This window comes from Vicia villosa, unplaced genomic scaffold (genome assembly GCF_029867415.1).
Source record: "Vicia villosa cultivar HV-30 ecotype Madison, WI unplaced genomic scaffold, Vvil1.0 ctg.000320F_1_1, whole genome shotgun sequence".
In the NCBI taxonomy this organism is placed as follows: domain Eukaryota; kingdom Viridiplantae; phylum Streptophyta; class Magnoliopsida; order Fabales; family Fabaceae; genus Vicia; species Vicia villosa.
In genome coordinates, this window is record NW_026705142.1 from 895,080 (window position 1) to 956,027 (window position 60,948).

The window sequence follows — 60,948 nt, forward strand, 5'->3', positions numbered from 1 at the left end:
TCACTTTGGAAGCAGAAGGGATTGGCGATATCTTGATCATTAGGATAGATGGAAAGAAGTCGTTGATCTTAAATGTGATATGCATTCAAAGCATGAAGAGTAACCTACTTAGCATTTAACAATTGATTGAAAATAACTTCAAAGTATTGGTAGAGGACAAGATGCCGAGAGTACATGAATCAGGTGGAAGATTGATCTTGAGGCACATATGTCTCAAAATAGGATCTTCAAGATTGAACTTGATGTGTTAGAACATAAGTGCCTAGAAATTGTAGCTAGCATGGATGAGTGACTATGACACTATAGGCTCGGTCATCTTAACTTCAAAGACATTAGGCATCTAAAAAATAAAAACATGGTTTCAAGGCTACCTGAAGTTCAGATCTTTAGTGAAGTGTGTGAAGAATGTGTACAAGCAAAGCAACACAAGAATAGTTTCAGCAAGGATGTAGGAAGCAAATCTAAAGTCTCTCTTGAAGTCATATACTTATTTGTGTGTGGCCCTATTCAAGTGGACTCAATTGGAGGTAACAAGTACTTTATTACACTCATAGATGATTTTTAGCATAAAATTGTAGACATACTTGATCAAAAAGAAAAGTAATGTGATTCACGTATTTGTTAAATTCAAGTCTACGATGGAGTGACAAAGCGGTCATAAGATCAAAGTTTTAAGAACTAATGGTGGAGGTGAGTATGTGTCAAGTGAGTTTGATGCACTATGTGAAAGAGAATAAATTGTTCATGAGGTTATGCCACCATACACACCTCAGCAAAACGGGAATACAAAGAGAAAGAAAATGACAATCATGAACATGGTGAGAAGTATGTTGAAAGGAAAACATTTACCTAATGAACTATGGGGTAAGTTTGTGTCCACTGCAACATACTTTTTGAATAGATATCAAACCAAGAGGCTAGAGGGGTTCACACCAGAAGAATATTGATATGGTTTCAATGTTTAGATCTATTACACATATACACGTGTCTGATTAATTGAGAAAGGAGCTTGATGACAAATCAAGCCAAATGGTCTTGATTGGTTAACAAATAATTGGTGGACACTCATGATAAATGATTGGAATAACTTGAAAGGAGCGTTAGAGGACAATGACATTCATGATAAATGATTGGAATAATTTGGAAGTTCTCGTCAAAAGGGAGGCTTTAAAAGTATAAACTTATGCTTATGAGGGAGAACTTTTGAAGGGATTACTCGAAGAATCCCTTAGTTCCATAAAAGATCTTGAGAAAGAGCCATCATCACTCAAAGATGAAACAGTGGCCACTTCCGATCAGTACTTTGAGAGGGTGAATGAACATGTAGCCTTCTTCTATCCGAACATGGACCTAAGCCTGATAGACCTATTCAAGGTGGTTTGGAATGGTCAGCTGGTGAACAATGAATTGGTCCCTTGGTGGGTCCCATCCCATGCACCTCGGCGCCCTTTTAGTAATATGTGTTTTTTCTCGAGGATTAAGTAATTGTTTGTCCATCATTTTTTGAATGTTATCATCAATTTATAGGTTTTTCTTACGTATAATACATTATCATTTTTCACAAGGGTGATAGTGATTCCGCACATTTGACTGCCTGTGACTCTTATAAGAATCTAGCATGTTTGATCTAAGTGTGATTCAAATAGTCTAATAGTAGTAATCCAACATGAGAAGGTAAAATATATCTTCAATATAAATTCTAATATCACCTCAAAATTAAATTAAATCTATCTAAACTTTATAAAATTGGTTTGTAAAATAAAATTACTTCTTTTATATACATATCTTCACAAGTATCCTATAGATGACTATTGACAAATAAGGGTCGATGTTAATATAAGTGAAATGGAGACAAGGTGACAGGTAAGCATGTGGAAAGAATGCATAGCCAGCTTGGCCCATCATATTCCCCAAGAATCCAAGAAAGCAAAGTGCATGGCCCCCACTCAAAATTTTTGATTATCCACACTTTTTCTCTCAACTTTGTAGTCATGTGTCAAGCTTATTCTAGCTACACACACATAACATTCAACGTTTAGGGTTTTAGATAGAATAGAAGAGAGTAAAGTTGAATGAGATGGGAGTAGATGCATGTTTTGTCTTTGACTAGAACTAGAAGAATATATACACCTTCTCCTTGTCCCACAAACCCATTCTGATTGTGACTTTTATTCCATCCTTTTTCCATTTCTTTGCACAATATAATACTACTAACGATATGTAGACAACTCTTGTTTTATTTCCAAATTTTGGTTGATGCTTCACGTAGTATGATTGTTGAGGTGTTTGTTTAGATGTTGAAAAGCTGTTTGCAAATTTTTAATTTTTATGCTTCACTTTTTGAAAATTAACAAATTATTGTTTGTACATGTCTGTAGTATCATTTCACATAAAATAATTATCGTTGGTCACTCATTCATTTTAAGGCCAGTTTGTTTTGGATTTTTTTAAAAAGTAATTTTTATAGTCACTACAAGAAATGTTGTGCCCAGCGACATATATTAGCGACGTGGAACACACGTGGCTAAATATTGCCTTTTGCGACGTGACATTCACATCGCTACATATTTTTAAATTTTAAATAACATTATTGACATAAAGTAGTGAGGTGTCAGACATTGGGGTTTGTAAAAAAACTTGCGACGTGAGTTAAACGTCACTATATTAAGTTTTTAAATTAAAATAGATAAAGTTATAACATTCACGTAGGGGGGAAATTCAAATTTTTTTAAAATTGGTTGTGACGTTACATACACGTCGCTACTTTTATAGAGAAATTACAACGTTACTTTGACCTGACATGGTTTCAGCTTTGCAGACAGGAACATTAAATAATGTAACCGTTGTCATGTTGCGACGTGAGACACACGTGGCAAGGTTGCGACGTGATTCTCACGTCGCTGCTAAGCTTATTAAATCACGCATTTTGCTTCTTCCCCTTCCATTACTCATTATCAGTTCTTGCTCATCTTTCATTTTGCTCTGCAAACGAAAATACCCAAACCTTCCACCAAAATCCCTAAATTTTCCATTCTCATTTCAATCCCTATTAAGGTATAATTAGGTATTTTTTATAATATTGTTTTATGTTCATACTGTTTTTTTGTTATTAATGGTTTAATTTTTTTTTTTGTATAAGAAGGAGAAGAAGAAGCTGGTGAAGGAGGAGAAGAAAGTGAAGGAGAAGAAGAAGGTGAAGGAGAAGAAGAAGGTGAAGGAGTAGATTGAAGAAGAGGTAAGTCTTTTTATCTGTTTTCAGTTTTTTTTTTTTTATATATATTGTTGAAATTATGTTTAGAATATGTTGTTGTTAAAATTATGTTGTTGTTGAAATTTAATTAGGTTATTAAAAATGTTTAGAATAATGTATAAATTAAGAATTTTTAGAAAGATGTTTAGAAAAACTATTATATATATATATATATATATATATATATATATATATATATATATATATATATATATATATATATATATATATATATATATATAGGGTAATGCTAACTTGTGCCCCAAGGGCACATGTTAAGAAAATATAAAAGGAATGTTTGTATTGAAAAAGTAAATAAATAAATTAACTATGAACTTTTAATCAAATCAATACACAATCTTCAAACACAAAATTTCTATATCCAACATAAACATTCCTTTTATATTTTCTTAACATGTGCCCTTGGGGCACAAGTTAGCATTACCCATATATATATATATATATATATATATATATATATATATATATATATATATATTATGTATTTTTAAAAATTAATAGAAATACTATTATATATGTATTTTAGAATTTTAAAAATTATTAGAAAAAGAATATATGTTATGTTATTGTTATTATATTAAAAATACATATTTTTAAAAATTAAAATATATATTAAAAGTAGAATATATATTATATATGTATTTTTAAAATGAAATAAAATATAATATGATTATATGTTATATTTTTAAAATTGAAATATATGTTATTGTTATTAATTAGGTTATTTTTTTAAATTAATTATTATAAAACGAAAAATGTTTAGAATATGTTGTTGTTTAAATTATGTTGTTGTTGAAATTTAATTAGGTTATTAAAAAATGTTTGGAAAAATGTTTAGAATAATGTATAAATTAAAAATTTTAGCAAAAATGTTTAGAAAAATATATATTAAAAGTAGAATATATATTATATATGTATTTTTAAAATAAAATAAAATATAATATGATTATATGTTATATTTCTAAAATTGAAATATATGTTATTGTTATTAATTAGGTTATTTTTTTAAATTAATTATTATAAAACGAAAAATGTTTAGAATATGTTGTTGTTTAAATTATGTTGTTGTTGAAATTTAATTAGGTTATTAAAAAATGTTTGGAAAAATGTTTAGAATAATGTATAAATTAAAAATGTTTAGCAAAAATGTTTAGAAAAATATATATTAAAAGTAGAATATATATTATATATGTATTTTTAAAATAAAATAAAATATAATATGATTATATGTTATATTTCTAAAATTGAAATATATGTTATTGTTATTAAATTGAAAATACATTTTTTTAAATTAAAATATATATTAAAAGTACAATATATATTATATATGTATATTTAAAATAAAAATATATATATTAATAGTAGTATTTTTATTAAATAATATTTTTAATATGTGTAGTTAAAAAAATAATAACTTTATGGTTAACAAATGTTTAATATAACACGTGTATTGTTATTAAATAATATTTTTAAATAATATTGTTAAAAATATTAGTAGTATTGTTATTAAATAATATTTTTAAGAATAGTAAATATTAACTAGTATATGTCTAAGAATAATATGAAGTATTAGTAAATATTTATTAGTAGTATTTTTATTAAATAACTCAAAATGACAATGATTGTATAAATGTGCAGTATGGAATATTATCGGTATTATCGTAGTTGGATGTACGATAGAACATTTCCAGGAAGAATGGGACTTAAACCCAATTTTATAGTAGGAGTTGAAGGGTTTATCAGTTGGGCGTTTGCTCAGGAATTATGTCGAAGCGAAGGAGGAGTTAGGTGTCCCTGTCTTAAATGTGAATGTAGACCAATAATTAGTGACCCACAGGAAATAACAGCTCATTTGCATAGAAGGGGTTTCATTGCAAATTATTGGGTTTGGACGTTTAACGGTGAAGAACTGCCTAGTAACGTACCAGAGACTAGCAACTCTCATGCTTCAAGTAGTCGGCCGCCTGTGGAATATGAGGAAAACTTTAATCTGATTGGTGACATGGTTGAGGATGCTTTTGGTGTGAACGTGACCTATGATGAGCCTGAAGATTTTGGTGGGGAAGAGTTGCCGAATGAGGAAGCGCAGAAATTTTATCAGTTGTTGAATGAGATGAATACGCCGTTGTTTGATGGATCGTCTGAGTCAAAGTTATCAATTTGTGTGAGATTGTTGGCCGCCAAGGCAAATTGGAATGTTCCTGATCAGTGTTTGGAATTCTTCGTAAAGATGATGTTGGACTCAACTGCAATGAAAGACAACTTGCCTACAACATTTTATGAAGCAAAGAAGTTGGTGTCGAAGTTGGGCTTAAGAGTAAGAAAGATTGATTGTTGCATTAATGGTTGTATGTTGTTCTACGACAATGAGTTTGGTACTCAAGATGGGTTGTTGGAGGAATGTAAGTTTTGTAAGAGTCCAAGATATAAAGTTCCCAGTAGAGCCGTTAACACTAATCAAGACCGTGTAGCAGTAAAGTCCATGTTTTATCTTCCGATAATACCAAGGTTAAAAAGAATGTTTGCTTCAATGCACAGTGCAAGTCAAATGACATGGCATCACACAAATAACACAAGTCCAGGCACTATGCGACATCCATCTGATGGCGAGGCATGGAAGCATTTTGATCGAATGCATCCTGATTTTGCCTCAGAACCTAGAAATGTCAGGCTTGGTTTATGCTCTGATGGATTTACTCCATATGTCCAAGGGTCGGGAACCGCATATTCTTGTTGGCCAGTTATTGTAACCCCTTACAACCTCCCTCCTGAGATGTGCATGACAAAACCATACATGTTTTTGACGTGCGTCATTCCAGGACCTTCGAGTCCAAAAGCAGGAATTGATGTGTATTTACAACCTTTAATTGATGATTTGAAGAGATTGTGGATTGGAGAATGGACTTATGATATATCACGTAAAGAAAACTTTATAATGCGAGCTTCATTGATGTGGACCATCAACGACTTTCCAGCATATGGCATGTTGTCTGGTTGGGGTACGCATGGCAAAATGGGTTGTCCGCATTGCATGGGAAACAACAAAGGGTTCACGTTGGATAAAGGTGGGAAAAGCTCGTTACATCTTTATTCATAATATAATTTACTAATTATTTTTAATTATATTATATAGGCTAAGCAGTTGGGGAGAAGACCATTGATGCCTGAGCTGATTTCGAGGACCCGGACAAGGAGATCGGGAGGTGTTGTCGACGAGCGCACGAGGATGTATCTTGTAAGTGAAATTTACGTTGTTTATTTTTTTTATATTGGTACAAAGTTTGTGATGTGAATTTCATGTGGCAATTGATAAATTGCCACGTGAAAATCATGTGGCAAATCATAAGTTGTGGCGTGAAAATCACGTGGCAACGTTTTAATATATTTTAATTTATAATATGTATATATTTATTTAGTATTATTAAATATGCATTTAAATATTTAACTTAATTTTTTTATTGAATATGTGTGCAGGAAGAATATGATAGACGACTTGCCATTTTTCTGGAAAATAATCCTCAATTCATGCCAGCAGAGGGGGAGCCGTTTAACGCGGATGTTGATCACTACATTTGGTGTGATGTTATTAAAGATAAAGGGCCTAATGGTTGCTTTTTTGGGGCTGGAAATTTGGCGTCCAGCTATAGATCTGGTGACCGTAATCTGTTCCAAAGAGTTCAGGATGGAGAGGGTGGATCGCGTCAACCAAATCTGACACAGGAACAAACTGAATTAATAAGGCAAATGGCGAGACGCGAAAGTGAGGCCCAGTTGGAGACGATGCGGAAGAGGCAGGCTGATATGGAGGAGCAGCATGCGCGGCAGATAGAGGGCATTATGAAGAAACAAGCTGAGATGGAGGAGCAGATGAGACGGTTTATGCAAGGAGGTGGGAATTACAGTAATGTTCCTCCTCAAGATCAGCCGGAGGATGACGGAGTGGCTGATGATTTTAATCCGGATAATTATTTTCCGGATGATGATGCTTCTTAAAAACATTTTGTATTTTATTTGTTTTTAATTTATTTTTATGTAACTTATTATACATTTTAATTCATTAAAATATTAGTTTTAAATGTTTAGTTTTATTTAATTAAATTTATTACATAATGTTTATTATATGAATTTATTTTATACAAATTTATTATATAAATTAAATTTTATAGATTTTATTATATATATTTTATTATATAAATTTTATTTTATAGATTTTATTTTATAAATTTTATTATATATAAATTTTATTATATATATATATATATTTTATTATATATTTATTATTTATATAATATATTTTAATTCATTAAAATATTAAAATATATTTTATTGTAGCGTGAATAAATTTTTTTAAAAAAAAAGGCATTTAATGTAGCGATGTGGTAAACACGTCGCTAAATTGGTCAACAACACATTTCCCCACACCTGCCACACCTGCTGTGTGTGCAGGGAGCTGTCTCCTATGTCATCTTGTTGCGACGTGGGATTCACGTCGCTACCTTCTGACGTGGTCTCCACGTCGCTACAATGTTGCCACGCTTGCTCCTGCGACATAGATGCTCACGTCGCTACTTTTTAGTTGCCACGTGATTTTGAAGGTTGCGACGTGTAATTCACGTCGCTGCAGAGAACATTTTTTGTAGTGAGTGTAATATGATTTTGTGTAATTTAAAAAATAAATTCATACGAAAATTTAGTTTAAATAATATTATTTAAAATATTTTATCATTTTATTAAATTTTTTTAGATATTAAAAATTCAAAAAAATCACTTACTTTCAAATAGTTTTTTATAAAAATTATTTTTAAAATAAAATTTAAAAAAAAATTGTGATTTCGACTATGTTTTAATTTTTAATAATATATATTTACATTATATAACATTAAATTTTAAATTTATAAAAAATTGAATATAAAAAAAACTTATAATATTTTAACAAACAGTTTTATAAAATCTATTTTTAAAAATACAAAGAAAAAAACTATTTTTTAAAACTAAAATAAACCATCAAGTTTAAAAGGAAAAAATTAAAAAAAAAATGTGATAGATATCATATATTAGTAATATGAGAAGAAAAGATAATATTTAAAGCTAAAAATGAAGTAATTTGTTAGTCAAAACCAGTTGCATTGACAATTTGAGACCACTAACCTTCTCCTTAGTCGAACTAAGGTAAGGCAAATATATATAAAAAGAAAAGTTGAATGCTAGTTAGTGAATTTTTTTTAAATCTATGAGGTATACGAAGACGTCGATTATTTGGATAATTAGTTAGTCAATACTAAAATTTGTAGGACATGTAAAAAAAATATCAACAAATTTATAGTAATACATTAATATAAATAAATATTGTCGTCAGAGGTCAAATTCTAGACAATCAATTTATATTCATTTAACCCAACTAGTACATATCAGTTGAACTTGTGTTAGAAGAAAAAAAATTAGCAGAATGAATAAACCATTATCATCAACATCCAAGAGATCGTGCCAACATAGATCAAACAGCCTTCCACTGATGTTGGCAATTTTTGCACTCCTAACTCCTATCAATGCTTCTAAAGACACGCCAATTGATCCAACTGAAGCCCTTGTGCTTATGACTATGTATTTTATTAAATAGTAGATCAATATTGGAATACATGACATCATATATTATCAACTCTCACAACAACTCGCGCACATTGTTAAACTCATGGTTCACAATAAGATTCAAGAAGAATCCATAGAGTTATATGACATAGAAGCCAATTTTTGTGACAACTGAGTCACCTCCATAATGCAAGGGATTCAAAGGAGCCAATGTCAAGCAGGATTTGTAACTCAAATTCATAGGATTGTTGTAACGGCAGGACCATCGTAGACCTAACCAAATCTTTTATCGCATATACCTTTTATTCCTTATATTTTTCACCCTAATACTCAATTAGAGAACATACATATGCCAGAGGGTCTCCTAAAATGTCAAGAAAAATATGCATGCCATAAGTTTCTTCTTTTTCCAATGTTATGCAGGCAAACAACACGGCGTATACTAGAGGATAAACCTTTAGCTCATAGAAGGAACATAAAATCTAGTTATGGATAACTCGACTCAGTATCCATGAGGTTACTTCCATCCAATATCAAATAATCTCACAGCATACCTGCCAAGATATAATGTATCAATACCAACTCCAACGAGCTCAGCCATGCCAAGACCTCTTTGTGGTATGTTAGTTAACATCCATGAATTATGAATCTTCTTTACCAATATAACACACCAATGGCACCAAGAACTTGTGTGAGAAACAATGTTGAAATGAACTAAGAGCATCAATGGGGTAATACTTTATCTCATGCTCAATTTAAGCAAGGCTTTGAGAATCCCTCAGACAATATGTAGTGAAAGTAAGCTGCAGGAGCAGCAAGACCTCTTGGACAAGCATTTATGAATCCCAACCTCATAACCATTAGAATCAAGAGGTATTTCGGATAGTTGTTCTACTTATCTTTGAGAGAAACAACATTTATGTGGTATTCCCCTCTCTCCCACAAAACTTGGCACATAAGTCGAAAGACATGGAAAGTAGTTTCCATGACTGACTCTATTGGGCTTAACTTGAAGTTATGATTGTTAGCTTACTGAATTTGAAATAAATAATAGATGAGCTTATTCCTGACTTCATAGAAAGATTTGGAAAAGGGCGAGAATTATTTTGGCTAATTCCTTGATGGTTAGTATGTCTCAATGGTCATCATTAACATGCATCTTCATTTTGAGGGGGGAATGGTTATACCCACCTAACAACCAACAACATAGTCTTCTATAAATCTATTCAAAAGACTATCAAGTTTAAATTTGTTGATAAGGATGTTACTAAGATAGCAATTGACACACATCCTTTTCCAACAAGGTTCTAATTTTATGCAGAAGAAGAAAAAAACTAGTCCAACAAGTTTAGTGGCCTAAAGCCGATATAGCCAAATATTATCAAGGACTTGGGAAAATTGATAGAACTCCCGTGTTCAAAAGTTTAGATCCATGACTTATACAAATCCATGGTGATCTGAAGTCTAGGAAGCCTCTAAAGATTAGACAGCTTGCACAAGAGTATTTTAGTTAGTACATCGCAACCATGTACGTGTCCTAATACATTAAAAAACTTACTCAAGCTATCACTAGAGTCTCTAAAGATAACACACAAAGACAATAGTAAGCTGATAGCACAAAAAAATGAACACGAAAAATCCAAAGAACGAAGCTAATTTTGCGGCTAATTGCTAAATTATAAAGGGAGACAAAGGAATATCGACACCTAAGGTGTTAGGTACCCTCGACAAGGCATTTACTTTTGAACATAATGAGACACAATCTATGATTGAAGACAGATCAATGTATGAGGCGCATGATGTGGCAAATAAGAATGTGCGACAACCTGAAGAAAACAAGATGTCCAATGAAGATGTGCTTGATATCCTAGATCTCAGTCTCATATATCACAAACCGATATCCTAGTTCAACACTTCATGACCAAATGGGCCACACACATCAGATAAAAAACAGTTTCCACTTCCAAATGAACTGTCAGAATTATAAATTTAAGATTGTTAACATTCCGAGTTGGCATACCGCATACAATTTACATATCACCTCTCTGCTGGCTCGCCTTGCCAGTTTAGTAAATGTCTATAGACTTAACCCACCTGTCAATGGTTCGAATGCTGGGAAAATGATGATATTGATTGCCATACATACCAGCACTCCATCATAAAAACAAAACTGGAAGACTAAGAAGGCAACTATTCTATTCAGCAAACTATAATAATTTGACAGAGTAAAAGCCATAATTGCTTCCAAATTCTAATTGTTGGATCGGCGCAACTCTGGGCGAACAAAGCCTGCATCAGCTGGAACAGAAATGTCCACTGTAGGTCTCATTTCTGCACAAACTTCAATGGCACCATGCACTGGGTCTGATATGAAGTTGCTGATTAGATCCTGGTTAATAGATGCACCATTGTCCACTGCCATATGGGCCTGCTGAGTTAAGATGCAATCAAATCGTGGAGCACATTTCTTTGAACCCAACCTAGCCGTGGTTGAACAGTTATCAACCATGAAGGAAACACCTCGAGCATGCATGAAAGGATTCAAAGAATCAACAGACTCGATAACACTCTTGTTAATGATTTATGAGTACGTAGGAATGTCCTTTCCTTCTCAGGGGCTAGAGAACCTCAAAAGAAGCAAAGTATGGAGACGATGCAGGGAAGGCAAATGATAGCTTACTTGGTGAACTGCAAAACTAGAATTGATTCCGGGCCCGTTTATCTTTTTGCCTTGGACAATGGACATACAGTCTCCTCACAGAAGGACCCATCCTTTTGGGCACACGCCAATAACACTAATGTTCTTTGGAAAGTCAAGTCCCAAAGACTATAAATGCCCAAGAAGAAACCCATGGGACAGCCCAAGTATGCTGTTAGGCTTCATGTGGGAAAACATTTTTTCATAATTATCTGCCTGCCTAATAAATAAAAATATTAGACCTTTCCATATCAGAGACTAAAGAATTACTAGAAAACTGCAAAACCATTGGAAACATGACATATTTTGTCATTTCTATTGACAGAATTGATTCAAATCGCGTTTGTCCAAGGAATATGTTTGAATGTTATGGCAAACGAGTACCAACAATAACACATATGGGTAGTGGAAATGGTGGAGGACAAGACGATGATAATAGTGTTGGAAACAGCAGTTGTGGCTATATTGACAATAACATCTAAACTCTTAATCACGCAAGGAAACAACATCTGGATACTGATTATTTTTGTAGCTGAAATCAACCCAGAATATTTTCCAACATATGCATCCTATAATAATTTCGGGAAAACTTATGATTTTACCATGCACATCAATATATTTATAGTCCAAAAAAATGCATTATTGTTATTAATGAAAAATCACATAACTATCATCACAAAGTTTGGTATTAGATCAGATAAACCAATGATTGAAAGTTTTAACAACACAAACAACAAAAGATGAATCAGAATATAAATATAAACTTACTGAACGACTATACGAATTAAGTTAAGTTTGTATATTCCAGGATTGATTAACCTGTGCAGAATCAGAAATCAACAGCAACACAAGATCCCTAGTTTCCTACATGTCACCTAGAGTCCCATTTTCTTCAGAAAACCCAGAATCCAGCTTCAGCAAAGGAACTCAGAACCTTTCCTCAGTCCAACCTGCATTTTTATATTAAAAAAAAAAAAGACATACATGTTTCAACACCATGCAACTGATAAACAATTAGAGCATATATACACATACTACAAAAGACAGATCTCGATTCCTGCTCTAACAGAAGCATGCATTTACAGTAAACAATCTCAGACGTTAATTCAATATCAAACGCCATAGATTACACGCACACCCACACACACAAAAATGTAAAACGATGTATGCCACTGATTTAAATTGTGTGACTCATTAACAAAGCGGAATCCATTTCCATAAAAGACAGTGACACTGAATCAAACAAGCAAACTAGAACCAGAATCACATACCTCAACAACAATATCAGACTTTGCTTCAACAAGTGAGTCCCTTAGATTTTGAGCCTGAGCAGGTCCCTCGTAAATAGAATGCCAACTTAACAATCATATCAAAGAAGGATTGTTTTACCAACACAATAAAATGTTAACATCAAGTAATAGTAAGCATTCAAATTAAGCATTCAGAGCAATGAAATAAACCACATGTGATCCCCAACCGATAACACCGATTTGCTTAATCCCGTTGAAAGCATTCGACAACAAATGGAACTAATCCCTGCCACCTCTCACGATATACTGCAAATTTTACTAACCCAAAAGTTTATTTCACATTCTGAAAACTATGTTTTAAAACAATTTTCAATTTTATAGTTTATAAATCTAAAAAATTAACAGGTTATAGGTATTTTGAATTTTAGTTATACGTTTTGCTTCTAAAAAGAGTTTAGAAAAAACTCCTCTTGATAGTAATTATTTCCTCTCTCATAAAATAATAAGTCTGTTTTTTTTTTTAAACCTTGGTCAACTGATTTTGAAATTATGGAGGAAGCAGCATTTCAAAAATTGCAAGTGCAGTTGGAAAAACTCATCATTCACAACTGATGAATGTACCGCGAAGAAGCTGTGTATCTCGCATGCGCGTGTGTTAGTGGAAGTGGACATAACACAAAAATTTAGAGAAATGGTTAATATACAGGATCATAAGGGGAAAGTTTTGAATTAGAGGATAGAATATGAATGGAGACCTAATGCTTGAAAATTGGACATGACTGTGCTAATAAACCACATCATACCAAACCAATAGCAAAGATCTAGAAAAAAAGAACCAAATTACAGAAGAGGAGGGGATCAAAGTGGATGAGCAGCATACCAAAAAAGAAATGTTGAGAATGGGGTACAACCTGAAGACATATGGACAGTGGTGTCTTCTAGTAGAGCTGATAGGGAAAAAAACCTATTCCCACCCGAAGATGTAACCCAACAAGAAGTAACCCAACTATGATGTTTCAAAACCCTTTCAAACCTCTTAGGCTATGTTTGGGAGTTTGGAGGGGAAAGAATGGGAGAGCTTTGGAAAATAAGAAGAATAGAGTGAAAAGGATAAAAAGATTTTGGGTAGGAGGGTTTTGGAGGGTTTGAGTTTATTCATAACACCAAAAATCCCATAAAATAGAAGAACTCAAAAATTGTATTGAAGGAGGGTTTTGGAGAGTTTTGAAGGGGTTACATAAATTTTTCAAATATTTTTAGGTTGTTATAGTATTCTAAAAACTAAAAATTTAGTAATGATAATGACTATTTTATCATTCTAAACAAAATCATTTTTTCAAAAAATGTCAAATATTTTTCGATATTTTTTCAAAATTTCATTTTTGGAAGCCTTCCCCTCTCCTTCAAACTCCCAAACATAACCTTAGGATCGGAGAAGGTCCTACAGGGGAGTGTAGCAATGCCTAATGATAGTCACTTGGAACATTAGGGGTCTGGATAAAGAGGCACGACATAGAAAGATTGGATCCCATCTCTCTTAGTTTAATGTGCCTATCATTGCTTTATTGGAAACTAGAGTCAAGAAACCCAATGCTGACAAAATAAGGAAGAAGTTTGGGAATAAATGGAAATATAGTGACAACTACACTCATCATGCCAATGGTAGGATTTGGCTTATGTAGAAACTCAGCGAGGTGGATATCAAGGTAATTGGCTATGTTGAGCAATTCATGTAGGCTGAGATTTATGGACTTGACAAGAAACTCTTATAGAATATCACTATCATTTATGCTTTTAACCAACTTGAGAAACAAAGGCAACTCTAGAAAACAATAAATACCTGGGGGAGCAGGATAAATACCCCTTGGATTGTGATGGGGGACTTTAATAACGTGATAACTGGACAAGACAAAATAGGTAGGCAAAATGTGCATGAAGCTGAGTATAGTGATCTGGTGGAAATGATGCAAAAGACTGGTCTATTTGAAGCTAACACCAAAAGGTGCCATTTCACCTGGTCAAATAAACACACAATTGGGGTGATCTACTTGAGAATAGATCATATGTTAGGGAATGTTGAGTGGTTCTAGAAGAATCAAAATGCCATAGTCAGAGTACTGGACCCTAGTATTTCTGACTACAGATGGCAAAAAAATCTGTACCCACTGATAATATTTGTCACAGGTACGAGGCAGATAGTTTAATAGATATGTACGGATAAAATAAGTGGATATTTAAATACTCGTTTTTAAATGGATATGTATACGGATTTGATGATATGTATCTACGGATATCCGTAACCGTTAATAAATTATAAAATTATTTAAATATGATTAGTTTAAATCATTTAAAGAAGGAAATTAAACTTGTAATGAAAGAAATTAATGTGACAATTTTTTGTTTGTTAAAGTAAGAGCAAATTGTATGGAACTTATGACATAATAATTTTTTGTGTCTTTAAAAGAAGCTGAACATTTATTTTTCAAAAAAAAAAATTAAAAATATTATCCATAGATATTTGTAAATATCTATTTTAAAATCCATGGATTACCCGCTTAACGAATATCCACACGGATATAGGGCGGGCATAGATATCATATTTATCAAATGGGGCGGACACGGATATCATATTATCCATCCCCATGAATATCCATTTACATCCCTATTTTTTACCATGCCCCGTTATTGGTGAATATGATGCAACGACAAAAAAGTAAGCAGAGATCTATGTTTAAATTCCTTAATTGTATTACTCATGAGCCCTCTTATTTGCATATTATTAGTTCCAGTTGGCATCAACATGTGCAAGGGAGTTCTATGTATAAAGTGGGAACAAAACTCAGAAGGCTTCAACGGGTACTTAAACCTTTGAACAGAAAGTACACAGATATTCAACTTCAAATCCAGCAAGCTAGGGATGGTCTCACCCAAGCTCATCATCAGTTGAAGCAAAATATGTTCGAGAGACAAGTTATTGACAAGGTTAAGCAATGTACTGAGCAAGTGGTGCAGGTTAATCAAATAGAGGAAGACATTTTGAGGTGGAAAGCCAAGGTCAACTGGCTTAAGCTAGGGGATAACGAAAACTCATACTTCCATGTTACAGTCAAAGAGAAAAACAAACATAAGGGGATATATGTGTTGACATCTTTGAAAGGGGAAATATTATGTAGCCAAGAGGGAATTGAGAAAGAGGTCCTTGAGTTCTACAAGAAGCTTGTAGGAACAAAAGTTGAGACTGTCAAAGAAATTGACATAACCTGCTGTGAGAAAAGGGAAATCTAGAGAGCAAGGTCTGCAGCTTATCATACCTGTGGAGGAAAAAGAAATATGGAATGCTCTAAACAACATAGAGAGTAATAAAGCACCACGTATAGATGGGTTTAACTCTTTGTTCTTTAAATCTACTTGGCAGATAGTTAAATATGATGTTACTTATGTCATTCAAGAATTTTTTGCCACTAGAAAGCTTTATAGAGCCACTAATTTCTTTCTTGTCACTTTGATCCCCAAAACCCTTGAAACCACAACTATCAAAGATTTAAGATCCATATTCTGTTGTAGTACTCTATGCAAAATCATTTCTAAAATCCTCACATCTAGACTAAGGGAAGTGATAAATAGTATTATTCATGACTGCCAGTATGCTTTTATACCTGGTAGGACAATTCATGATAACATCATGATTGCACATAAGTTGATTAAAGGCTATGGTAGGAAAAACATATCCCATATATGTATGATCCAAATGGACATACAAAAGGCTATGATACTGTAGAGTAGACAACTTTGGCCCAAATTATGGTGGAAATGGAACTCCCTACAACATACATAAATTGGATATGGGCTTGTGTTTCAGCTGGGTTGAACATGAGCACCCCCAAAAGAAAATTTTATTTTGGAGGAGTGGATAACAACAGTCTGAGAATAATAATACACGAGACTGGATTTGATATTGTGCAGTTTCCATTTAAATATCTAGGAGTTCCCCTAGATAGCAAGAAGTTGTCCGTAGCAAATCGCCAACCTTTGATTGCTAGGATGCTAATTAGATTTAATCATTGGAGTACTAGGCTTTTATCATATGCTGACAGGTACCTTTTGATCAAAAGTGTCATCTTCTACATAGCAAACTATTGGATGCAGATCTTCCCACTGCCCAAGAGGATAATTGATCATATTGAAGGCCTTTACATGAGATTCCTTTAGATTAGAAAATAGAGTCCTAGCAAAAAGACCTGGATAGCTTGGAACTATGTTTATTACCTTGTTGATGCTAAAGGATTGAATACTACTTTACTCAAAGAGAGGAACAAAGCAACTCTTGGCAAAATGTTATGGAATTTGGGAGCTTTGAAGGACAAGACATGGATACAATGGATCCACCACTATTATATGAATAATGTGGCATATCAAGTGTACCATCCCGGGATACACTGCTCTTGGATTGTAAAGGCTCTATTCAAACACAAAGATAGCTTAATAAACTATGCAGTTCGACAGTCCTTTCAGAACAATGGGAAGTATGTTACCAGGCTTATGTACCAAATATTGAGAGGTGAAAAACATAAATTTGCATGGAGAACTGTGATTAGGGGGAACCTTACCAGGCCTATAGCCATATTTACTCTATGGTTGGCTTGCCAAGAAAGACTTCCCACACAAAAGACAAATTAGCTAAGATAGGCATAAATACTGATTGAGTATGTATGTTTTGTGGCCTGTTGGAGAATTGCACACACCTATTTTTTAATGCAGGTATACAAAGGAAGTTTTGCACCAGAACCTTATGTGGATGGGTGAGAATCACATACCTGGGCCCTGGCTTGAGGAACTCGAATGGGTGAGTAAAATGGACAAATGAAAACGATGGAAACCAAAGCTGATAGCAAAAATAGTTTATAACATATGGTATGTCAGAAACTAAATAATATTTCAGTGGGGTGACAAAGAATCACTCTACATCAATTTCATCCTTGACATAGTCAAGGTGCGAATGGAATTAGACAGGAAACTTGCTCTACTGAGATTTGAGATGTAATTTTTTCTGAGTTGTTAGTCTCTTTATTTTGTTTTTCTGTAAGGGGCTTGGATCTACGGTTCGACATTGTACAAGACAATTTTTTGGACTAATATATATATATATATATATATATATATATATATATATATATATATATATATATATATATATATATATATATATATATATATATATATATATATATATATATATATATATATTCTCCAAACAAACTAAAAAAATTTGTTTTAAATTATAAGTTATTTTACAACTCGAATACAACGCTAGTAAAATGCACGTGCTTTCGCGCAGCTAAATTTATTTAATATTATTGATATATTTGTTTTGAGATATACTTGTAAAAAAATCATTCTAAATGAGAATTTATAATGAAAACTGAAAATTTATAATTTCAAAATATTTCAGCAAAAGATTTGTAATATGGTCACATAAAATATAATGTATAAAATATAATGTATATTTGATAAAGGATGTCAATGATTCAAAATAAGAACAAACAGATATAGGAAAATACAACATGCATTTCAACCAACTGTTATTATGTTTCACAATTTGAGATTTCAAACATCAATCTTCAAAATGAACTCAATGATTTGACCTCTAAATTTAAAAAATAATTGTATTAGGAGATAACAATCCATAAGAGGCGTTGTATTAAGGAATATATGATAAAAATTATATGGAATAATTATCTATTAAATATTTTCAAAAATATTGTATTGTATACAATATTAGAGGTAGTAGTCATGGCCTATTTATCTTTGTCATGAATCAAAATTTTAAGATCTTAACTCTAGAGAATGTCACATACAATTGGTCATGACTAAAACATCTTTTGGTAAGTATAAATCAACATTGTCTAAAGATTGACCTCGACACTTGTTAATCGTCATAGCAAAAGAAACAATAATTTAAAATTGTCTTCTCACCAGTTTAAATGGCCATGGGGATTGTGAAGAGACAAAAACATTCTTGGAATATAAATGATGTTATTAATATTTTTTCCATAAATGATGTTAGTTTCAATGACATGATTAACAAGTCTTGTTACCATGAGCCTTGTACCATTATAAAATCCTTCAAACTGATCCAAGTTGTGCAACATCATAATAGTTGCCTCAATTTTCAATTTGAATGAATGGTTAGGAAATCCAGATGTTTTAAGAAAATTTATAACTTATGGAGTCAAGTGCTTAAATGCGTCAAAGTTTGTAGATTAAGATTTATCAATAGAATCTCTACAGAAGTATTCCTTTTCTTCTCCTTCGTGAAAAAATAATTGACTTGTAAAAACTCTATGAATAGTTGATAATAATTATAAACTGTAATCAGAAAATGAAACTGAAAATCAAGTAGCTGAAAGAAGGTTTGTGATGTATTCATTTATATCATCGACTACTTCTATTATTGAAGCCAAAACTACTCTACTTTGAAGTTAGTTAGAATTGTGGTGGTTATGAATGAGATCGGGATAGGTACTTTCAACAATGGCCTCAATTGGATCAGAAAAATTAGAAATCAAAAACTTATCTAGAATTGAAATGTCTAACATACCCATTATTTGGCTCAAAGATGGTCCCATCACCAATCTTTAATATCCACTCTAAAAAAAATTGATTTCCTCTCTACTGGATGTTATTGCACCACTTTGTAAGCGCATATTTTTTGCAAGCACGAGGGATTTACAATGATCCCGAGTCTAAGTCTAAGAAGCATTTATTGATGCATAAACAATATATGATATACTACCTCGTGGTATAACCGAAAGAATTCGTCTGAAATCACGACCAAAAACAACAACCATTCCTCCAATTTTTTAACAAGCATGTATACTTTCACTCATAATATCTTTCAAAATTTTATAAAGTTCCTTAAAGAAAAATTTGTTTGTCATAGAAGTTTCATCCCATATGATTAGATCTGTCAACTTTAATAGTTTAGCAAATTCTTCTTATTTGCCAATGTTGCAAATTGAAGTTTCTAAAGTAGTAACTGGAATCATAAGTTTAGAATGAGTTGTTCTTCCACTTGATAACAACAAACTTGCAATCTCACTTGAGGCGAGAGACAAAACTATTTTTCTTTTCGAACGAAGCGAAGTTACCAAAGTGTTCCACATGAATGTTTTACTAGTTCCACCATAGCCATATAAAAAACACCCATCGTTCTTGGTTTTGAACATCTTCCATTACTTTAGAAAACATATTTCTCTGCTCATCTACATCAGTCATCAGTGAATTTATACAGTAAAAGTTAGTAGAAACACACAATTAAGCACGATCATTTCTCGAGATTCATCAACTTTATTCTTTATTGAAACACACAATTAAGCTCTAGTTTAAATATGATATAAATCTAAAAACCTATTGCATAGTCCTGTATTTTTAAACACTAAAGATATTACACTAAAAACAAATAAAAATTCATTAAATAAAAAAAGAAAAACAATCCAAAAAACTTTAAATTCAAAACATCTGAACATTCAAACATAAAGTTGTCTTACAAAAGGTCTCATTCGAATATTCAAACCATTCCCTTTGACAAATAAGACTTTCAATTTAAATATTTAGATATGATATTTTAAATTTAAAATATCCAAAAAAATAATTACACAAACATAATTTTATTTTTTTTTGTATTTTTGAATATTTGCGGAGAAAAAATTCTTTTCATTTGTTAAAATAAAAGGTATTTTGAATAGCTCCTATAATTTAGGGGTATAAATATAAATGTGGAGTATAAAACTATATTTCAAGAAAAAAGGTGTATATAATCAAAAGAGAGGCCCATGGCCCAAAGCTCATATAATTAGACATTTATTTGCATAAAATATATGTAAAGATAACTATTAACCTCCTTGATAATTGAAATACCATTATTCAATACCTTAAGTTAAGTGCTACCATTATCAACAACAAAAAAAGAAAACTCATTAAACTTTACACGTTAACAAAATATATTTTATAATGAATATGATTATTTAATTTAACTCAGCGGCAAAATGTTACAATTTAATTAATTTTCTATTTTTCAAAACAAGGACAGATGAACCAAGTTACCAACATTAAAAATTTCTATTTATGTTAGTGGAAAGTTGTGATTGTGAGGACCACTACAAGAAGGATTAATAATGTGAAAATTAATAGTTGTGTGAATCTAAGTGGCTTTTATTCAAATAAAACTGCGTTTTGTGTCACTATTATTGACGTGGACAAGGACAATGGATTACTATTCTATTGTCAAAGGAAAATTATTGGCATAGTGCTAATTAGCTTATTAGAAAAAGCGATTAGGTGACTTTTTAGCCTAAAGGTTGCCACATTCGAAATTGGCTTTTGCCTAACTTATAAAGGTATTAAAAATGATAGGAAAAAGCCTAAACATGTTTATTTTGGTTAATCTTATATGAACATATAAGCTAGATTATAAATTCAAAAAAATAATCCTGTGAAAAATAAATTTCAATTTCTTTTAAATGCAAACGAAACCTAAAGCTATTTTGTTATTCATGGCAAAAAAATATATTAAGCGTATGTTTGGATTAGCTTTTGGAATGGCCAAAAGCAATTTTAGAGGTGTAGAATTGATTTTGGGTGATTTTGATATGTTTGGTTAAATAAAAGTAGAATTGATTTAGCCTCCAAAATTAATTCTACTTGAAGCTGCAATTTGTAGTTTCTGCCTTCAGACATAAATGTATCCAAACATAAATCAATTTTGCTAAACTCAATTCTGCTAGAATCAATTCTACCAAACTCAATTTCGCTAGAATCAATTATCTCCACCGCGAATCCAAACAGACTCTAATTAATTATATTCTGAGTCATACATCCTTCAAAATGTGCTAAAATTTGTACTTGTCATTATTCAGCATCATAAAAGAATCACCACTCTCGTGAATTTTTTTATATGTATGGACAAACATTGATCAGTTCTAATAAAAAGAGTTTATTTGGTGATGTTAATTAGGACAAAATTATGAAACCGTGAAATTTCAGCACTCTGTACTCGAGGTGTTTGTTTTAATTGAATTTTAACCATATTTAGTTTACATTAAGGGTAAATTAAGTTTGAAATTAAACCTAAATAAAGACTATGAGAGGAGATAAAGTACTATTCCATCGAAAAATGATTTAACTGAAAATTGTCTGATTTTGAATTATATTTAACTTTTATTTTAACAATATTCAAAATAATATAATATAATAGTATAGATAGTTTGATAGACTGAAATTATAAAACATTTTATATTTATAATGTTGGGAGAGATTAGAGCGGTTAAAATGGACTACCTGGTCTTAAATGAGTCGGTTCTGATTGCGTAATATGGGCTCGAGAATTACTACTCGAGTCCGACCCTAGATGGATTTCAGATTCTCCTATCACTAAATGAGTTTTTTTATTTAAAAAAATTAAAATTCCATAATATTTATTAGGCTAAATTACAGTTTTGGTCCCCCTATTTTGACATTTTCACGATTTTGGCCCCCCTATTTTCTTTTTAAACAGTTTTGGTCCCCCATCCCAATTTTGAACCAACTGTTCATGTACGGTCATATAGTGTTCATGTACGGTCATGTACTGTTCATGTACGGATCATGCACTGTTTATGAACAAAATTGGGATGAGGGACTAAAACTGTTTAAAAAGAAAATAGGGGGACCAAAATCGTGAAAATACCAAAACAGGGGGACTAAAACTGTGATTTAGCCTATTTATTATAAATTAAATTAAAAATTATATTATTTTAAACATAATACATTTTTAAATACTATATTATCTCTTAGAAATACTATAATGTGTTTCTAAATACAATATATGTCTAAATTGTATAAAATAATACTTGAATAGTTAACATAATTGAAAAACTAATATAATAATACGATGAAAGAATATTGAATATATTAATGTATAATATTTAAAAGAGAAAAATTGAATAGAATAAAGATAAAATTTAATGAGGTGGGAAAATGAATGTTATTTAGAATAAGACAATATAAATATTAATATATATTTTTTAATTTTTTTAATTATGCGGGTCTAATGAACTATCCACGGCCTATATTGACTAGTCCTAATGAGTTACAGGTTTTTCAGGACTGGGCTAAAAAGGCCCTAAAATATATGAAATTTTTTAAAGCCCAAACCCTATAATTTTGCGGGCCTGATAATTCGGTCTATCCATAAGAACTTTTTCATTTTAACAACTCTAAAAGAGACTATAGAGAGTATTAATGAGTTAAATCATCATGATCTAAAAGATCTTGATACCTTATATATCAAAAATGTTAAGACAATGATTCACTTGTATATTAAATTTTTATTTTTATTTTTAATCTAATATTTATTCAACCACTCACATTTTGAATCTCAATAATTTTTTCATAAATGTGGATCATCCACTTCACTAGCATGGTCTATATAGTACATATTGGCCAGCTAGAAATAAACAAAAAATTATTGACATTATGCTCCCATCATTTAATTTATATGACAATGAAATCTCTTAGAATAATTCTTAAAATAAAGTCTCTCCTTAAAATATCCTATTTGCTTAAAGTCAATAAGTCATAAATATAAAAATATGTACACAAATATTCGACATTAAATTAATATATAAAAATGATGAAAAATATCAATGAATGTTTGACTGATAAAATAGAATAAATTTCATAATGCCAAACTAGTAAAGACTCTTCTATCGATCAAAGGTTGGAGTTATACATAAAAAGAAACAAAGCTTTGAGGTTGAGCATGAATAAGAAAGATTATAGTTTTAAAATAGAATTTAAACTCATTTCCAATTTTTAATTGACAAAAATATTATTATTTGTACAAACATTTTGCTATTTTAAAGCAAAATATAGGGTGGACCACTTTAATAAATCTATAATGATGATTGCTCTTAATCTTCTACAAAATATAGGTTGAAATTTATAGATTTTTAGAAGTCAATTTTTTGATATAAGGATTACCTCACTTAAAATTTTATTGATTCCTAAATTTTATCTCACTCAAAAATTTTTTGATTCCAAAATTTTATCTCATTCGAAATTTTGTTGACCCTCCTCCAATTTTGCATAGCGGTGATGATAGAGATTTAGAAATTATTTATAATTATGTGGTATTGGTTATTGAGTTATTTTCTTATTTAATATTTTTAATCACCAATTAACAATGTCACATAATTAAAATTATTTTTTTAATCTCAATCATCGTATCAACTATACAAAATTGAAGGGGGACTAATAAAATTCTAACTAGATAAAATTTAAGGACCAGAAAATTGGGTTGTAAATTAGAGAGACTAAAACTTAAAAATTTAAAAAAAAAGACAAAAAATGCATTTAAGTTAGAGAAATGTTAACCAATATCCTTTGAGCACTCTTTAAGTAATTAAAGTGATAATTTTAAAATATATATATATATATATATATATATATATATATATATATATATATATATATATATATATATATATATATATATATAATTATTGCATTAAAAATATATTAAAAATTAAAATATTAATTTTTATAAAAAATATTTTTTTTATTTAGTATTTTGAGTTTGTTATGAATGGGTACTACATAAATTTAAAAATGAGTATGTTAAAATAGATGGTAATTTCTTTCAACTTATATAGTCTCTAACAGCACTGGATTAGAATCTAACTATAGTATGTAAAAATATTAATTTTTTTAAGAGAGATTTATTCTCTATTGAAATCTTTCTTAATTCAAGAAATTAGTCTATGTGATTTATAAATACACTATCCTTAAAACTTGATTTAATTTAAATGTGAAAAGGTCTAGTATATAAAAAGTGTGTGGATGCAGTTCCCCACCATAAGCAATCTTTAACAGAAGAAACATTCACCATTCTCTTTCTGGATCTCACCAAACTCACTATCATCATTCATCACTATCTCATATATCTGACACACACTTCACTTTTCACCACATCTTTCTTTCCAAATACCCTCCAACCCAAACATGACAAATTAACAACAACAACCCTTTCCCTTTTCATCATTCTATTTCATTTATTTTCTCACAAACAAAACATCCTTTGTCTCCTCCAAACTTGTCTCTCCAATTTTTGTCCTCTCTCCAAAACCTTACATCTTCTTTCTGTTTGTTTCTTCTTGGAAACCGTGTAACGACAATGAATGAGTATGGTTCATCTTCTTCTTCTCTGGTTTTGGATAGAGAAAGAGGAGAGCTTGTGGAATCATCTGTCAAACTGGAACGCAAAGGTGTTTCACCTGAGAGAAGTATTGAAGCTTTGAGGAATCATAGTGAAGCTGAGAGGAGAAGAAGAGCAAGAATTAATTCACATCTTGATACCCTTCGTACTGTTATTCCAGGTGCTAACAAGGTTAGTTAGTTAGTTAGTTCTACTTTATTTAGTGCTAGTTTTGATCATGTCTAGAACAAGTTTTGTCATATGAATTATGTAGAGTTTGGTAAGTAGATAATATAATGGTCCTATAACGGAAATCTGATAGCATGTAGTTGTCCATCGGATTTTGAACAAACACTAATATTAATATCAAGGGTAATCTTAAGTTTTCGGAGGCTCTGTGTAGGTTAACGGCTAAAGTATAACAAATCAAATAGAGTGTGATAGTTTAACTGTGACAAATATTTTATTAGGTCTTTTATATGTCAAATTTTGAGCCTGGGTGCTAACCTGTCTTGTACGCCTTCAGAGACGGCTATACAGATATCATTTTAGAATTTAGAAATTAGGCTGAGGCCAGTTATGTTAACATATGTTTTACAAATGTAGTAGCAGAAACAAAATGTTATACTTTACTAAATTTCTCTATGTACTTTTTGAACTTAGTTGGACAAAGCATCTTTACTAGCTGAAGTCATTACACATTTGAAAGAGCTAAAAACAAATGCAGCACAAGCAAGTGAAGGACTAATGATACCAAAAGACAATGATGAGATAAGAGTTGAATCACAAGAAGGTGGATTAAATGGTTTCCCTTATTCAATTAGAGCATCACTATGTTGTGAATACAAACCAGGTTTACTGTCTGATATAAGACAAGCACTTGATGAACTTCATCTTATGATAATAAGGGCAGAGATTGCAACTTTGGGCGGAAGAATGAAGAATGTCTTTGTCATAATTAGTTGCAAAGAACAGAATTTAGAAGATGCTGAGTATCGACAGTTTCTCGCTGGATCGGTTCATCAAGCTCTTAGGTCTGTTCTTGATAGGTTTTCTGTTTCACAAGATATCTTAGAAACTAGAAAGAGGAGGAGGATTTCTATATTCAGTTCTTCATCTTTTGGAGATTTCTTATAAAACTTGTTTTTTTTGGTATATTCATTCACATGTGATGTGAATCTTGGGTTGTACATGTGTTGGGAAGTTTTGTAGATAGGTAGGTTGATACCTGATTTAAGGATGTTTCAATCTTTTAACCAAACACACAATGAGTGAACTTGTTTTATGACATTGTACTATGTTTAGAGAGAAATTTATGCTAACAAGACTTCTCTTCATTTGAGTATTAATAGGTCAAAGTATCATTTAGTGAACATGTGAGAAATATGATTGTAAAGCATGCAAAACATTGTAAGCAGCAATTATATATGCATTACTATTATGTTCCATGTTGACAGTGCCACTAACCAAAGATGGTATATGAAGAAAGTTGCACACATATGGGTAGATTCAACAAAACACACTGAAAAATGGAATATTGAATTGAACATCGGGTACTACGACCACACACAAAGGGGACTTATGCATTACACGCGTAAATAGCCAAGCAAGATTAAACTTTGTAAGCCACCACGATCTTAACAACAAATGTAATGTTTGCTTATAAATATTGGACTGTGTAATCATTTAAAAATCAATTAAATCAAGCAATTTTGTATATTTTTATCTCTTTCACTTTATTTTGCTTTTGTTTTTATGCATTTTGTAGTTTAGTAGCCCTACTTCCCTCACACGTTGTATTTGACGCTCTTTGGAACAACTAAGAAACTCACAGTTGAGGGACACAATTCCTCCTCCTCAATGCAATTGTTTGAAGAAAGGATAATTTACTATTAAGGGCTATTAGAGTATTAGTCGATCCCTAGGCTAACTTTCAAGTTCGAAAATATATTCAAGACACTATGGCCAAAACCACTAAAAAATCTCATTCACTAGATCAATATTATATTTGGCATATGCACATGCGATTTAAAAAGAACCTTAGCATCATGGATCAACCACCACCATCATATATAAGGAGGTTAGACCAACAATGACCTATTAGACCTCCACAAAATGTGAGAATGCCAACATGTGTCGCTCATCCCATTGCTCTTTGAGGTGCATTGATTAATCGACTAAAGGAACCATTGGTAATGACAATGTCTTTTATTAGAAAACAATTAGGCGTGGTGATACATGATATCATGTATCATTTCTCTAAACAAATTGTTGACATTTTAAGAGTCAAGTCTACCATACAAGGAGTTCAAGGGAGTCAAGCTCAGACAATATTGCTACTTGTCCTACCTAGACCAAGACATGAATAAAGTCTACCTATTATCTTAATGAGTTATTTGTTGAAATCATAACAGATCCTAATTGGTTCACCTGCAAACTCAATTAAATGAAAATGAGCCCAATTTTGTTATTAAGCCCAGAATGTAAAGATATTTGTGGCAAAAGTAATTTCTGGATATCAACTTTAGAAAGCAAAATACCATTACCTGTTGCTAGCAAGAAGGTTCTAGGATCTGGAGATCAGACATAGATATGTCTTAGAAAACACCTGATCTAGATAGGAAATCAAAGCAGGGTTTCTTAACAACAAAACATATATATTTTATATTGATATTAGTTGGCCCAGACAGTTGTGATTGGAACTGTGGGACGAAATCCTTCTAAAACCATAATAAAACTCCTATATAAGAGGATACATACGCAAAATCATGGCACATACTCTTGAAAACCTAAAAATGTTATCCATTGCCTGATTCATTCATTGAATCGGACGTAAGAATGTTTTACAAGTACCACCCCCATCATTCCTCAAAATCGTGAAAGAGCTCTCAAGGACAAAGCTTTATTGGACCTTGTCATCTTATCGATTTCTAAATTGTTGTTGGGATAATTTGGTTTGGATAAGATCATTGGCGACGCCTGTGGGAATCACTATATACACCATTCTTTTTCCTTTCATGATAAGATGACCCTTTCCGGTGGCACTGGTGATCCAAGTGGCCAAGAAACAGGAACCTTTGCAAAAGGTAATACATCACTAGTCTCAGGTCTAAGCGCTTGCCTTCTAGACAAATGGATATTTAACCAATGGGAATACGTATCCACCATGGCAGGAAGCGACATACCATGTCCCCTCGGATGAGAATATCTACCATTAAACAAAATAATAACCACCATCTAAATTTCATCATTGACAATTTCAACATGTCTCTTGATGATAGTTGTTGTCTCCTATCACAAGTAAGCACACTCCTCAAAACCCCCAATTTGTATGTACAGACGGGTCTGTCGAAGCAGAAGCAATGATATTTGTCTCAACAGGAGGAGTAACCTCCATATCATTAGTACGAGGCGCCTCAGCATCCGTATGCGGAGTATGCGCCTCAATAACTATCTCCGGAGTAACTATATAGTAGCTCTTGCATCTACCTCTGAAGGATAGGACACCTTTGTCGTATGAGGAACATCTGCCTTTGCCACCATATGCACGTCATCCTGAACCGATGGAGATGGTGCATGAACTTAAACTGGATCATCCTCATCATCTCTCATCCATCCATAAGCGGATCTAGATCCTCTATGTTAGATAGTGCGGGGTGCACGAAATTGAGCCTGATCGGCCAGCCGTCTCTTGTGAGAATTGGTCGGTGCCACTCTCCTTGCCATGAGATGCAGGTCCTCTACATCACCTCCTCTCTCTCGAGCCCTCGCATCAGCTCTATCACATTGTCAACCAGCAATCGTACCATATGTGTCTCTAGTCTTCACAGAAAACAAAACAAATATTTATAACTTACCGGATTTTTCAAAAATTCCGAAACTTATGAACTTTTTCAGAATTTTTAAAACATGCGGTAACGAAGCAGACTTATTCAAATTTTCTGAAAAATCTGATAAAAATGCAAAAATATTTCCAGATTTTTCAAAAGATCCGGTAAAAATGCATACCTTTTTCAGGATTTTATGAAATGTTCTGTTGAACGTATGCATTTTTACCGGATATTTTGAAAATTACAGAAATATTTATGCATTTTTACCACATTTTTCAAAAAATCCAGAAAAAGGTATTCATTTTTACCGAATCTTTTGAAAAATCCGGTTGAACGTATGCTTTTTTTACCAGTCTTTTCAAAATATCCAGAAAAATTGTGCATTTTTACCGAATCTTTTGAAATACTCGATAAAAAGCATGAAAAATCCAGAAAACTTAAAAAATACGATAAAAAATTATACTCACTTGTCAATAACAGCAAATATGCGGCAGTGTCTCTAAAATTTCCAGAAAATTACAAAGCTTTTGTTAAACGTCGAACTTCTCCAATACTTTTTATGAAAGGAAATATAAAACTGTACAGGGCTGATATGGTAAAAACATAGGGGGTGTCAAGTGCAATTTAAGAGGTGTCAAGTGCAATTTTAGAGAGGCTATGCGTATGAGTCATTCAAGCCCATTTAAACTTTCTTTTCATACCGAAGACATTACTAGTCTATCATAATACTTTTACACACACCAAATTTACACTCAAAATAAAATAAACAAATAGAGTGTTACAATACTAATCGCCAGTAAAGAGTTACCACTAAATAAAAATTTATTCAAACACTATTATATTAATAAAATAATATAAATCCTCGAATTTGTCTTTCAATGAGACTCTCACAAGTGGACGGTAGAATTTGGTATCTTGGATTTATCAATCGCAAGACTGGATATCAAGTTTTCAAAATATAAATAAATAGATATTTTTGAATAATTAGCATAGTAATAATATTAAAAATAAGTTATTAACTAATTATTAAAATACATTCTCAATTGGTCAATGTAAGAATAACTATTCAAATAACTAATTATGTAAAGAATAATCATCTTATCTTCGTCATACTAAATTAATTAAATAGAATAAATAAAATTGATATAATAAAATTGTAATTGATTAAATCAAAACTCCAAATTTACAATGTTTAAAATAGAATACATAAAAATTAAATTATAATTTTAATTAAAAAAAGTTATGTAATTTTCTTAAATTTTATACACATAAAATAAATTAATGAATAAATAATACATATAAAATACTCCTAAAACAAATATTTATAAAGTATATAAAATATTGGGGTGTTACATCACATTATTCCTCCAAGACCGTAAGAACCTCATAGGAAGGTGAGAGAAGAACAAGATGTGTATGTGGGAGATGATGCATTTGAGGGCATAAAATGCCTTTTGGATCTTCATTATAGTGTTGGAGGAGTCCAAGTGCTCATGTGGGGGTATCTTGCCACTATATTCTTCTATTGTTTGAAGTCGAAATTGTCTTGGTATTAGTTGTTAATTTATCTTTTCATTGAAGCGGAGATGAATGATGTTTTAATTTTCTATTTTTTGTCTCGGCGTGCTCAATGATGAGATTTTTCTCCTCGACTTTGAGCTAAAGATGTTGTCTTGAGGGTCATTTACATGAGGGTACAACTTTAGGGGATTCCATTGTTTCAATCAACTTTACCTTTTCCTTTAGTTGTCTGATTTGTGCTTCAATTATGACATTTGTGTTGTCAAACATGTGTCACATCTTTTGAGGCGTCACATCTTTTGAATCTTTTCCTTATCGTTCCTTCTTATCGAATGAAAATAATGAGGGTAGGACCCCACTCTCCATCATATGGTCTTCGAGGTGAAAAATCTCCATGTATAAGTTTGTTGTTTTGGGAATTGTGGTTTTCATAGATGATTTGCCTTTTGAGCATTTTGATGAAGCATTGCTTCTCGTTACTATTATGTCATTTGATCTTTAAGGCCTAAGAATCTTCAACTGGTTCCCACAATGGACACTAATGCTCATATATTAATTTTTCAGACATGTCATTTGAGCTAGTGATGCGAGATTTGATCCATTGGTCATATAACTTCGATCTCCTCTTCTACTTTTAACTCCATCGATCCTCTAGATGCGAGGGGAGAAAGAAGTACATGCCAAAGATACTTATTTGTTTATGGTAAACAACGTGCTAACAGATATCAAACGAGTGAATTATTATCCTTCGAAGATGAGATCCCTATCTATAGAGTGACTAAACCCTGATACACTATATGCCATTGTTATCCTTGTCGAGATGATCTTAAGGATCATTGGTGGATAAATGTGGATATGTTCATGTAATAGACTCCAAAATAGGTGGTATGACCTATCCAGTATGAATGTGCTCTATGTAATTCGAAATAGAGCGCTATCACTTCACAACTTCTAAATACTGATTTAAAGGAGTGTCAGTTCACATGAATGACACAAGATATGTGAGACTACGCAATCTCATATAATATTATCATCCAATATTATCGAGATAAGTAGCTCAAAAAACAACTTTAGACTAGGGATGGCAACAAAACCCATACCCGCGGGTACCCACCCGAACACGTCCTGAAGTTGACGGGGGAAAATCCGCTTTGCTTGAGTTTGGGTTCGGGTTTGGGTTTTCCTCGATTACAAAATATGGGGTCGGGTCGGGTAATAGGGACACTAGTACCCACCCCGAACCCGCCCCGTTTATTTTATTCTATATATATTTTTGATAATTTAGAATAGTAAATACATAGCCAAAATTTTGATATTTTGATTTAAATTTATTATTTAAAACATTTAAAATGTATATATATATATGTTATTTTTGAAATTGTTTCATTTTATTATTTATAGAGTAATTTAATTTTGGAAAAAATAAATATTTCTATTAAAAAAATTGATTTTACTAAATGGATGATGGTGGGGCGGGGATACCCGAACCCAACCTGAATCCGTTTGAGTCGGATTTGGGTTTTAATTCTCCATCCCCGTTTGAATTTAGGGCGAAGAACGGAGATTGTTTTGGGATTCAAATTTGAGTTTGAGGGAGGTAATAACCGTCCCCGACCCGCCCCGTTGCCGTTCTACTTTAGACTATAATTTATGACAAAATTTAGATTGAAATGCTTAGCCCCAATACCATTAGAACTTCCATCCTATGAAATCCCAAATTTCGTAGAGCATATTCCCCTTATTTCTATAACATTTTTGTTTTGTTTTGTTATTTTTTGGGTAGGGTTGTTTGACTAACTTGAAACCAAAGCAACCACTATCCATCAGTTCCAATCCATGAACCGAACCCTCCATTTCAGACCGTTCGATCTCACAGGTGTTCAAATCAAACGATCATCATTCTTTTGACGCAGAACCGCTTCGGTGCAACTTCATCTCCTTCCCGAGTAAGAATCGAAGCACACCGAACCTTCCTTTCAAACTCCTTCTCTCTTCTCCCAAAATTCACCAAACCCTAATCTCCGAAATTTCTTCCCCAAATTCACACCTCCTGAAGACCCAGATCGTTTTCTTCTTCCTCCAATCCACTTCCATCTTATTCGTAATCCTCTTTTGTTTCCGAATCATGAAGAAGGATGAGATCAAACCCGACATTGAGAAAATTGGGAAAGAAAGTGAAGATGTCGAACCCATAGAAATCGTTCTCTTTCAAGTGCCCGAGTGTTACGTCTACATAGTAAGTCTTGTGTGTTTTTATTGATGGGTTTGTTTCAAAATTTGATTTTGATTCATTTGTTTTTGAGAATGGTATATGATAAGAAAGTGGATGTTCAAAATTTGATTTTGATAAATTCGATTGACAATGGTAATGCTCAGTATCAATATTTAAGCTTGTGTAGAAATTGAGGCTTGGAATTTGAAATTTTGTGGTGTGTCAAGTTAATGGATTTCTACTGTTTATGCAGATACCTCCAAGAATGAGTGCAGCTTCTTACAGGTTTCATATCAATTGCAAATTATAGCTTATGATTTATTGTGATTGAGATCTTTTTAGTTCATAGTAGCATAATGTTGAAATTAGTAATGTACTTTACCTTGATCAAGAAGCAGTAGTTTTCAATGTTCATCATGGAAGTTTGTTGCGTTCGCGATATTTTGATTGTTTTGTGATGGGATTGATTTTCAACTTTTTCCAGTTTTTGGACTTGATTAACTTTTACCTAGATGTTTCTGGTAAGTGTATAATTGCTCAGCATTTATATATGTGAAGTTCATTTCAGGGCTGATGAATGGGATGTTAACAAATGGACATGGGAAGGGATTTTGAAAGTTGTTAGCAAGGGAGAAGAATGTATCATAAAACTAGAAGATAGGAACACAGGTAAAGATCACAATAAATCTTCTCTAATTAGATTATACAGTTAATTGTTTTGTTTCACTTAAATGAAATATATGTAACTAGGTGAATTATATGCTCGGGCATTTTTAAGAAATGGGGAGCCGCATCCTGTGGAAGCTGTTATTGACAGCAGCAGGTGGTTTTCCATAACTGTCGATAGAATTTTTCGGTTGTTATTATCCCTTTCTGTACTTTTCGATGCTAAAATAATTATGTGAATCTTCTGCAGGTATTTTGTTCTTCGCATAGAAGAGAACATAGGTGAGAAGTTTTATCTAGTTTATTCATACCGCCCAGTACCCACTTTCAATCATATATATCAGATTAATGTGATGTTTCGTTATTTAAGTAATCTTTGAATTTTGAGATCGAAATAGGAAATCCTAGTTTTTAGTCCTTCTGAATGGTTGAACAGAAATTTCAGAAAGACACATTGAAATATCAATGTCATTACTTGTTTGAGTTGAGAGTCTTGAGACTAATATAGGATACCTAGTTTTCAGTCCTACTGAAAATGTGAACGAACAAGGTGTTTTAGCAATCATAGATATTCCTAACATCATAATCTTTATGCTTTTGATCAAATTGTGTCAAAATCGCAATCATACTCTCCTAATTTGTCTATATTGAGATAATCTACTGTAATACAAGAGAAATTGATTATTTGTTTCTTTAATGCTAAGTAGCTTTAGTTTTATTATCATGCGGCATTAGCATTGCTTCTTTTTAGCGGAAGGAAGTTTGGACATTTTAAGTTGGAAAGAGTGTTGAGTTTTACTCCCATATTATCAAATAATATTTGTCATTCTTCTGCACTCTATTTCTTTTTACTAATGAAATTTGGTCTTAATTATTGGAAAATTTTGCAGGTGGTCGCCTTCGGCATGCTTTTATAGGCATAGGATTCCGAGAAAGAACAGAAGCTTATGACTTCCAAGCTGCCTTGCACGATCATATGAAGTATCCTTCCATCTAGCATATTTTGAATTTGCAAAATTTTACTCTCATTATCGGCCAAATTCGGCTTGTTTTTCTTACTCCCCGAGTTTTTCCTAAATTGTTTTGAAGATACCTGAACAAAAAGAAAACTGCAGAAGAGATGGAACAACATTACCAGCATAGTTCCTCAGTTGATTACAGTTTGAAAGAAGGAGAGACTCTTGTGCTTCAAATAAAAAACAATGTATGCAAATCTTCATTTTCTGTTATGCACGTTGTTTTTTTTTTTTTCCAGTCATGGTCTCTATACTGTCCTATTTATTGTGTGCAGAGAAGTGGCGGCAATGTGAAGTCCAAGTTTTTTGAGCTGAGTCAAAACAACTCCTCCGAGGAAAAGAGCGAGAAAAAAGAATCTATACCTTGTATTAAGTTACCACCACCTCCTCCATCACCCGGTTCCCCTGTTGTTACACCGGAGAAGTCTCCGACAGACTCACCGACAAAATTGAGACTTGAGAAACCCGCTGAAGCCGAGACCTCTAAAATCGTTAAAGAAGAAACAGAACATGAAAATCCTTCTGAAAATCAAAGCACACAGGAAGTAGTAGATGATGATTTTGGCGATTTTCAAGCAGCTGGTTAAATACCCATCCAGTACGTAGTTTAAATTTGCGATGATTAGGAAACATGCAAAATTACCTCATAGCTGGTTACTGGTATATCACAGATTGTTGATTCAGTTTGGAGATTCAGTTATGTCATAGCCTACAATATATCATTAAGAATCAACCTATATGTTTGTTTAACCGCTTGGTGATTATCTTAGTTGCATTACGGGCTAGTAGTATGAGATTTTTTCCTCCCACTTGAGTCACTTTATTTAAGTTTACTGATCAAGGGTTCATAGCTTTGTTGATATCATGAATGCTGTTATGCTCAATGAACCATATTCAGCGTTTATGAACTTGTTTTCTGTTCCCTTGTATGTTTCAAGTTGGATCCTCAGCAGTTTGTAACACGATGCAGGGGCCTCTAGAACCGTTAAATATAGAGAGATGGTGTTTCAATTTCAACGATTCTAGAGACCATTTCACCGTGGCTAGAATTAACGATTCTAGAGACAATTTCACCGTGGGGTGGCCGAAGAGGGATCTAAATTTCCTTTTAGTACTCAATTTTTTAGGGTTTGTGTCTTTGTGAGCATTCTCAAATCTAGGTTGGTATTGCGTGAACTTCAACTTTAATCAAATTCTGAATTCTCTCATCAATTTAATTAAATAGACGACTATTCTATTAGTTGCAGGTAGATCTAAATACACAACTCTTTGCTCTTTCGAAACATTTTTTGCTAAACATGTTTTGTTTGGTTTTTTGGAAGATCTAAAAGCAATTCTAAAGTGTAAAATTGATTCTAGAGTGATTTTGAGATATTTGATTTTTCTAAACTAGAATTGATTCTATTTGAAGTTATAATTTATAGCATTTGAATTTAAACTTGATTCTTAAACTAAAAATTGTTGTTTAATTCACTTTTTCATAAATGTATTTAAACATAAATAAATTTTGCTAAATTCAATTCTATTGAGGGGTGTAATCCGATGACATATCCTTTGGTTTGATTTGGTTGGTTTGGTTGATCAACTTATAATATTTTTTTTTTAACTTTATTTGTATGTGTATTCTTTGCTATTGTGTTTTCACTGTATTTATACTATTACTTTTTCAAATAGTATAACTTAAGAATTGTTTTTGGGTTTAATAAAATTATTTTACACTGTCAGTGCATGACCCATTTTCTCATTGTTTTTATTCCATACAAAACAAGGACATGATTTAAGCCGCATAATTTCTCTCTCTTGATGAATCCAATGGTTGATATTTCTTCCTCTCATCTCTCATTTAAAAATGCTCTCACTTGATATGCTCCATATATATATATATATATATATATATATATATATATATATATATATATATATATATATATATATATATATATATATATATATATATATATATATATATATATATATATATATATATATATATATATATATACTAGTAAGATACCCGTGTGATATTGTATAAAATTTAATTAGATACGTATAAATTTAAAATGAATTGTTTAATTATGAATGAAAAATATCATATAAATTCAATTATATTAAATAATTATATAAAAAAAATTGTAAGTTGGAGAAAAAAAATGAAATTTTAACATTTAAAAATAAAAAAATTATCTCTCGATTAATAGTAGTTGTTGATTAAAATAAAATAGATATTGTATTGATAATGACCCGTGAAATAAAAAAAAAACTTTGATGCAATATAAAATATATTTAAATACAAATATAAAATGAACAATAATCATATAAATTTAATTGCATTAAATAATCATAAAAAAATTTGAGATGGAGAAAATAAAAAAATAAGGATATTATCACTCAAATAAAGAAAATGATTGATTAAAATAAAATAGATATTGTGTTGATAGTGACCCGTGAGAAAACAAATTTTTTAATTTTATTAAAATTTAAAAATAGAATTTTTTTAGGAGTAATAAATAAATAGAGAAAAAAATTAAAAAAGAAAGTAAGAAAGTGTGAAAAAAATGTGAGAGAAATTTTAAATTTTAATTAAGATAGAGAAAGTGTGTAATGATCAATTAAAATAAATTAAATATTGTGTTAACTGTGACCCGTAAGATAAATAAATATTTAATTTTATTAAAATTAAAAAATAGATTATAATTTTTGTGTTAATAAGTAAATGGAGAAAAATTAAAATGAAAGAAAGAAAGTGTGGGAAAATGAAATGGGAAAGAAATTTGAAATTTGAAATAAGAGAGAGAAGATGTGTGTTGGGGAGAAAAAGTTGAATCCTAAATATTGCAATTGACATTTGGCAAAAGTCTTCATCTTCAATGGACAATAGAAAAGTGATAGGGTGATTTTGTTAATTACTATTTTGTCCAATTTATAGTGTAATATATTTTAGTGAAAAGGGTAATTTTGTCTGTTTGATCAATTTCTTAGTAATATGTAGATAGTAAGTTCAATTGTTAAAACATTTCCCACACGGTTATAACTAATTTAATTTTATCAAAATGTTTTCCTCTCACGCAAAGCCACATTAACTAATTCAATTTCTCAATTAAGGAAACATATAGTGCTATAAACTGGAGTGATGTGAAGCCAACTTTATTTCATGCAAAACAAGATAAGAGATAAGAATAAAACTATAGTGCCATGAAAAAAACTAGTGCCTCATTTGTTCTAGCTGTCCTTGTAGTAGCAACATTTCTGAATGGCTATAATGCTGCTGAGAGTGTAGAAAGCGGTAATCAACCTAAGAAAGGTAAAGCTAATATTAAAAAATCTCATGAGCTATTTAAGTATTGTTTTAATTACTGTAAGAATTTCTAATAAGTTTAAATTCTTCCTTCTTTTTACCTTTATAACTGTGTGCATTGTTTCCATAGTTGCAGTAGGAGCAGACGAAGATAATTGCTTTCCGGCAGGATGTCTTATTTTAGACTGTAACGCATTTTGTTCGACAAGAGGCTTTTCTGGCGGCATTTGTGTACCGCCATTATTGTGTTGTTGCACTTTAGGAGTTTGAGAGATCTATGTTTGATAATTGTGCATTCTATATATGATTGTACAAGTATATCAACAAAATAGTCTTTAAGGTTCTTATTGAGAATTGCATGTAATAAAGTAAAACACCCTTGCACTTATATGATGTTACATACATGATTAGACTAAAACAATCTTGATGGTTGTGTAATAATATGATGTTACAAAATCAAACATTTAATAAACAAAGGAAGAGGTTATGCCCATGTTGATATTGGTTTAATTACAAATTCTAAGTATGTAAGATTTAGTCAATTTGTTGTTAACATGTAGTTTTGAGGTTTTATGGATATGCTTGTTTTAAATGAAATAGAGAAGAGAGAAATTGGTGAGAAATATCAAACTTCTCTTATTTGGTTTGAAAAGAAGAAGGAGAGAGAGTAATTTGATGTGGATGTCATGCCTTTTTTTTTTCTTTCTCTAAATTGTGGAAAAAGAAGAAAGAAGTCTGTTATTTTTATATGTTCCATTTATTGCTCTAGTCATTGTATAGTAGCTGCTATTGAAATGAGATCCATTTGATTAATGCATTCCATGATGTTTAGCTATTTAAAAGCAAGAGATTAATCGGAATACATTGTGAATGTAAAGTAATTTTACACCGTCGTTCAATTAGAATGAATGATTTTGAAACATAGTATGAAATTAAAAATAACTCTTTTTTACAAACTTTGCATAACCGAATTTTAAAAAAATAATTAATTACTAATTTTTATAATATTTATTTTTTATAATATTTTTTTGTTTTATTTTAAAAAAATATGTACATTCTATTAAAAATAAGTTAGAAAAATTTATAAATTATTAATTCGAATTTAAAGTAAAATAATTAAATTAATTTAATTAAAAATGTTAATTGTCATAAGAGCATTCCAGAATTGTAAAACAGACGACACTGACTAACACTTCCTTAAGATTAACCTAATTGTTAATTGAACTAACAGGACAATCTAGCAGAACTAACAGTTAAAGCCCTAACTAACTCATAGTAACATAACTAATTAACAACCATAATAGAATTTCCAACTTAACTAACTACCTCAAACATAATCTCAAACTCCCTCAACAAACTCAGATCTCACCATTCATCTCATAACAGAAATCTCAAAATCCAGTGGCCCTAACAGCTTCATCCATAACTAACTCAACCAACCTTCACCGCTGTATATACTATCCTTCATCTTCACCTCTAGAGACGCCATTTTTCACTCTCCATCACCTTCAACACTCTCTGAAATCTCACATTTCAACACCCACCATAACCATTCTCACCATTCAACTATTCATTCATACTTTAACATTACCTCTCCCAATTCTCGCAACTTCGTCATCTTCTTCCTCCCTCAACCATACTCTTTAATACACACACCACTCCCAGACCTTCAATCCACCTCACGCACCATTTTCATCCCTGTCTCTGAACCTCCATCTCCACCGCTTTCACTCTCTCAGTTCATCATACTCCATCACACCTCACCTCATATTATCAGACACAACAACTTGAAAACAACTCAAGGTAACGCCACAAGCTCGCACACATGAATTCACATCAAAGAAAAAAGTTCAAGAAAAACATACGAACAGAAGAGTTGAAGAAGTGAAGAAACAAGAAGGAAAGAAGATACCTAGTTGTGATTTCACTAGAAGTTCGTCGTCACCGTCATAGGTAGGTGCTCCTTCATCCATGCGTTTCTTTTTCTTCTTGACACCGCAATTAAGCTTAAGATTGCCTAAATCATTCTCCTACCATGCTACTTCATACTTGGATCCATTAGCGTTTAATTTTAGTTTTAGGCATTTTTAGGTCCCCCATTTTTATATCCACTATGTCCCCCGTTTCTATGAAAAAATATAATAGCTTAGTATGATTCAAACCCCCCTTGGTGGGTAAAATTCTCCCCACATCTCATGGACATGTAATAACGTAGGACATTACTTTCTTTATCGCTTTCTTTTGCATGTATGTATGCTAATTAAGATAAAACCAAAAAACGATAAATAACTCTTTTCAAAAGACAAAAATAAAGCTTGATCTAACGTCAAGCATTTTCCAAATAAAACTCAATTAAACACCGCACGCGAGTGCTTGGTCTAACGCCAAGTACTTTATCCTATTGCACTCCATGCAATTGAATAAAAAATAAATCAAAACAAAAACACTTGATCCATATATCAAGTTGCCATTTCCAAACTTCTTTTTCACATTAAAATAAAATGGAAAAGGAAGTGATTGGGCACATGCCTCTTTCTTCCCCAAGACTTTGGATACTACTCACTATGCCAAATTTGGCTTTTAGCAGCACCCCTACGAAAGCGCTTTTAGGGAAAAGCGCTGGTATAGGTTTCGCTAAAAACAAAATAAAAAAACACGCAAAAAAAGCGCTCTTATAGGGGGGTTACGAAAGCGCTTTCAAAAAGCGCTGGTAAAGGCATGGGTACGAAAGCGCTTTTCAAAAGCGCTCTTATAGGTGGGTTATGAAAGCGCTTTCAGAAGCGCTGCTATAGGGGTAAGACTACGAAAGCGCTTTTGTCCTAAAAAGCGCTGGCAAAGGCCTAGGTACGAAGGCGTTTTCCAAAAGCGCTGTCATAGCTTCCCATTAAATTTTTAAAATAAAATAAAACTCACAAACCCCTAATTCTCAGAATCTCCCTCTTCTGTTAATTCAGTCTATTTCCCTCATCTCTCATCCACAACACGAACTCCCTTATTTCACGAACTTCCTCTGTCGTACTTCCCTTACGCGACCTTCATCTTCAGCTCAACCCGTTCACCACCGGTCACCGCCGTTCTCAATTCCATCAACACCGCCGCAACTCACGAAAGTCTCTTCTAAAACGCTATTCTCAGTTCCTTATGTTTTAGTATCCCTAATTTGTTTTTGTTTTTGTCAAATCCCTAAATTCAAGAATTAGATTATTCATCCAATAAGGGTTTAACCAAACACATCAAAGAAAAACACTAGTCTTCTCTTCCCGCCCTGAAAAATCAGTATCGGTGTGGATTTTGGCAATGGACGAGGAAATGTCAATTGCTTCTCCTTTCTTCGATCCCCAAGACCTCACTGCGCGAGAGTTCCACAAATACGGGTAACCTTTTCTTCTTCTTCTTCTTAATTTCCATTTTCTTAACTCCAATTAAGTTTCCGAGTTTTCATTGAGTTAGGGTTTTAGGGTTCATGCCTTTATAACTAATGCTAGGTTTAAGTTTATAAATAAATAAAAAAATAAAACCAGTGAGGTTAGGGTTGCAGAATTCACTAGTTAATTGTTAGTACCACTTCGAAATTGAGTGAAGCTTAAGCTCATAATGCTTCTTAATTTTGTAGCTTTGAAATTTTAACTCACTTAGATTTGTTGTTGTTGATGTACTTTACTTGATGAGGCGGCAACATGGTCTCTCTTGTGGTTCCTTTATGGGAAAGGAAATATATTGCTATCCTTGGATGCTCTGTTTTTAAGGATTAATTATGTCTCCTCCATCCTTGATTCTTCTATGATGTCTAATTTTTTATGTTTGTTTCCTTAAGTTTACTGACCCATATCATACTCATTGACTAACACAACACCACTGATGTTTTGGCTTACTGTTTTGATCGTCATGCTATTTAATTCAACATATTGAAAACTTAACACGTTATTGAAGGCTATCCTTATTTCAATCTTGAGATAGAGTTTGCATGTTGGTTGAATCTATTAGTATTTACTACTAATTCACCAACGTTGAATAAATATTAAAGTTTGCTCAGGAGGAAATCATTTTCCTCATATGCAAATGGAGACATAGTTTTGAATAGAGTGCCTTTATAGCTTATGTCCATAATTCAGTTCTACTCTTTCTTTGGATTACTTTGGGTTCTCTTATGCTGATACTTTTAAAAAAACTTGTCTAAAACTTTTTTTCTTTTCTTTTACAGTGACAGAAGATCTTTCTAAAGAGCAAATAATGGTAATGTTTGTGTGATACACTTAATGTGACCAGATAATCTCTACCTATCCATGGAGTAAACTTATTGAAATCTATTCATTTCTCACAGGTGACAGGAACATCATATGTAATGGTCTGTGAGTTTGTTACAGAGGATCACCCAGCTCAATTGTGCCTTAGGATGGTTCAATGGTTGGAAGGTTTAGCTTCTAAAGCACTTGACTTGGAAGCAAAGGTATTATTTACCTATATTTACTGCATGGAAAGTTTATCTATTCACAAGTAGCATGTTATTTTTTTATTTTTTTTCGAATGATGACATGAGTACGACCACCTTGAAGGTTGTATGTATGGTGCTGCATCTGATAACTTTTAACAAAAAATTATTGAAGTTAGCAAGGAGGTATGTCCAGACTCCAAAGAGAGGTGAAAATATTAAATAAACGATTAATAGAGCCTTTATGACTTGTGAATTTAGCTATAGAGTTATTATATTTTAATCTAAAAGGTGAAATGTATTTAGCCGTATAAAATCACGACTTTTCAAGCTTAGTCCCTATATAAATTTATCCAGTTTTAGTCTATTTTGAAAACATTATACAAGATAAGATTTCTTTATGCCGATCTGCTGGACAGGTGAGCAATGCATAACTTTGATATGATAAGATTAGGATTTCATAGTCCATAGTTCAACAATTAATATCTGAATGTTTTCTTGTAACTTAAAGAAGAATTTTACTGTGATTGTCAGCATAGCTTCTTTTGTTTGTTGTCTCGTGGCATGTCCATTTATCATGATTCTTTGAGTCCTCCTTCAATGCTTCTCTCATGTTCCTTAATAAATTCTTATTATATTAGGGGACAATGATGGTTATCCTAAACTCTTAAAGCTATGATGAAGGGTGGATAAAATGAATAAGTATAGTGTATACTTGAATATTACAAAATTACTTTGATGGTAATATGATCTTGGCCTTTCATCTACAGGTATGGCTTGAACATAATCGATGAGTTTTCACTTCTTCAATAAGTTCTTTGATTGATTTCATTATGTGTTTGTCTCTCTGAAAGCTTATCTTGGTACAAATCTTAATTTTTTAGGTTGTTTCTTACTTTTTTTGAATCTGTTATCACTTAGCATACTAGTTACTTTTATATACTAGTTTGAGGTCTGGTTGTGTGTATTTACACTACATGTGAGTGAATCCTGCCTATTTGTTTTTCCTTCCTTCAAATTAGAAGTATAGATCCATTGTTTCCAAAAGTTAAGTGATTCTTATGTTCAATAGATTAAAATTAAATAAAGATTTATTTGAAAAATGTTGTTGCAGCTGCAGTGTATTTTATTTATAATACTACTTTATAATATAATATATGCTATTTTAAAATTTTAAAATAATGTGTACTGCTTCCACCTTGATTGTGGTTTACTATGTTCAAAATTATGAAATGATTATTGAAGCAATGGCTCATGGATAAGTTTAATTGTTTTTCTTTTCTTTACGACTATGAAGTGATTATTGAAAGAGACTCATGGATTGAACAAGTTCAACTACTTCATTCCATCCTTATTTTTATTCTATTATTTTTATTTTGTAGATTGTGAAGATTTTCAGTCATTTGAAGATGTTCATACTTTGCAGGACCAGGACCGTTTAGTTGTTTAGGGATGATTTTCTTATTGTTATAATATAATGTGAATTGGTTTAGTTGTTTTGGTCATGTTAGAAATATGTGAATCGGTGTATATATATTTTGGATTAATTACAATGGTCTATAATGTAATGGTATAATTATAATGCCTTTTTTGTATATAATCGAAATCGCTTCTTTGTTGAAATAATGGGATTACGATTGTAAATTATGGGTTTATGGGATAACAAAGGTAAATTATAGGTTCATGAAATAATGTTGCCAAAAATGCAGGTTTAAAATTATAAAAATAATAGGTTTATTAAAAACAGCGCAACCTATGATAAAAAAAAGCGCATAAAAGATAAAAAATAAGTGCAACCTACGAAAGCGCTTCTGGAAAAGCGCTGCTATAGGGGGGGGGGGGCTATGAGAGCGCTTTTCTGGAAAAAACGCTCTTATAGGGTGAGCTACGAGAGCGCTTTTTCCAGAAAAGCGCTCTTATAGGGGGGTCTACCAGAGCGTTTTTTTCAGAAAAGCGCTCTTATAGGGGGGTCTACCAGAGCGCTTTTAGAAGCGCTTTTGTTACCTACGCCAGCGCTGGCTTTCACAACGCTTTTAAGCGCTTTTAAAGCCCAAAAAAAGCGCTTTCGTAGGCCTTCCGTGTTGTAGTGACTGTAGAGCTCTCTGTCCAGAGGCTTGCCTTCCAAGATAAAACACTCTAAATAAAACGAGTATGATTCCTTCTTTATTGGACTAAAAAGGGAGTGATTGGGCACATGCCTCTTCCTTTTCGAGTGCTAGGGTACTGTTGTAGACCTCACTGTATGAATACTTGTCTTTCAATAGAGAAATGTGACTATACTTGCCACACCTCTTTCATAGCAAATCTTATGGATTATCCCCACATTAAAATCAATCACAACTCAACAAACCTTCTTTTTCCGCCTTAGGGCATGCATTTTTTTATAGAAAAGAACATGTTATTTCTGTTCTACCGCAATACAGACAACACATAAGTCTCCAAACGCGGGCGACAAAGTCTAACTTCTAGAACATGAACGATAACATCGTCCACTAAAAACAAACAACAACCACTTATTTTCTACCCCACTAACTACGAGGCTCTGATTTCTTCATTGAACTATGGAGATACGTAGGCACAAAGTTGCAAAACCGAGGCAAGCATACTAATTAAAAACTTATTTCCCCCTAATTGAATCCAGAATAATAAAGCAATAATCACAAGTAAACCTAAATAACACCCTTACACGCAAAATAATCAAAACGGTTCTCATTGAGTATAATGGATGTGAGTGGAGCTAATACCTTCCTCCCGCGTTATCGACTCCCGAACCCGAATTTAGTTGCGAGACCATTTTCTTTCACTTTTAGGGGTTTTCTCAATATTGTCCCTTTCCTTTGGAATAAATAAAGTTTGATATCGACTCTGTATTTTTTTGAGGCACAACATTCTTTTTCCCTTTTTTTTTATAATGACAAAGGGGGAGAAGATATGTGTGTATGTGTATACTTGGGTCCTCTAACATATGAAAACAAAACCTCCTTTAAGCAAATCGTGATATAGGGGGAGATATCTAAGAGGAATATCCGAGTTAGGGGGAGCAATTACTCATCCATCATCTTTAAAGATAGTCAAGCATTCTAAGCCCAATGATTATCATCATAAAAAAGGGGGAGACTGTGAAGACAAGCTTCTCCAACATTAGTTTTTTTTTTTGTGAACGCATACTTGAGATGATATTTGTTTAAGAGAAGAGGGATTGAAATCCTTAGACCATGGGAACAACTTTAGGAACCCGGGATTCATGTTCCAAGAGTTCACTGATCAAACTCGTCTAACATCTTCTAGAAAAAAATAAGATTCAAAGTAGACCTTACCTAGGGATGTTATTCCCCATTTACCGATGGAGTTCCACAATGTTAGAAGTTTTTCCTTCAAGCTAGCAGCAATAGTGAGCGAAGCAGAACCTTTAGGCCAAACAACTCGTCCACAAGAAGACAAACTTCTCCAACATTATTTTTTGTTTTGATGAAGACAAGTTTATCACTATCAAGTGCATTATCAAAAAGGAAAAAAAAATTTAAGTTCAAAGATATCTATGGTAACAAAACTTGGATCACAAGCAATTTTTTCAAGATTACATTAGACCTTAGAGGATTGATCTCATATATAAGATACAAGTTTACAATTAAGCTTTGTGTATTACCATAAGATACAAGACTTGGATCATGCATCTTTGATCCCTTTGATTCAAACCCATTTGTGAAACTTATGTTTTTTTTTTTTTGGATTATGATGTTACAAATTATTTTTCACATTTTTCATCAGCTGTCTGTCTGGTTACAGCCTAAAATTTTTGTGAAAATCCTTTTTTAGCTTTAGCTGTAACCGATTACAATTATGTGTTAATCGGTTATCATTGAAGCACTGACACTTTTTCATCTTAATTTTGGTTCCAACATATTCCAAACTTCATCCATCAATCATGGCAATAACTCGTGATATTATACTCTTTCCAAAAGGTATAATTCATGTATGAATAGCTATGAATTCATATTTTCAAAATGACCTCTTTCAAAACAATTATAATTCAAAACTCTCTCAATTTTCATTCAAGTACCTTGTGTCATAAGTTTTGTGAAACTTTATGCTTAAACTTTCATTGTATCATAAAAGTTTCATCAACAAAGTTTTAAGCACTTAAGTAATATACATTGTGAATCGTTTACTTGAAATGGAAGATCAATTTTCACGATTGATACAAGTTCAAACTTTACTTCTTTATTCAAAATTCCGTTTTGTTCACTTAGAGTAAGGGATCATTGTTCAGAAATGAAAATGGTGTGATTTCTCTTGTATGTTGTGAAATCAAAGGTTGTGTGACTTTGTGTTTATGTTAGATAGTTAAGAGAATCCGGTAGATCGATTGTAATGCTTCTAACATAGTGAAATCTCTCGCGTGGTATGAGAGAAATAGACGTACCCTTGTTTGAAAATGAGAACTAGTATACATCTTGATATAATTTAGTTTCTGCATTTATTTTTCAGCATTTTATCCTTTACATCAATTTTGAAAAATAAGAACATCATCTCTAAACATTCATAAAATGAGAAAATTTCGATAATACCATAAAGTCTTAGTCAAACCCCCTCTTAGATTACATTTCATAATTACAGTCCATGCAAATTATGTTTGCAAGCCTCAACTCCAAAGATATATTCTTGTTCTAAAATCACTATGGCCAGCCTATTCCCCTTAACATACGACGCTGGAAGCTGACTGAGCGAGACATCGCAGACATGATTGACAATTTCAACAAAAAAATGTTTGTTGTTTAGAGTCATCGTAAAGTATGATTGGGGGGATTCAATGTAGAGGAAATCCCATGGCACCACTGGCTTGGCCATAGGTAAAAATAATCAAAGCGAAGAAAACTAGGGTTCCACATAATAAGTGCAACTAGCGCCATGTAGAATCGCCTTTAACTTTTTCATTGATCCTATATATTTGTTTAATTTATAAATACTCATTCAACAAATCATAATAATAAATGAGAAGATATATTTTAAGAATTCACTTGATAAAAGTAAAATCAATTAGATTGAATGTATATTTAAAAAAAAAATACACCTTCAATCTATATAAATCAAATTATTATTGTTGTACAAATTATTCTATAATAATATTTTTTATCAAATAAAGAATAGTAAAAAAAATTATAGATTAATTTTAAAAACTTAAATATTTTTACTTTCATTCAAATTATAAAAATAGAAGCAAGTATCTTCTTTAAAAAAAATCAATCATTAACAAAAACTAAAAAACAGAATCAGGGAAAAAAAATATAAAAATATAAAAAAGGAATCACAAATTTCGGCCAAATTAAAAAACCTAATTTTTTATTTGGAAACATAAAAAACCTAATATTTAAACTTAACAAGTAAAAGAAGAAGAAGAGTACAAAAATAGGTAACAATTTTACGGCAGGAAAACTTGGTACTTTCATTGATCCCACAAGTCTAACGTAAGCATCACCTCTCACTCTCCTCACACTACTGTTCTTGTTTTTTACTCTCTGTACTTTCTGATTGTTTTGTTCTGTTTTGTTTGTTTTGTAACATTTAAATTATTGATTCTGTTACCGCCCTTTGGATTTTCATGGTCATATTTCAAATGGGTTTTTTGATTTCTGATGAAAAGTTTGATTTTTGATTATGTATGTGTATATATAATATATCTAACTGTTTACATGAATGCATATGAACCTAAATAATCAATTCGCATTCAATTCACTTTTAGACCTATTACATTCATGAATTGAACGTGTAGTCTTTATGATTTCTTAACAGATAATCAGTAGAACAAGCCCCTTCAAATCTCACATACAGGTACCAGACTGCTCTAACTAATATACTATCAAGTGTTTTATGATGACTTGGATTGATAATATATACCAGAAGTTTGAGAATATGATCCAGGAGGTTGAAGATACAATGTTGGAGGTGTGCCTTTGTTGCTAGTTATTCTTATCCTATCATGTGCTTCTCTCAGACAGTGTTGTCAAATAGAAGCTATAACAACTATATAGCGATATTGAAAACCGAAATTTGAATTTGTGATACGTTCTTTAGTACAAAGTTTTGTCAAATAGATGCTATATTGACGCTTTTTTATGAATAGACAAATGTTAGTATATTAGTTGTTATGCTAGTATTTTTTGTTCATCAGGGTTTGAGTTTCTGATATCTTTCTGATATCTCCGATGTGTTAGAACTTTTATTAGAACTTATAAATTTGCTTTTTCGATTACGTTAACATTCTGTTATAATCGTTTTGTTTTGTTTTTTGACAATAGAAATTTCAACACTTAGAGAATCAAATGAGCATTGCTGGAGAAAGTGTTAAGAAATTATATTCAACTGCCATGGAAGATTTGCTTTCTCCGTCTACAACCTCGGCTCTTGTATTGCCTATAGGTCACTATGCTGGTATCTCAGAGAAGTCGCTTCAACGTACCAAGAAACTAAGCGGTACCAATCTTGATCATTGCTATTATGTCAAAGCGGATAATTTTAAATCAGGTGTAAAACCACAGGTTGAGAGCGCAGATGTTGAATCAAACATAGGTAGCAATGTAAATCAACAGAATGAGGAAATGCCTACATCTGAGACAGCTATTGAACCTACTGTTGCAAAGACAGATTCTGCTGAAGTAACTGACTTTGCTTCTGTATCAGATTTTTGCAATAGAATTGAAAATGCAAGTACTGAACAAAACCGCGGTGTTGTTGAGGTTTTGGTTGAACCAGCTGAAGAGAAAGAGGAAAATATGAGTTCTTTCTCAAGTGACATATTTGAAGATGCTAATGGTTGTTACATAGTTTAATTTTTACTTCATGGTTGGTATTTTTTTGCTTTTGCTAATCAGTTAATGATTGCATTGCTTTTAATGTAGGGTTTTCTATGATCAACGCTATGCAACAAGATGACGATTCGAAGCTTGACCAAACTTGTGTCATTATTTCAAAAGACGAACTTGAGTTTGCTCCCAGCGCAACAGTTAATCGGAAGACTATTGAGGTAGACACTCATTCCCCTCTCCATTTTTTGGTTCGTTCTGTTAAACATGGAAGTGATTTTTTTCTTCTTTATTACTTGTGCTTGAAGAAAAAATGGCTGCAACCCTTTTCATTGATTAAGAAATCTGCAAGGAAGAAAGAGTACGAAGAACTTGCATTGTTGCATGGGAAAAATGAAATCGGAAATGATGATTGCATCGAGAGTTTATGTCGGGAGGATATTTTTGAACCCGAATGGGAACTTCTCTGAAGTCTAATGATTAAGTGCGCCACCAATTATAATCATTAGATATACTAAAATCTAAATTGTTTATTAAATAAGAATGCATATCGAACGATTATAATTGGTGACGCACCGGTACAACTTGTGCACCTAGTCTTTGGGTAGAGTAGTTTATCTAGCTTGAACCTATTATATACGGTTTGTTTACATTTTTTTCATTAACAAGGTACTTTCGGTTTTTATATTTATCTTTGAAAATGCTTTATCATGGATAAGAATTGTTTGATTGTGATTATTTTTTCTGTGGCTTTTTCTTATTGAAAATAAATGACTTAAAATTAAACTTGTGTTTATCTCCATAGTTTCTCTTGTGCTGAAATTAGTAAAAGTGCCAACTAATGAGGAAGCTTGTAGGACAAGTTATTGAAAGGGGAATGTTAACCATTGAATATCACATGTTGTGGAGACATGTCACATATTTTCTTGTTTCTAGACATGTAGCCTAATCAGAGCCGCTGAACACACACAATTGTATTGTTGATGTTGATGAAAATAACATTCCCAGTGTTCTTCAGATAGTGATTTCATGAACTGTTTGAGTTGTTGCACGACGAAGGTGATATTGAGCTGAGTGTTGGTCAAATAGACGAGACGACCAATGATTCTTCTGCATGATGCTGGAACATGATATTTTCATTGGATTTAGTTACATGAACAGGTTTAATAACATGCAAAGTTGTAAAAACATTAGTTGCATGGTCAATTATCTTAGTATCAATGACCCTGAGAGTTGAAGTGATATTACCTAAAAGTGAAATTTGATGATTTAGGATGAACCTGTAAAATGTGCAACATGATTAACACAACGTTGTTGAGAAGAGTTAGCTGCGAGATCAGATTGTAGTTGCAATTTTTTTTCAGTTGATTGATTGATTCTTGTTAGTGAGACATGCTCCTGACTCTTCCTATAATGTAGATGAGTTTATGTATTTATTATTCTTATATATAGAAGCATAACTAGGAGGAATCATGTTTTTGAAATAACAATGCTCAACTATATGTAATGGTCTATTGCAAAAAATGCAATTGTTTATGAGATCTCGAGATCCTCCATCTTTACGATAATAGCAGAAGTAAGCCTTAAAAGTTTAAGTGACGAAGAGAAGGAAATTGTATTTTAAGACTATTAGAAGCTAAAGTTGCAAAAAGTCGAAAAGCAGAAAAAAAGAAGTACGTCCTTGCATCTCTGAGGGAAATTATGTGTACGTTTGGAAGCTCACAGACACGACTAAGCTTGAGTTGAGACACGACTAAGCTTGAGTTGATGGCGGAGACAACTTATCACATGCAACGGGGTGTTGCCTTGATGTCTTTGGCGGTGGCTGACCATGGAGAATAAGCATTGGAAGGTTCAATATGAGCTTGTTTCCTATGAGCGCAACCAGCTCTTAGAAAGGCTAGCTGGCTCTTATAAGGATGCAGATGCCCATGGTACTCCTTCTGCGCTGACTTCACAAGTTACTGCTTTGAAGGCGTCTCTGGTTGAGAAGGAGAAGGCCCTCGAAGATGTGAGAAATTCATTGACCAATTCTGAAGCGGGAAAGGTAACACTAAATTCTCAAGTAACGGAAGTTAAGAGTACATTGAAAAAGGAGAAAAATAAGGTGAAGGAGGAAAATCAGCAGGTGAAGGCATGCAAGGATAGCTTGAAGGAGATGAGGAAGGAATTTAAAGATTTTGTCGCTAGTAATGTCTAAGCTGCTTTTTAAGCCTTCCAAAACACTGTTTACAAGGCCGGCCCAATCAATGCAAAGGTCCCGTTTTAATTTTAAAAATGAGTCCAAATTTAAAAAATAAATGCAATTATAATAATTAAAAAAGATACGTAAAAATAAAATTATGTATTAATCCAAAATATATATCTAATCATAATTATTTTGAGTTTTGATCTATCTCAATTTTTTGCATGTATTGAATTTTTATCATAGCATTTTTTTAATTTATTGAATTTTTACTATAACATTTTATTTATTTCGACTAATATATATTAAAAAAAAAAAAAGACTTTTCAAAATTTGAGGCCTCCCAAAATTTGGGGCCCTGTGCGGTAGCACTCCCTGCACTTGCAAAGGGCCGACCCTGACCGTCTACTAGGTGGAGGTGTTGTGTATAGGCATTTAGATTTTTCGGGAGTCGATTAACCCTAAAAAGGAAGTCATGGACGAGAAGACAGTTGTTGTTGAGAAGTAAGCTTCGTAGCTTGTGTAATGAATGTTTGTAATTTGTTGTTATTTATGGCACTTGTAACGTATTTGTACATAACAAGTTATGGCTTTTGAGATAATTTATCCTTTCCCTTTGTTAAGTATTTTGACTTACTTCTTTATTTTGTCTTGCGTGATTTTGTTTCATCATTTCATCTTTCATAATTTTATTTCATCATTTAATTTTCCACGGTTTTGTTTCTTCTTTCATGATTTTATTTCATCATTAAGTCGTCCACAATTTTGTTTCAACGTTTCATCTTTCGTGAATTTATTTTATCATTTAGTCATCCATCATTTTGTTTCATCATTTCGTCTGTCATGATTTTATTTCATCGTTTCGTCTTTCATGATTTTATTTCACCATTTAGCCATCTTGGATTGGGGACTGGAGTGTGCTTCGACGTATGTAGGGATTGTGTCCGAGAAAAGGTTTGTTCCCCATCTCTTCCCCTAAGTGAAGACTGGGTTTCAGGTCGACGTTTCCTGGGCTTCACCGTATGTGCTATGGAGTGGCTAATTACCAAGAGTGGGTTGTATCAGTTATGACTTCGTGCGCCTAATTCGTCTCTAATTCAACTTTATTAGGGGAGACAATCATATAAATTTCATCAAAAAAGGCATTGTATTATTTATCTCAAAAGCATTAACTCGGAAAATAATTAGTCACAATGTTTGGGCATCCTGGGAAGTATTCAATAAAAGTACCATTTGAGCTTGGCAACATTCCACATACAAGGGATTGACTCATCGACCAGGGTTTCCAGAGTGCAGGCTCTATTTCTGGTGTGATCTTTGATATTGTATGGTCCTTCCAAGTTGTCTACAAGCTTTCCATCTTCAATATTCTTCCTTCTAGTGTTGGCCCACCTTAGAGAAAGGTCTCCAAGTTATAACTCTCGAAGTAAGACTCGTTTGTTGTATATGGTTGTAGTTTCTTGCTTCACAACGACATTTATAAGGCTGACTTCCTCTCTGATTGTCTAGGTGTTGTCTTTTTATGGAAAGAGGTGTGCCGTCCTTTAACTAAGCTCCCCTATTTCATAATAGATGATAACTTCAGTCCCATAGGTAAGTTGAAAGGGTGTTTCATTTGTCATCGAGTGAGGTGTGGTCTTATAAGCACAAAGGATTTGTGGAAGCTCATCGGCTCAATTTCCTTTAGCCTTCCATAGTCTCCATTTTAGTCTTCTCAACAAAAATTGATTTGCGGCTTCAACCTGTCCATTTGTCTGACGATGTTCCATTGAGGTGAAGTGTATCCCAAGCTTTAAATCCTCTAGCAACTACTTCAAGTTCTTATCTACGGTCGGTATTTTGTTATCCATTATGATGGATTGAGGGATTCCATACCTAGCCAAGATGTTTATCTTAAAGAAATTCACAACTTCATCACCTCATTATTCGTGGTTGGTACCTCCATCTTGATGACCGCTTTGAATTTTTATCCGAGTTTGCTTATTTGTTACTCTACTTCAAATAAAAACCCATAAGTTTGTGGGATCTGACCCTAAAGGTACACTTCTCTAAATTAATCCTCATTTTGTATTGCATAACTCTTTGGAACACGTAGAAGAGATGCTTGTCGTGTAGTTCCTCTTTGTCGGACTTGACGGTCATGTCATCCATGTATACCTCCAATGTTTCACCTGTTTCTTTCTTTAAGACCTTTTTCATCATTCTCTTGTATCTCGCTCCTACATTATTTAGGCCAAAAGGCATTAGGTTGTACTGATAGTTGGCTTCTCGGTCATGTGAGTTTTTTTCTCCTTGTATAGCTTATACATGGGTATCCGGTTGTAACATAATATGCATCCATGAATGACAAAATCCTATACCCAACCAAATTGTCTATGGAAGTGGATACGAATCTTTGGGGAACGCCTGATTAAGGTCAATGTAATTAACACACATTCTCCACTTCCTAGAAACCTTCTTAACCAACACGAAATTGGAGAGATATTTGGTATATCTGATTTCAGAGATAAAGTTAGCATCGAGCAAGCCATGTACAATCTTCATGTTCACTTTCCTCCTTTGGGGGGGGGGATTGTTGCCTCATTCGTTTGGAAACATATCAGGCACAATGATCAATATTTAACTGATGGCATTCAACACTCAAGTCTATGCCCAATATTTCACAGGGAGAAATTCTGAATAGGTTGGAATTGGCCCTTAGGGACTCAACAAATTATTTATTTTCTCTGGCCAATTGATTAACGCCTACATGAATTGACCGCGTTGGGTTATCATCGAGGTAGACCACTTAAAGCTCCCCATCTAGAATCCACCTCAAGGTCTTCATCTTGCCCCTGGTCGATATACTAAACCCGCCTTTCGCATGACTTAATTCTCTTATACATCGAGATCGAATGTATTGGTTACTTTATCGGCCTTCTTCCTTATTTCCTTAGATGCAGCGACAAATGCTTGGGAGTTCTTTAGTGTTTCCTCATGTATAAGACGAGCTCCACATAGACCGGATTTAACTAGGATTGGTTGACTAGAATCATTAATGTATTTCATCTTCAGATGGACCGGAGAGACTACATCGTCCAACGTTGCCATAAATGATCTTCCATGAATTTCGTTATAGATACTTTCATAAGGGATCATGTGGAAAACACGTTTATAGTTCTTCTGTTCTTCCATTCTTCAAAGGAAATTAGTAGGTCCGCTGCTCCATAGGGCCGAGTTGAAGAATCATTGAACTATATGAGACTCTTGACTTTGCACAACTTCAAGTCTTGCATGCCTAACCTTAACTTCGCGAAGATTATGAAATACATTAGGTTGCACGAACATTCGTTGTCAATGAGGATCTCTAACATTGAATGATTTGCTATGGTAGCGGTTACGACCATTTGAAGTGTCATGTTAGGAGTCGCATCCATTTTCTCGTGGTCTTAAAATCTAACATCGACCCATCCCTCCGTCGCTGCTCAATCTGCATACTGCTCTGTGGCAGAAGCTCTTTTTCGCTAGGCAGTTTTTGGCCAATTTAATTGACGACGAAGATGATCCAAAGTTGGAACGATCTAAGGAGCTTTTGGGAATAAGATCGAGAGTTTCCTTCTCCAACTTATAAGCGTGACAACTACATTGATCATGACTTGAATCAAACATAACTGATTTTGAAATTTTAAATGAATTATAAGTCTATTCTCACATACGGCGCCACCTCTCATAGCTAGAAATGATCGATAAAATGATGAGGTAATGTCTTGTTGCAGCGGAGTTGTGCTGTTGGTGTAGCAGAAAAAATTGACCTACAAAGTTAACACTCAAACGTCCAAATTAGTGATAGAATAAAGAATAATTTTATAATAAAAACTAATGTAATACCTTTTTTTTCTCCGTAAAATATCTTATATACATGAAAGTTGGTTGAGGTGTCTCAAAAATGAATCAGATCTGATATTTTTTTAATTGAACTTTTAGCCGACACAAAAATAATATTGTTATTTTATTAAAATTTTAAGCTTTTGTTAGAATGGAGGTAACTCACAATAATTTCGTCAAATTCACCATTAATCTAAACTTGCTCAATATTACAAAGTTTATATCTAACAAGATAAGATAATAAGATGTCTGAAAATGTTCAAAATATATGTTTAGATAGTTACATTTATTATTAAATGGTTAAATAAATGTAGTGATTAAAGCTTTCATAAAGTTGCTTAATGTGATTTGGCTTTTCGCCTTTAGCATTCGAGCCAAAGAAGCTTGAGTGTTACTTGGCTAATCTTAACTACTTGACCTATTATCTTTTCATATAAATGTTGCTTCACTTCAATAAAAAACACGATTTTTTATTATTAGGAGGGACACTTTCTAAACATAAAAGAATATAAATTTGGTTATTTTATAACTCAAAATTTTTCCATATTAAGTTTTTCATTATTTTTTTCTCTATGTTTGAAATGAATGTGTCAATGTTTTTAAATATTATATATATATATATATATATATATATATATATATATATATATATATATATATATATATATATATATATATATATATATAAATTTTAGTATCATAACTTACCATAAGTATGCTTTTAAGATATTACCAAGTAATTTCATCAATTTACAATCAATTTGACTAAAGTGGTGGAAATCAATCTATATGTGTATGATATTCGTTTTACTCCCATTTTTTTTGGAACAGATCAAAATTTTAGTTTCACTCTTTTATATGTCCATTCTGCACTGTTTTATTTTTGTTGAGAATTGTCACATGTGCCGACATTAATATAATTTTTACAATTTTTAAATTTTAAAAGTGAATTGTTCGCGAGCTGCTCCCTAAATTTTTTCTAGACAAATCAAAATTTCAAACCCGCACCCTTAAATATTAAATATAATAGAAATACTCGTTTGTCCCCTTTGATGGATGTGATATGATATACCCTTGTATTTTGAATTTTTTTATGCAACTATTATTATATTATCTTCATCTTCTTTTTCTTCATGTATTTGTAGCTGTTTCTTAAAACAAGATGTAACATTAAACAAATAACCATTTTTGGGTATTACTTAATGCCATGGTATCCAATCCATGGTATCACTTTTATTGTGTTAAATAATCAAAACCCCCTTCGAGTGGTAATGAGAATATCTTCAAGTAGTGGTAGTTAGCTCAAGAAATTATGCCTATGGTTTTAAAATCCGCCAGCCAATATATGCTTCTTTGGATAAACATCCAATAGTAACGTGCAAATCACTTTACCACCTACCATTAATTTTTCTATCATTTGTTGCAGCCATAAAGCACACAACTTTTCTTTAAGTACAAAGTTAAATTCATCAATGCACATTTCATTTCTCACGTAAAAATAATGTCTACCATTATTGACTTGAAGGATAAGAAGAAGAAAAAAAATAGAAACACAAACATGTGTATCTAATTTTACTCATGTAACAAGCAACTTGTATTAGAATCCATTATGATGGGCCAGGTTATTTTGGTGGCTAAGTCCCACATAGCTCAACCTAACTAGCTTTTTCTTCAACTAGAGAGGTTCCACATTCTCTGCCCTACCTTAAATAATGCTATAGAACAGACAAGCAGTGCAAATTAAGTAATTTTGTTTGGATTATTACATAATGTATACATATAAACAACTTTTATAAATTTGTTTTGGAGAGTTTGCTACTTTGCTTAAGAGAAGATGACAATTGATGGTAAAGGAAAAGGGCCTACAAAAAGGTAGTGGAGGATAGTGGTGGTCCAAAGTACAACAGAAATATATTTTCTATTTTTTTTCTAAATTAAAAAATATAAAAAGACAAATTGTTATTAAATAATAGTATTAATGTTTTTTTTTTAATTTTTAATTTTTTTTTAAAAAGTGGTTGATATATAATTTATTTATTTTAAAACATTATACATAAATATTACCGCTAGATATTGATATCCAAACCAACCGTTTACATTCATTTAATTCAACTAACACATATCAGTACGTTGAGTTACTGCTCTCACTTCTTTTAATAAATTTGAACTCTATCATTTGATGATACATAATTATTCTTTTATTCATGATCATTTTAACTTTTTGAAGATCACATAAATTATACAAAGTTCATTTTTGACAAAATAAATAAATTAATTAATTTTATCACGTGTGATAAATCTTATAGTTTTATTTAGTGACAAATTACTTTGGTAAATTCTGAACTATATTAGTATATTAAAGGTGAGTTTTTATCACTTAATTGACATTTTTTCAACAAATTTGATTTTAATTCTCTTATTTTAAAAAAAAAAATTAATAATAATCGAGATAATTTTTTTAAAAAAGATGATGGACAAAAAATTATTTTTAAAATAGTAATATTACTATATTAGTATTTATTTTACAATTGTATCATATAAACTTTGAAATCTATCCATTAAAATTACAAATTCAATCTTTTAAGATTATCCAAAGATGGGTAAAATTTTGGTAAATATTGTTTCATTTTAATCAACCAAACAAACAAAAGTTTTAATATAAAGTATGTTATTTATTGTGAAAGAATTGATAGAATAATTTAAATCATTTAAAAACAATTATTTATAGTTTTAAATACACTACGATTTTGTTTGCGAGTTTGGAGGAGAGGAGAAGGGAAGGATTCCGAAAACAATTTGTTAAAAAGTATAGGAAAATATTTGACTCTTTTCAAAAAGTAATTTTGTATAGAATGATAAAATAACGTTTATCATTATTATATTTTAAATTTTTAAAATACTATAACAACGTAAAAGATATTTGAAAAAGGTATATAAGCCTTCCAAAACCCCCCAAGATCCTCCTTCAATATAAATTTTAAGTTCCACCAAATTAGGAGGGTTTTGGTGTAATGAATAAAAGCTAACCCTCCAAAACCCTCCCAATCAAAATTTTCTATTTTTTTCACTCAATCCTTCATATTTTTCAAAGTCCTCCCCTCCATTCTCCTCCAAACTCGCAAACAGAGCCTACAAAATTTAATGTGTGGGGGACAAAGAATAATGACAACCTAAATAAATGGTTTAAAACAACACAATAATCTATCAAAAATGAAAGCAAATCCACAACAAGATAAAAAAAGATAAAAGACAAGAAACACAATAACTTATTTACGTATTTCAATCAAACGATCTACTCTGAGGAAGAGAGCAACTTTCTGATTCACTATACATCCAAAAGTTGCTACAAAATATTATAAATGATTTACAAACAAATAGTCATTCAAGTTTCCAAGAACAAACCATATTTATTTACCTAAATGTTTCGCAATATCCCGGTCTCTCTATATATTAATCATATCACCCCAATGTATTTTAAAATATTTCTCAACCCCCTTAAATACCTTCAAAGTTTGCCAAAATAACAAGAACTCCAAATAATTTCACCACCCCTTAACTCTCTAAATTTATTGAGGACTTCTAAGCATTCTCCTTATTTTCAATTATAAAACTCTAAAGATTGTTTTTGAGAGAATGATAAAGCTACATATTTATCACTATTGAAATCTAACGGATCCAAAATACAATATATTAATTATTAAAAAATAAAAAGGATTATAAATATATTTAATATCTTTTATATTAATTTAGAGTATCTTAGAGTATCTCTTTGTATTTTAAAGCATCTCTAAGTATCTTAGAGTATCTCTATATTAATAAAATATATTTATAATATTCTAAAGTTAATTAACGTATTAACAAACTGAAATAACCAAGCTCAATATTCGCGAACCGCTCAAGTCCCATGTGGCCTAACCGAACCATTATCCAATCAACATATTGATGTTAGACGATAAGCTACGATCTAGATGTGGGGTGAATAGACCGCAAACAAAATTATCTTATTAAAAATTATGTTTTAAAAAATGTTTAACTATGGCAAGTGGAAACAATTATGGATCGAAAATTGTCTATCTCGAACCATTATCAAAAAGATCATATATGTGTTAAACCTTATAGAACGTATCAATTGATGAAAAAATTAATCAATATATTTTCAACAACAACGTTTGAATAAAACTACCCACTGATAATCGAGTTCCAATGAAATATCAAACAAAAACTTGGCTTAAGTAATTTGTCGAACACTTAGTGTGCAATCAGTTCTATTCATATTTTTATTTGATTTTGTTGAAATGAAAAACCAATTGCAATCCTATAGATTACAATCAACTCAACAAAAACAGTTTGTAAAATTATTAATCAAAGATATTATCTCAATGTATTGATTGCACAAACAATATTTTCATAGTTTGCAATGAGAGAGAGACAGGAGGATTTGTTTAGACAGTTCCCCAATCGGTTTCTCTATGGGTATGTCTACCCCCAATTTCTATTAGAATTGAGATAATAAAAATTAATCTTTGCAAATTTTGTTTACATAGCTTCTTATCTTCCCTTGATCTTGAGCTCGATTAAGTAATCTAATACTTTCAATTTGATCCTCTGATTACCGCTACTCCTTCGACAAAACACTTTTCTTCAAAGCTTTCACTCAACTAAATCCAAATTGCGAACTATTATGACCCAAAATTACCAAATTGATCCTCCGATTATCGTTACTCCTTTAACATAAACATATTTCTTCAAAGCTTTCATTCGAATGAATCCTAATTGAAAAATCTTGTGAAACCCCCCCAAATCAATCCTTGATCTTGGAGGAAAACCTCAATTGGATTTATCTTGAAACCCCCAGAGAATTTTCAACCTAATTGATTACAACAATCCTAATTGGACCTTATCAAATTATCTCTTGATCACACAACAAAAATGATTATGTGTAGTTGTTGTATATATGTAATGAGAGAGGATGAAGATGATGAACAATTCTTTGCATATTTTTGGTTTCAATCACTTAGAAATAATGTATGAATGTGTATTTATATGTGTGTGTGTATGTGTATGTGTGTGGTGTTAGCAAGCAATAATAGAAAAAAGCAGACTTGCAACATTATAAAATTGGACATTTTAAAATAGAGGGAGTCGACTCATTCGTGTAGAGAGTCGACTCAAAGGAACTGGGGAGTGAACCCATGATGACTGGGAGTCGACTTCAAGTCGAATCTTGGTATTCACCCATACTTTGATCTCAAATCTCATAGTTTATTCGTTTCATGGAAGTTTTTACTAGATGCTGAATGAAAAACAACATTTGAACATTCTAAAATACATAAGCCACATATTTTAGAAAATTTAGCTATGATCACTTCACCGTATAAAATCTTCAACACTTCAAGTTCAACTCTAGTGCAATAGCCTAGATAATAAAACATGCTGATAGATAACAAATTTTGCTTGAGCTCTATAACATACCTTATGTTATGAAGAAGAAACTCGCATTAATCAAACATTTTATGTCTAATCGTACCAATACCATGAACCTTGCAAGTCTTATTGTAACCAAGGAGAACTACTCCACCTTTCTCCAAGTATTCTTTTATCAAACACATGTGATAAGAGCAACCTAAGTCCATGACTAAACACTTTTTAGTCTTCAAAATCGACACAAATAATGCACCAACACTCTCATAACTATCCTCATCAGAGGCAACTACAACCTGAACAAAATCACCATTGCCCCTATTTCAGGACAATCCCTCATGAAGTGATCGTTTTTCTAACAAGTGACATATTTTACGACTGGCTTGTTAGACCTCTTTGATGTAGACATCTACGATTTCTTTCCCATTTGATACACTTAAGCCTTCACCGCCAATGTCAATCTTCAATTCTTCCACATTTGAAAATTCTTTGGATCTCACAACCTTCTGAGCTTCATCCAAAGTAGTAGTATCTTCCTTACCATAAATAAAGGCATCCTTGAAGTGATCAAAGGATTTGGGTAATAATTTTAACAAGAGTAGTGCCTTGTTGTCATCATCAATCTTCACCTAAATATTATCAAGATCATCACTAGTCTTGTTAAATTTTATC

The 60,948-nt window shown here is 32.1% G+C and overlaps 3 protein-coding genes and 2 long non-coding RNA genes across 7 annotated transcripts; all 5 read left to right on the plus strand.

The window, feature by feature from the left end:
- The first annotated feature begins 24,656 nt into the window (after positions 1-24,656).
- Positions 24,657-27,077, plus strand: LOC131626739 (transcription factor bHLH30-like). The gene is made up of 2 exons (XM_058897573.1): positions 24,657-25,229; positions 25,701-27,077. Exons 1-2 carry the CDS (start codon positions 25,017-25,019, stop codon positions 26,172-26,174), a joined length of 687 nt encoding a protein of 228 aa, XP_058753556.1. The 5' UTR covers positions 24,657-25,016; the 3' UTR covers positions 26,175-27,077.
- A 5,071-nt stretch (positions 27,078-32,148) lies between these two features.
- On the plus strand, positions 32,149-35,299 carry LOC131626740 (uncharacterized). The gene is made up of 8 exons (XM_058897575.1): positions 32,149-32,624; positions 32,854-32,885; positions 33,169-33,269; positions 33,351-33,423; positions 33,517-33,548; positions 34,157-34,247; positions 34,356-34,470; positions 34,558-35,299. Exons 1-8 carry the CDS (start codon positions 32,514-32,516, stop codon positions 34,867-34,869), a joined length of 867 nt encoding a protein of 288 aa, XP_058753558.1. The 5' UTR covers positions 32,149-32,513; the 3' UTR covers positions 34,870-35,299.
- A 2,120-nt stretch (positions 35,300-37,419) lies between these two features.
- On the plus strand, positions 37,420-38,018 carry LOC131626741 (uncharacterized). Its single transcript, XR_009291269.1, has 2 exons — positions 37,420-37,583; positions 37,708-38,018. It is a non-coding gene; the product is annotated as an uncharacterized LOC131626741 (long non-coding RNA).
- Positions 38,019-40,524: 2,506 nt separating this feature from the next.
- Positions 40,525-43,583, plus strand: LOC131626742 (uncharacterized). The gene is made up of 4 exons (XR_009291270.1): positions 40,525-40,951; positions 41,779-42,024; positions 42,648-42,776; positions 43,389-43,583. It is a non-coding gene; the product is annotated as an uncharacterized LOC131626742 (long non-coding RNA).
- Positions 43,584-47,373: 3,790 nt separating this feature from the next.
- Positions 47,374-49,497, plus strand: LOC131626743 (uncharacterized). Of its 3 annotated transcripts, none has more exons than XM_058897577.1 (5): positions 47,374-47,471; positions 47,797-47,835; positions 48,303-48,816; positions 48,903-49,027; positions 49,115-49,497. In XM_058897577.1, the coding sequence occupies exons 3-5, from the start codon at positions 48,327-48,329 to the stop codon at positions 49,274-49,276; spliced, it is 777 nt and encodes a 258-aa protein (XP_058753560.1). In that variant the 5' UTR covers positions 47,374-47,471; positions 47,797-47,835; positions 48,303-48,326; the 3' UTR covers positions 49,277-49,497. The 3 variants fall into 3 exon arrangements, with proteins under 3 accessions (XP_058753560.1, XP_058753561.1, XP_058753559.1); XM_058897576.1 differs by having other exon boundaries at positions 47,411-47,471; positions 47,797-47,949; XM_058897578.1 differs by lacking the exon at positions 47,797-47,835 and having other exon boundaries at positions 47,408-47,471.
- The last annotated feature ends 11,451 nt before the right edge of the window (positions 49,498-60,948 follow it).

What these genes read in the sequence shown, in the direction of transcription:
- LOC131626739 (XM_058897573.1), top strand. Translation starts at nt 25,017, where the DNA reads ATGAATGAGTATGGTTCATCTTCTTCTTCTCTGGTTTTGGATAGAGAA. An exon ending in TTATTCCAGGTGCTAACAAG is followed by an intron (nt 25,230 to 25,700) that starts GTTAGTTAGTTA and finishes TTTTGAACTTAG; the next exon opens with TTGGACAAAGCATCTTTACT.
- LOC131626740 (XM_058897575.1), top strand. Translation starts at nt 32,514, where the DNA reads ATGAAGAAGGATGAGATCAAACCCGACATTGAGAAAATTGGGAAAGAA. An exon ending in ATGAGTGCAGCTTCTTACAG is followed by an intron (nt 32,886 to 33,168) that starts GTTTCATATCAA and finishes AGTTCATTTCAG; the next exon opens with GGCTGATGAATGGGATGTTA. An exon ending in TGCTTCAAATAAAAAACAAT is followed by an intron (nt 34,471 to 34,557) that starts GTATGCAAATCT and finishes TATTGTGTGCAG; the next exon opens with AGAAGTGGCGGCAATGTGAA.
- LOC131626743 (XM_058897576.1), top strand. Translation starts at nt 47,875, where the DNA reads ATGATGACTTGGATTGATAATATATACCAGAAGTTTGAGAATATGATC. An exon ending in CATATTTGAAGATGCTAATG is followed by an intron (nt 48,817 to 48,902) that starts GTTGTTACATAG and finishes CTTTTAATGTAG; the next exon opens with GGTTTTCTATGATCAACGCT. An exon ending in TTAATCGGAAGACTATTGAG is followed by an intron (nt 49,028 to 49,114) that starts GTAGACACTCAT and finishes TTGTGCTTGAAG; the next exon opens with AAAAAATGGCTGCAACCCTT.